Raw genomic sequence first — 72,089 nt, forward strand, 5'->3', positions numbered from 1 at the left:
CTACAAAAGCTTCGCCCTGGAAAGTCTTGAGGCCAGAAGTGTAGAACTCTGTCTGTGTCTCTCACATGCGTAACAAGCACCCCATTATTGGGGGCATCTTCTACTGCATTCCAAACCAGTGCTCCAAAATAAGATTCCTGCGTCATAAGCAAAGGTTTCACCTGCTTATCTAATTGTAAATGAGTCTAATTTATGATCATAAATATACTCAGAATAACTTGTAGATGCCTGATAAATGAATATAATCATAAAATGATCAGAACTTAACATTGTTGGAATATAAGTTGGACTAAATTCGTATAAGATATTGAGTTTATCTGTTTCACTCATGTTTACTTGTTTCATTTATGTTCATTCTAAAAATTTATTTGAGGTGCAGAACAACAGTGAAAGCAACAGAGTCTCCATCCACTGCTTTACTCCCCAGATGTCTAGGAACCCAAGCATTTGAGCCAGCAGGGCTGTCAGCCAGAGGCTGCTTCGGCGGAAGCTGGAGTCAGGAGCCAGGTGTGCATCCGAACCCTTCCCGGTGCAACAGACCTTAACCAGCATTTTACCACTAGGTAAAACACCTGCTCCTGATTTCATTATATTTATTATGAAAAATAAGCTTGTTTTCATGGAGAAGATACAAAAACAATTGAAGTTGTTAAGTCTTAAAATATGTTCTGAGATCAGTTGCTAGAGACATATTCTAAAGAAAAAAAACACACTAAAGTAGATCACACCCGTTATTAAAAGACTATAATTCTCCATAAATCTTTAAAAGGCAACTTACCAGCAATATGCAATAGCTCATGACTACCAGTTGAAAGGATGATCATAAAAGCTAATGAAGTCCAGATACCTCACATTTCCGGAGGAACACTTGAGTAGAGTGATGAAGAGTGCCAGTGAATTCCATTTTGGGAAACATTTTGTGACTTGTTTGTCTCAACAAAGATAAGCACTGTTTTTTCTATCTGGTACATCTCAGATATATACAATTAACTCTTAAGCTATCAATCATAATCCACATAGCAAAATCCAAGAGGTACAAATGAAAATAGTTCCAACTTAATGAGAAAAGATATATCTGAATTATAAATTACTCAGTCCTCACATTCAGTAGCAACTTCTTTAGGTTATCATTAATTTATACTTGATAAAGAGTTACAAGAGAAGGAATCCAGGCAAAAATAGCTTAGATTAAAAAAAAAAAGCCTAGGTTAAATAAGAACCCATATTCTCTCTTTAATTTTTGTCTTTTTAAATATGCTATTTATTCCAGGGTTTAAATTTTATATGTAATTCAATTAACTTATTTATTTTAAATATTTATTTATTTTCACTTGAAAGTCAGAATTACAGAGGGAGAGAGAGGCAGGACAGAGGGGTCTTCTTTGTACTGATCCACTCTTCTAATGGTTGCTACTGCCAGAGCTAGACTGATCTAAAAGTCAAAGTCAGGAGCTTCTTCGAGGTTTCCCTTGTGGGTGCAGGGGCCCAAGGCTTGGGGCCATCCTGCTTCTCCAGGTCACTAACAGGGAGTGAACTGGAAGTGGAGCAGTCAGGACATGAGTCAACAACCATATGGCACACTGCTACTGCAAACAAAGAATTAGCTTTGTACACCACTGTGCTGGTCCCGTAATGGAATTCCTCAGCTCCAGCCATTGCAATCACTTGGGGATAGAATCAGTGGATGAAAGTTCTTCCTCTCTGTCTCTCCTCCTCTGTATATCTGATTTTCCAATAAAATAAAATAAATAGAAATAAACAATCCTTCTTAAAAATTAGGCGTTTTCTTTGTTGTGAGTAAGCAATTTCTGGAGAGACATATTGATGCTATTTAACTATCTTATCATCCAACTCAATTTTTGAAGATTTTTTTACATGAAAGTCAGAGATACAGAGAGAAGAGAGATTGAGAGAGATTGCACAACTGCTGGTTCACTTCCAAAATGGTATCAATGGCCACACCTGGATGAGACTGACGCCATAAGCCTGATCCAGGTTCCACATGTATTTGCCAAGAACCGAAGTGCTTGGGCCAGCTCACACTGCCTTTCCAGGTACAGTAGCAGGAAGATGAGTTGAAAGTGGGATAGCTGGGTCTGATATGGCATGCTGATATTGCAGGATGTGACTTAAAATTCTACACCATAATGCTGTCCCCCTATCAGTTGGTTTTAACATTCACTAAGGATTCTTGGTTGAATCAGTTACTCCTTTTGTGGACACTAAATGTTGCTTTTACAACCTCTGTCAATCCTGCCACATTTATCAGTTGGCAATGCACCATAAACAAGGTTTCCTCTTTCATATACCAGTTTTTCAAAGTTAATCAATAATATTTTTTTGGAATCAGCATTATAAATATTAAATTGCAGTTAAAACCAGGGCAAAATATAGGATGTAACATGTAGCACAATGAAAAGATAATTCAACTGTTATTTACTACTTATTTTGCCTATTTAAAGGAATACCTTAAAGTTTCATCATTTGTCTAAGTGTTAATATTGATGTTTTCTATGTATAACCATTTTATACTACTTATATATAAGTTTCCATGCAGTTTTTGTAGCCTTTAAGTCTATCAAAAGTTCAATATCTGTCTGTGTGGCCTAAAACAGCAAAATAAGAGTGGAAAATTTTCTTTCTCTGTTGAAATAATAACCGATTCATTTGTAACTAGGCAAAACCTGAAAAAAAAAATAAAAAAGAAGGAAAAACTCCTAACTCCCATTGACACATTTTGGTTTTTATCAAACTTTTACATTCATTTTCCTTTTCCCTTGTCTATTTCAAGCTCTTTATAGCAGTGTTTCTTCTTTGGTAAGCATATTTGAAAAATGCACAGATTGAGTACCAGTGTGGGAGGAATTATATAGCTTAAAAACATTGCATAAAATGATCACAGGTATTTTAGCTTGTTTCAGGCTTAATTATAGTTCCATGAAGCTAACACTAAGGCAGTCTAGGTTTAGGAATGGGTTGAGAGAGTTGTCATCCCAATACTGATATTCAAGGAAACCAATTTACTGAAATCAAATTTGTACCAATTTTAACCTACATTATATATGCACTATGATAAATGGCACTAAACACATTCTTTAAAACTTCTCTTTTACAAACTAAGCCAGGATGAATGTTGCACTTAGAGCTTAAAACGCTGCTCAGGATTCTAGTTTTCTTCCTGAGGGCACTTGGGAAGTAAATTAACGAATGAAAGCTCTCCTCTGCCCCACTCGCTCTCTGTATGATTTTCAAGTAAAGTGAAAATTAATACACAAACATTCAACTCAAGTAAAGTGAAAATTAATACACAAACATTCAACTAAATAAGCAAATAAATTCTGACCCTGTTTTTAAAATATGGTTTAAGCTGAGGGTTAACAGAAAGGATAGCCTCAGGAACAATTTTGAATGTTGATTTTCTCATCGTTGTTAATGCTTAATGTTAATTGGAACGTAAAATGAACAATCCTTCTGGGGTTAGTGCAAGGAATCTAAAACATTTCAGCATGTATGAAAGATTTAAGGTGTTGCTCACATAAACCTCCATATATTTGGTTGTTTCTCTTGACATTGTTCAAACAATAAATTGCATATGTATATAAAGCCATTTGTTACTTTCATGCCTGTCATCTTTAAAGTGTAAATTTTGAAATGAAAAGTGTTAAGGGCAGTTTACAACTCCACCGTGGTTTTCCTAGAAATAAAATATTCAAAAAGAAAATGCATGATTAATGACCATGCTCTAACTATCATCTGTGTTTGATATGAATATGCACATATGTGCATAAATACATCTCTATGCCTATATGAGTGTAATAGATCATTTTTATTGAGAGTTTCCCAGGAATGATGTGTTAGACTCCTCTTCAGGTGAGTTACGACATTATATAAATGATACCATGTAGACTTTTTCCTACCTGATATTTACAACTATTGCCCCATTTTGGAGCTTAAGAAATCAAGGCAAAATAACTAAGTTTTCAAGGACAAATCTTAATAAATGATAAGTCCTTTATGAGAAAAGAGCATGTGTGGTTAAATGCCACATTTTTGTACCTCAATTTATTTAATAAAATAACTTACTATGGACACAGTTTTCCAATTTTATTTCAATGCATATTTAAATCATCTAAATAAATATATTTGTATGTAATACATAATTACATGCATAAAGATATAGATATAGAAAGAATGCATTGAAATCATTGGATATTTATTCATTTACTATTTTTTAAAACAATGCACAGATTCCAGACAGAATGGTGGTCCTACTGTGGTAAAATTTGATGAAACTGTGTCTGCGTTTTCTGGTTAAAATGTTGTTCCCTTAGTCACTATAGACTAAAATCCCATAAGGCCCCGGACTGTGGCAAAGGGAAGAAAAGCAATTCATCATAATCTGTTATGAGAGAGGCTAATCTTTTCTCTGTGTCTTTGATAACATGATTCATTAGTAGTACATGTGAAGTTCAAATACAACTCTCCATGGGATCAACCAAAATTCAAAAGATGTGTTCTCACAGCTGTTATTAAAGCTGGGCCATTACCAAGCCATTCTGTCATTTTACCAAGCTAGTTGTTCTAAGATGATGGAATGTCTGGTAATACTTCTTAATTCCCTGGGTATGAGCCCTGCTCATATTCTTTGTTATAAAATAAGATATCCAGGCAATCCAAGGTAGCTGAGTAGGTAAACAATGTATTGATTTGGAACAATGGAAGATAATAGAAGTAGAGTTAAGTAACTGCATTCTCAGGGGAGATTTGGAGAGAAGTTTGAATGAAATTTGGCAGAAGCAAGAGCAGAACAATAGTATGGCACGCTGTGCACAGTGGCAACACGCAGCCTTGAACAGGGACATAATCTGTGATTCCTGCAGCTGAGGGCTGGAGCGATCTTCGTCTTCTTGGAGCAAGGTGAGGGCAGCCTGCAACAGTCCGTGTCATTGTTATTGCCTGAGGGAGAACCTTGCACAGTGACTTTGAGTTTGGACTGGAGAACTAGCAAGAGGCAGGGTGGTTAGCAAACCTTACCAAGGGAGAGCACATTGCTTGCTCCACTTTCTCCGAGAATAGCAGTAGTGACTAGCAGAGAGAAAGCATCATCTTAATAAGGTGAGTAACCTTTGGTAGTAACTAAGAGGATATCCTGTGGTCTATCAATGCTTGTTCTAACTGAAGTATTGCAAAGAGTGAAGGAAAATACATACCAATATTGACCAAAAAAACAAAGCTGGAGACATTGTATTTTTGACTATATATTAAAATTTAGGATAATTTGCATAATACTAAATCAACTTAATTAGGGTATAGTTTTATAATTTTCTCTCAAAGAAGTTTATATCATATTCACTTAATTTGCCTCTATGCATATATGTCATATATGCTTATTATGCAGAGGGTAATTATATAATTCACTCATTAAATGTACTATGCATGTATTGATTTACTGTTTTTTACCGATGGTATTTCGAGTGTAGATTGGCTGAACTCAGCCAACAGAGTATGGTCATAAATCAGACATGTAGTCTCATGGAGCAGAAAACATACTAACAGTAATCGACTACATTTACATCTTTCTGTTCTTTGACAAAGGTACTAAGAACTTACAGTGGAAAAATGGCAGTCTTCAATAAATGGTGCTGAAAATTCTATATGCACGTGAAATAAAATGTAGCTAAGCTGTTTATCTACTCACATACTCAAAATCAAACCCAAAAGAGATTTAACACCAAAAGCTGAAACTGAATCTCTAGACAAATCAGAGAGGGAATACCTCATGACACAGACATGTGAAACAAATGTTGTTTTAGAATTCAAAAGACAAGAAACAGATGCAAGGAGAGAGAAAGAGTATTTTTTCAAACTACATAAACAAAACGATCCATGGACTGAAGAGGAGATCTGCACAAAGGAAGACAATAGTTTCAAATTACATACCTGAAAAGTCATTATTAACCAGAGTATTAAGGAATTTGACAAGTCATTAATGAGTTAAAAAATAACCCAATGTGGCTGATCCTGCATGGAATGCTGCTTTGCAGGTGCTCAGCCTCTTTTAGTGCCTGGGCTCTCATCAGGAGCAGTATTCCAACAGCTTCAGTAAGAAGAACCCATAGCATTGACTCTATGCAAAGATATTAATCTTGCTGCCATGATCTCTTGTTTACGTGCCATTTCATAATTCTGAGTAGCTCTGATGGACAGCTCATGGATACCTATCCATTTTTTTTTTTTTTTAAGATTTTATTGTTATTGGAAAGCCGGATATACAGAGAGGAGGAGAGACAGAGAGGAAGATCTTCCATCCGATGGTTCACTCCCCAAGTGAGCCGCAACGGGCCAGTGCGCGCCGATCCGAAGCCGGGACCAGGAACTTCTTCCGGGTCTCCCACGCGGGTGCAGGGTCCCAAAGCTTTGGGCCGTCCTCGACTGCTTTCCCAGGCCACAAGCAGGGAGCTGGATGGGAAGCGGAGTTGCTGGGATTAGAACCGGCGCTCATATGGGATCCCGGGGCATTCAAGGCGAGGACTTTAGCCTCTAGGCCACGCCGCCGGGCCCACCTATCCATTTTTGATAGTTATTAAAAGGCCCTCTGCAGGAAATTATTCTGTTAAGCATTATAGGAAGCGCAGATATTTTTCAATATGTTCCTGCTTGAAAAGGATTGTCCAATTAACATCCACAAATGTATTTTGTATTATTTTCCAGTTATTCATGAGAGCTTAATGATGAAGCAATTCCACTAACCATGGTCTGTGGATCAGTGTAACAACACTGTGTCAGGACTCCTATCTCCATACACAAAACACAAACTCACATATACACACTGATGTTCTAGTGACTAAGAGGAATTCCCTTAACCATCATGTTAGAGCCAGTACTCATTGGCTCTAGGTCATATTTGTTTCCTACAGAAGCCAGTCTATCAGATAGATTCATCTATTAAAAGTGGTTTTTTTTCTTTTCTTATGAATGGATCTTTAGCAGCCCCTATGATATCAGAGATTGAAATGACCCAGAAAGTGTCATAGAAATTCAAAGATTCTTTTTTTTTCCCTTTTAAACTGTGGGTTGACTGGGTGTAATAGGTCCAGGAAGCCCGCACAAGTATAGGAGAAGGTACAGTTAGCCTGAGAATGTTGCATCAAGCTATGAAGTTGACTTGTATCTTACACAGCTGCTTTTCATTTATCTCACACCCATGATTTCTATTTATACTTGTAATTCCATTATACACCTACAACCTTGTGGACACATACTTCACAATACTAGTACTAGAGATGTAGCCAGTTTAGGCACAATGAGCAGGTAGGTGTTGATTCTTTACAAGGATATACAAAAACAATCCAGAAGAGTATATGATATAGTGTATGCTGTTACACTAAAATCTTAGGGATATAAAATTCCCCACCCCCAAAAAAATACAGGCCATCTAGCTTGGATCTAACAAGAACTATTGCAATTGCAAACTACAATATTAAAGTAAAAAGTGGCTCTTACTGGACCTTAGAAATGTATTCAAAACTTGCAGTATCCCACATGTCTCTTACAATTGGGAGTGTTACTTGTAATCTAGTAAATGAATGGGGACACAGAGCTGAATATTTTTGTTCACTGCAAAATCCAGACCCTCAAGAAGAATTACATATGGTGCCCTCTTTTCACACACATTGTGCAAACTGAAATGAAGGTCTTATTGTTCAGAAAAATCCTGCCAAAAACTGGATCCTGGATATTTTATCAGTGTAGGAGGTTTCTGAATTTTTACGAAGTTGTTCTTTGTGCTTGCATTTGAATATTGTCCTTCCTAAAATATGACTTCTTGTCCATTATGTTCACTGAGTGCTGTTATCATGAACTTAATGGAGTAACATTATATTCTAATAGGTAGGAAGACAACCAATATCCATGAACACTGTAATGTAATGAAGATTGAGAGAACTAAATGCCTCTAATATGAGACAGTAAGAGATTGCTTTGTCTTTGCTATGTAGATATCAACTGCTATTTATATTCTTTAATGGTAAGAAGTAAAGACAAAATTCCTTCAAGATCAGTCATTGACTACAAGAGCATTTTATGTAGTAAAAGTAACATATCCTGATCCTCAGTTATAGTGGTCCCCACCTGCTTATGTTTATTAAAACAAGTTTTCAGAATTCAAGATCAGCACCTCTGAAACAAATGATTTAAATGCAGATGCCAAAACAAACAAACAAAAAAACCCCAGCATGTTTCTTTTATTTGGTGGTAAACTCATGCTGAGATTCTAGTAAGATAAGGTTATATTTGGAGTCTACTGTTTAGCAACAGATTTTATTTATTGGATGGCTTCCCTCTAGATGTTCCTATGATGTTAATCCATACCATTATGAAGATTCTACTGGTTTCAAAATCCTCTTATTCTTACTTGTATCCCTACTGCCCTAGAAACTAGAAATGTTAGGAACAGTTCTTTGAATGTCAGTTGACCTTCATAAGCCCTGAATTAATTAATGACATCTGTGTTTGTCTAGAAATTTGAATATTAAAATCAACCCAGAATGAGTATTTAATATTCCACAATAAAAAATTATGTGGCATTTTCTTGCATGTAGCAGAATCCCACTTTGGGGCATGGAAGTTGATCTCATTAAGAAGTCTTGAGACAGATGTCCACAAGTTATGTGTGGCTCATTGCAGCGATCATGCCCTCACAGGCAAATAAACCTTTTCAATTAGCTGTGACATTTGTGAACTAAAAAGGAATTAAAAATCCCCACAATGATGATTCTGAGTATGACATCTGTTTATTGTTTATTGGCTTTAATCATCCTAAATATTAAAAAAAAAACAAAAAAGGCATTTACAATAGTTTTGAAATGTAAAAATTAAGAATTCAGTCATGAATACAAATATGCCATCATATCAGGGATTAACATTAGAAATAATCAAATGGAAATCAAATGAACTTTTCTAAAATGCATACTAATATTGCACATATTAGAAAAGGAGTTAAATATTGAAAAATCAGTAATAATACAAGTGAAGAAGGCTGAAGTAAATTTAAATTTTTTTCCACAAAATTCTTTAATCTGACAATGCAAAAAAAACCCTACAGGTAATTATATCCAACCATTAGTAATCAAATAATGTATTAAAAATACTAAAAATATACTGTCCAGTTTTATAAACAATACCCAGTACCGAGATAGAAGAAATAATGAGAGTAGGATTCTCTGTTTTTGCAAATTTTATTTTTTGATTATAAATCTCAAAATCCAACTTATTTAATTTAACAAATAAAGCAACAAATGTGTATATATCTTATGGGCCTGTGTCAAAAATAATAGCATGTAATGGGTGAAGATAATTCTTGAGAAAGTTGGATCCCTATGGAATATTTTGAGATCATTATATTGATGGAATAATCTTTCTGGGGGAGGAGTTATGAGAAGTTTACAGAAATATTGCATCATACTACTCCCCCACACACCAAAAAAGGGAGCTTGATGTACTGATAGACTAGAAGCTAAAAAAAACTCAAGATTTTAGAAATAATTAGTAGTTCTTAGATAATTTCATATTGCAAGAGGTTAAACAAAATAATACTATCATAACTGCTCAACATATAAGTTAATTGTAACTGGGCCCAGTGCAGTAGCCTAGCAGCTAAAGTCCTCACCTTGCATGTGCCTGGATCCCATATGGGTGCCGGTTTGTATCCCAGCAGCCCCATTTCCCATCCAACTTCCTGCTTGTGGTCCGGGAAAGCAGTCAAGGACAGCCCAAAGCTTTGGGACCCTGTACCCACATGGGAGACCTGGAAGAAGCTCCTGGCTCCAGGTTCCAGGCCTCTGGATTCTGACCGGTTCAGCACCAACTGTTGCGGTCACCTGGGGAGTGAGTCAACAGATGGAATATCTTGTTCTCTGTCTCTGCTCCTCTTCGCATATCTGACTTGAAATATAAATAAGCAAATCTTTAGAATAAATACATCAATATTTTCAAAAAATTAATTATAACTAATAAAATGCTGTCCTATTTTTGGTAATTCTGCTTGAATGAGTCATGAGTTAATTTGATGCAAAGTCCAGATTTTACTTTAGCAACATGATGGCATCAGGATTGTGGTGATGGAGAATGTCTACAAAGCAGTATAATCTTACTAGAAAGTGACAGGCTTCCTGTTAATTCATCAGCTGGACCACCATAGCACAGTCTCTGAGCAGTCCCTGGCAGAAGAGAAATGGGACAGTATGGAAAATTTAGATAAGTGGTCACCAGCTCACCTAAAGTGAAAGAACAGCTAAAGGATGATCTCTAAATAAAGAAGGGGGAAAAAAAACCCTAAATCTCAACAAGTTATAAATGAAGAAAGAACACAGTCAATAAACCCATAGATAGACTTTTTCTCTATAAATTTCTCAATTAATATTCTATGAATAAAGCAAAAAGCGTAAGGCTATCTATTTCCTCAGTGTGCACATAAGAAATATTTGAGGCAAATATATCTTAAGTGGGGGAAAATAAAATATAAAGTGAAGTAAAATTTCTGCATTTCAGCTAGTAAAATTATAACACTAAAGCCTATTTATGTGTCTATCTGTAGATATGATATGTGATTTTTTCCAGAGAGAACACTAAAAATAACACAAAAGCACACTCACAAACACTACCGAAAAGTGAAAATGGAACTCAAAAAATGTTTAATTAAGTTACAGAAAGGAAGAAAGGAAAAAAGAAATTATAAGAAGAATATTAAAAATATGATACATTTAATCTAGGAAATCAATAATTAGATTAAATACAAATGTAAATATGTCAATTGCAAATTAGATTGGCTAAATAGATCGGAAGACCTGCTTAAGCCAATCCCAAGGAAAGATCAAAAAAAAAAAATGAGGAACATTCAATAAGTTAATTGATCAACACACTTTCAAAACTGTCAAGGTCTTAAAAGAAAAAGAAATAGGAGGGAATTTTCTTAGATTGCAGGAGCCAAAAAGGCATTGCAAGTTGATGGTATGTAGGGAAAGAAAGGTTGTAGGCCAAAGAGTACAAGTTGCCATTTTCATTTGTTAAAAATCTAGAACAGTGTGTCCCAGGGGTTGCAAAATCTTTCTCTCTGTCCCTCCTCCCTCTGTAAATCTACCTTTTCGATAATTAATTAATTAATTAATATATAAATAAATAAGTATCTAGGAGTGAAAGCATTTGGTGCAGTTGTTACGACACTGAGTGTGCTTCCTGCATCTCATTTTGGAGTGCCTGTATCCCAGGTTTGGCTTTGTATTCAGTTTCATCTTCCGGCTAATGTGCACTCTAGGAGGCAGCAGGTGTTGACCCAAGAGTTAGGAGCCTGTGACCTATGTGGAAGATGAACTGAAGTCTTTGCCCCTGCTTTGACCTGACCTAATCCTAGATATTGAAGAAGTGAGCCAGTAGATGGGTTCTTTCTTTATCTGTCTCTATTTCTCTCTCTTCTCCTTTTCTTCTCTCTTTCCTCTATGTCTCTCTTTTCTCCTTTAAAATAAAAAAGTGGAAAAAAGTATAAAGAACAAATGCATGACAATAGAACTAAAATTATGGGTATTAATTATGGGGTATTGTGCAGTGCAGCAGATTACCCCTCCCCCTTACAGTTTGAATCCCTTATTGGAGAACTGGATGTTCTGCTTCTACTCCACCTCTCCTCTCATGTGTCTTGGCAAATAGCGAATGAAAGCTCAGGTATGTGGGCCCCTGGCACCAACATACAAGACGTTCATGGAGTCCCAGGTTCCTGACTTCTGTCTGTTTCAGTCTTAAACATTATGGTCATTTGTTGAGTGAATTTTTGAATGAAAGAGTCTTTCATTCTCTCTCCCTACCATTCTGCCATCACATAAGTACACTGCAAAATAATAGTTATTTCTATAAATATTAGTTATATGTAAAATAAATATATTGACAAAAGAGATAAGTATTATTAGAAAAAGAATAACTATTTTCCATGGAGTTTTTTTTGTTTTGTTTTTTTGTTTTTGTTTTTGTTTTTTAGTTGTGGTAATGCTCATGTGTTAGTGGTGTGAGAATAGTGGAATGATAATGATTCTATCTAGAAAAAAAAGGCAGTAGTTCAGAAAACCATGGCAACAATCAGGAAATTTCAAATTATTAAATGATGAGTTTAAGCCATTAGAAAATTAATTTTTAAGAAAATAGAAGAAATGAACTGAAATGAACTCAGCAACGGAAGTCACAACATTAAAAGTCTATAATCAGATAGCATCAACTTCAAAGTTACAGCAGTTTCTGTAAGTAGAAACTTTGGGAATTGGAAAACAAGGTTACATTGGTCATCTGAAAGATACCAGGTGCACTTCTGAAACAGCAATTCTGGAATGAATGACAGCAATTGATTCCCTTTGCAACAGCCACAGAGGGAAATGTCAAATCATTATAAAACTCGGTGTCTGATAATACCAGAAAGTGAAGGGATATTTTGAGAAGTTTTGCAAATATACAAATTTGACTCTCTACCACTGAGAGAGACATTACAAAAATAAGAATCATCAAAGTATTGCCTATCTTCTTGTTCACTCTCCAAATGACTAACTACAACACCCAGCACATGGATAGGTCAAAGCCAAGAGAATGGAACCCAAGTAATTGAGTCATGTCTTCTTGACTTCCAAGAGTGGCAGTAGTGGGATGCTAGAATCAGATCTGAAGCTTGACCTCAACCCCAAAGACTCCAATATGAGATGTGAGCTTCCCAAGCAATCCCTTAACAACTGTGCCACTCACTTTGTCTGGTACTTCACTGATCTTAGACCAAAGTTTTGCTCCTAAAAATTTTCTAGTTAGAAATCTGCACTACTACCAAAAATATGCCCTAGTATAAAACCCTCCAAACCCTCACTGAGATGACATGGTAAGATAAACATGGAAATATGTCATCACTACTGTATTTCAAGAGATAGAACATCAAAGAATGCATTCTAGGTACATCATCCAGAATGACTTTCAATATATGTCCATAATTATTCTGGGTCTTTTCCAATGCCTGCTTTATTCAAATAAAGAACAATTTAGTACTTTAAAAGATTACCTATTATTCTAACAATGCATTCGTTTAGAGTTAATTATGCATCTACAAAATGGACTATTTTTAGCATTCATAATTTATTGCATATTAATCATATCACATCAATCAATTGCTCAGTGTGATGGGTAGCTCATCAAAGAAGAAATATAACTTGTGATGTTGGACAATTAGACATACACATATGACTCACTATTAATTAGTGATACAAATGGACTAGAAAACAACTCCCCACTGAATCATAACCTCTTAGCAAACTGCCCCAGTCATTATATCTTATTGAAAAATCAGCATGCATATTTATGATTAGAACTTAATGATTCCTCATTGAATTAGTATTCAAAACCAGGAAACTAATTGTTTATAAAACCAAAACAAATTCTCCTGCAATTATAGTAATTCTAAGGAAGAAAGTTAATTCTTATTTGTGTTAACAATCTTTATAATCACTTTACCCTCAAATAAACACCCGATAATCCAAAATACTCAGGTTGAAAAATTATTGAACAGATTTTTCACCAAAGACAATCTGGCATTTAAAACAGAGTTAGTGAACTTATGCACCTTGCTTCTAAAACATCTTTGTTCATTCACTGGACTGATGTTTATTGAGCAGTCACTATGTACCGTGTATAATCCAGACACTTATAATTTACCAATGAAAAATACATTTTTCTCTCAAGAGACTGATTTCCCAGCCAGTTGGGAGACGAAGAAGTAGATGCTAACAGCGAACTCTAAATTCATCTTTGTAGGTAGAATATAAACCAAGTTATGAGGTGAATATTGACACATGAAAAGGAAAATGTAGGGTTTTGCGTTATGGTGTAGTGGGTTCAGTTTCTGCCTGCCAAACTAATCTTTTATGGGTGTTGGTTTGAGTTGTGAAGCTCCACATATAATCCAGTTCCACATTAATGCAGCAAAATATGGTCCCAGTCTTGGGCCCCTGCAACCATGTGGGAGAGAGATGAAACAATTTATTTCTTAACTCCTTGGATTTGTTCTGGATCAACCATGGAAGTTGTGACTGTTTGGGGAGTCAACCAGCACCTGGAAGTTCTCTCTGTCTTTTGGCATAGCTCTCCATGAGAAGTTGGCATTTCAGCAAATTACAGTGTAATACTGTCTGACTTGACTTGTGGGGCTTGAAAGAATGTAAACTTCACCTGTCCCTCCTCTTATTGTCCCCACATTTGAACAAGCTGAGAAGTAAGCTGAAGTGTCAGGGCTGGACATTGTGGAACAATGAATGAAGCCACTATTTAGGAGACATGCAACCTAAATCCAGTGTCTGATTCAAAACCTAGCTCCATTTCCAATCCATTTCTTTCTGCTAATGATCACTCTGGAAAGAAGTAGGTGGGCTTCCTTTTTCTGTGAAAAAGACTCAGAGGCGATTCTTGGCTTTCCTGTCTTTGGTCTGGCACTGGTTAGTGCTCTGTTTTTGTAGAGTAAACTAGATGTACAAGATCTGTAACTCCTCCCCACTTTTAGTAGTAGTAGCAGTAGTAGTAGTAGTGTGTGTGTGTGTGTGTGTGTGTGAGAGAGAGAGAGAGAGAGAGAGAGAGAGAGAGAGAGAGAGAGAGAGAGGAAGAGAGAGAGAGAGAGAGAGAGAGAGAGAGAGAGAATACTCTGCTTTTTCATTGAATAAAATTAATAAGTAAAGGGAGAAGCAAGGAAAACTGAGTGCTCCCCATTTGACACTGGTGGAAAATTCAAACTATACTAGATAACTTTAGCCAATCCTACCCACCTGCCAATCACAATGAAACCCAGAACCAGTGTGCTTTGAAAAAGCCAGATGCTTTTTCAGGCCACTCAGGATCTTCTTGGGAGATTTGCTCTGTTGTCACCGTCAAGCAGATGTAGTAAACTCTGTTATGCTGTCCTGGTGCAGGTGTGTTGTGTTACTGGTCACAACATTCAATCAGCATTTTAAAGAGGGGGGCAAGGAGAGTCATTTTGTCTTTTAAAAAAGATCTTAGAGAAGTCAGGGGAGGTAGCTACTTAACACATTCTGGAAGCAATATGACTGTAATCAGAGTAAGGAGGCAGAAATGACAAGGAGCTTAGAGGTAGATTGTCAAGGATGGGAGTTAAAGTGTTGGATCACAGGGGGTTTGCTGAGCACTTTTAAGAATATTTGTTGCACTCTGAATGCAGTAAATGGTAATTGTAATGTTCTGAGCAATGGGTAGACATGAATTGCTTTTTTGTTTATTTAGTTTTTTGTTGGCTTAATTCATATATATATAAATTAATTAATGCACAAATCATAGAATATTTTTTACAGATAAAATACAGAAGCTCCCAATACATTCAGGAAGAAATAAAAGTGGGATATCCCATGCACGTGTTGATTGTCCTTGCACAGGAAACATGTCAATCTGCTGTGTGTGCTCCAGGTTCAGTGTATGGGCTACCAAAGTGAGCTCCTGATATTTATATTTGCAGACCCCCGTTGTTACTCAGCTGACTAAACAGTCCAAAGAAGACAATTCCCAAGAATAGGGAATGCAATGCTTCATTCAGTGAGAACTATTATTCCAATAGATTGGAGACAGGAAAAATAGAGATTTGAGAGTTTTTGGATACAAGTCAAAGACTGAACCAACATGACTTCCTGATGGCATGTGTTTTTAGATTGTCATTCATGTTTGTACAAAATTACAGTGTCTTAGGCAGGAAACTGATAATTACATCCACTATTACTTAAAAAAGAGTAGATTTCTCATTCTGGATACTTACAAAGCCAAATGTGACACAGATTTTAGGAAACACATGACGATTTGCTGAAATATTGCACAGATATTCTTGGAAACAATGGAGCAGAAGCTGGATTTTACAGGCAGAAACCAGCTTAGTGTTAAATAAAGGTGTAGGTAGAAAACTACACGGAACAGAGGAAAACAATACTCAACCATTTATAATTATTATAAATTATAATAATCAAACACATTATAAGTAGAAACTTATAATGCTTTCATATTCTATATGCTTCTTTCCTTTTGTTTTCTCTGTGTGTCTCCGTCTTACTCCGTCTTTCTCGATTGCATCTTTCTCTGTCTCTTTGCACTCCCTCCGTCATTACAGCACATCCTCGCATACCATCTAAGTTCATCTTGACTGAAATAGCAATGGGAATTTTCACACCAAATTAGGGATCAGTAACAAAAGCAGAGCTCCTGGATTGTCAATCTGGTACCAGTTCTGGAACCACTAATGTGCTATACACTCCAGGAATAGGATCTAAACAAAGCAGAAAAAAACAGATTGATATTACAACATCAGGAAAGAAGACTCAAGCACACCCAAAGTGGACAACACCCTTCCCCCATCCCATTCCTTTAGAGCTTTGGATGCATGTGGGAGGACTTATTTTCATATTTCAGTTATAAAGACCTGACAAACATCTCATCAAATAAGTATGTAGAAATGAGAGCAGTGCAGAGCCAATTGGGTGCAGTTAATTTTTAATTACACTCTCCCTCTCTACTCTGGCTTTATTTATTGCTGAGCAGCTGTAAGGGTAGAATCCACCAGAGGGTAAATCACTGGTTCTGTGTGAACAGGAATATCTTTCTAGTGTGTTGTTCAAAAATAGATTTCAAGTGAGATTGACACAATTCAGAACAGCATGTTTTTTCCTCCTTAAATGTCATGGTAATACAATCCTGTCTGAACAAAGCAAAGCATACACACGCACAAAGCTGTAGCTCTCAAATTCCTCTTGCTCCCACTTGAGGAAATATATTCAATTATGAGAAATAAATGGAAACATTGAAGTTAAGAGAAAGACACCAATTAGAAAAACAATCATTTGTCCACGACATATTCATGTTCACAACCAAAATTTTTTTTCTTTCTGGTTTTAAGAAAAGGAAAGGATTAAACTAATTTTAAAAGATTAAATTAATTTTTAAATCTTTCATGAATCTACAACTCCACTGCTATTCACGAAAGCACAGTCACCCTGCACTGGAACCATACCAACTTCTGAAGCCTGATGACATAAGCCAGGCTGGATACATTCCATCTGAGAAAATGCCTTATATGGTAAAGAGAACTGAGAGTTTGTGAAAGATATTATTATAAAATTAAAAAAAAAAGGTTGCTGACATAAGAAAATGTGGAGTAAGAATGAAAGTACAAACTGGATTTCAAATTTTCTTTAATTTTTTTTTTTCAAATCTGTTGATCATGGGTGAAATTCAGCTTAAAAATAAAATCAAAGAAATGGAAGCTATTTTCACTGCCAATTCTCTCAAGTACAAATGAAAACAATTTTGATCAGTTCCCAATATCCTGAAAATAAATCAAAGAGCCAGCTCCATGAGAAATGTGGTTAGGGATTGATAAAGTGTTGATTGACATTTAAATATAACACTCTTATAGGTTCTTATTGTGCTTGGTTCATGTCCCATGCTATTTATCAAGTGTAAATCAATTTCAGTTTCTCTAAAATAAACATTAAAAATCCAATCAACATTTCTCATATAAAACCTGTCGTAGTATATCTCACCTTTCAGATAAGCCTAAATGGAAATATTAAAAGTAAGATAATAATTAGATTAAAAATATCTTTTCTCAGTGTAAATACAGGATTTTATTTTTTAATGTTTTCCCATTTGGGGTGATACTTGCTTGGGCAAACTGCAACAGAGAATATTTTATCTTAAAATTAATGTAACCTTTGATTTAAAAAAAATCAATGATCTGAGCACTAAAATTAGATTTGATGAACACGAGTAAGTCATACTCCCATAAAAGTGTGAAAGAATGACATTTTAACCTGGTGTAATGTCGATCCAAATCCCCAGATTGGTATATTTATTGTTAAAGCATCTGACTGTTTCCTTCATAACTGTAAGATCCAGAGAAAATTCAGTTCATATGTCTTTAATTTACTCACACTTAGCTCATCAGAATCTGGTTTTGTGGAGGAAATATGATGTCCAAGAAGCTGTTTGGAGGCATTTTTCTTGAAAAAAGGAAGTAATGTTCTTTTATTTCATACTTCACAAGCTAACTTCTAAAGATTTGAATTCATTTCAAGTGTACGAAATCACACAGTTCAAGCACGTTCTAAATTTGGCAGTGTTCTTCCGTTTCTGATTGTGGTGAGGTTACAATGTGAAGGTAAAGGCAGAGAAACAACAAAACCCTTGTTGGAAAGGAGTTGAAATTGAATTTCCAGTGTCTCTCTCTTGAGACTCCCTTAGGTTGAAGCCAAAACGATGTGTACAGACATTGTATGTAGTTTCATGATGTCATTTTCCTAGTAATTTTAGAACAACGCTAGAACTTCTTGAGAACAAGCTTCTTTAATATTGCTAAAATTCATTTTTAAAATATTTTGAAGATTTTCTCTGTTGATTCTTTCCAATCCTCTATAAATTTCGAATTTAAATTTTTAAAAGGTTACTGGAAATGAAACTAAATGTGTTGCTGAGTCCACAGGATTTACAGCAATAGAATTTGATTCTTCCAGGTGGCTCAGCTGTGTGATTTTGTACAAAGTATTTCATCTTTGTATAGGAACTTTAAAAGTATAAACTGAATAATAACACCTACATTTTGGTAGAAAAAAATAAATGAGATCATGCCTGAAAACATCCAGGAATTGTAGCTGCTCTCATAATGATGCAACAACATACAGAATCTCTTTTGTATTTTGTGCCTTTATCTCTCTGGAATTATTGACTACTAATTCAAGCTATGAGTTTTGCAGATTAAAAAAAACTGCTTTTAATCACATCTCAGGTAGGAAATTCCTATGGCAACTAAGATTTATAGTATTTGAGAATTCAAATTATATAAGGAAGAGTGAAACTATATTTAGTCCAGAAATTAGGCATATTGAGTTAAAATTGTAATCATGCAGGATAGACTTTTGACCTCCTAACATGAAAAAAAAAAATTGGAAGTTTCCAGTCATATTCACGCTTTTCTCACCCTCAGAATCACTTATCAGATTCTGTTGGCCTCAGAGGAAAATACATTGAATGAATACTTATTCCATTGCATTATTAGAAAACAAGTAAATATATATACATGTGTATAATGTGTGTATTTATTTCCACATATTTGTATGCATTACATGTATACATATACATGGGAGTGCATGGATGTGTACATGTGTGTCATAGTCCCACATTCCTGGGATAAAACTTTGCAATCAAGACCCACTTATATAAGCACATCATTATAACAGGTCAACATCTCCCAAAAGTTCTTCATTTCTCCCTGATGAATTCTTACTGACGTTCAAAGGTGGTATAAACACCACTCAGGCTTCATTTTTTCCGGTATTCTACACTGGATCTACAATAAAGTCACTTACTCTCGAATTTCCTCTCTCTCTCTCTCTCTCTCTCTCTCTCACTCTCTCTCTCTTTTTCCCCATCCTGCTCACATGGCTGAGCTTAATCCCTCAAGCCCCTCCCACATGGTTCCCTCTGCTGAATTTCCTACCTTGTGTCATGAGAATCTGTGAATATAATAAATGCTTTCATTTCTTAATGCATTGCAAATATAATGTCCTTGTCCATATTGGAGTGCTCTTTGAAGATCCAAAAAGGCGAACTTCCTTCAACAGTTACAGCACAGAACATATTAAAATGATCTTTATATTCCAACCTTAATTCTTAAATTCTGAAAGCACTCTTGGTTACTATCTGATTGAAACATATCAAGAGTCTAAGTTACATTTTGTTATATCAAAGCATATAGGAATTGAACAGTGTGCAAAAAACACAAGATCTAGTTAATGTGTCTGGTGTACAAGCTCCATCAATGGCTTGACAACAACCGTAATTTGTGCTATTCTGATCATGCTTAAGCCAACTAATGCAAGGTACATCTTTTATAGGGGAACCCTAGGGCAGAGTGCACTCTGTATATGTTTCCCCCAAGACTTTAAGACTTTGAGCTCTTCCCTGCCCATTATGACTGTGTATTACTCTTTATAGTCAAGGTGAGCTCAGATTTTCCTCCCCTTTAGCTTTTGATTTAGACACGAGTCCACTCACCCTTTTTGTTGTTGTTGTTCTATCCACCAGAGGAAGAATTCTCCGTCTGCGCTTTTGAATAGCAACTTACTGTGCCCACAATATTATTCTAAATTTAGCATATACATCTGCTAAATTCACGCTTAAAGCAACAAAAATACCTTTATGAGGTTTAAATAAACCGATGCAGTATGTACAAATTGAAACAATTAAATTCTGATGCTTCAAAGACATAACAACCTGTTATAGAATTGGTTTTCTGTTCTTTTTAGATGTGTGTTGTTTTAATTCTTTGAGCTCTGGATTATATTATATGGACTGTCTGTTAAGGCATACTAACCTTTTGTTCTTTCATTAGTAACAATCCTTCTAGTTTATTTTACTCTAATCTCATGTGTGCCTGGTCATACATTTAATTGATTTTGTGTCTCTGTGTTCTGCAGTAGTCATATATAATATTATGCACTTAAAAGTTCAGTTGCCAATTGTTACTTTAGAAAGCAAATACAGTTTGCTTTGAGCTACAAAAATTGCCAGTAAAATGATGTCACTACTCTATACGGATATTCTATTTCACCAGTAAAAGCTGATTTTCTTATACAGTGTATAGTTTTCAAAGAAAAATGTTCAGTGTATGTTAGTAGTATTTAGTATGCCATACTGCTTATTTGGCACATGCAATATGCACAGCCCTCCCAAGAAAAGTTTTTTTTCATTAAAAACAGTTACATTTATCTAACACAGTTCCTCTAAAATATGATGGTGCTATCAGAAAATCTGTGAGTGACTTGTCCAGCTGCAAAACTGGAAACTCATAATTCACTGTCAAATCTCTGATGCACTGGAAGAAGTTGAAATTAAAACTGTGTCTGAAGACAGATTGACATTCAAGTCCAAGTTTCTAACATCTCCTACAATTGATGATAGAATTTAAGTGGACAGGCTCATCTGGACAAGTTGAAAAATTATTTCATATCCTGAACTCAAATGATTAATAAACATTTTATTCTTCTCAATAAATCACAGACTCATTGAAGTTATATGAACAGGTTTTCTTCTGTCCAAAGTGCATCAATAAAGAATTTTATGTATGTTAAGGAAAAAGTGACTTCTAGCTTATAAATGTTAAACACACTTTTGAATTTCTAAAATAAGACACTCCAAATATCTTCTCTCAAGACCCTTGGGCTTCCTTGCACTATATTAATGGTGCATAATAAAGACCTACTTTCAATGTGTTTTGCTTTTCTGGCACTCTAGAAAGAATTAAAACTTCGGGAAAAAATCAACAAAAATGGTTAACTGTGGGTTTCAGAGATCATTAAAATCTGAATAAAATCCAACAGTGTGTTTCTTACATGTCAAGGAAGAAGAAATATTGAAATAAATATACTTTCGTTTTATGCCTGACACACATCAGGCAATTGATTCATTTACTTACCAAAGTGACAGGAAATAATGGACTTCATATTGTAATAGTGTTAAGCAAGAAAGCTAATTGGAAAAAGGAAACAGAACAGAGCTTCACAATTGATTATGGTTAAAATTCTATAATATGTGAGAATTCATTTGCACAAACACATGTTGTAATTTTTGATCAATAATTCCATATTTAATAAAATATTAACATATGGCTATTTAGAATGTAGCACTTATTAGCCTAATAATATAATAGCCTTTGATTTGTCATACATTGTGTTGAATATTAAGATAAGTCATTTGATATTCAAATCCTGGAACTCCAGTATTTACCTTGACATCTGAAACATTAAATACCTTGTTCTTCCCAAATATAAAATAGATAGCACAAAATAAAACCTGACCCTCATTAACTCAGTTGAAAACATACCTGCTTTTACAGAAATTCTGAACAATGACATATCACATATTCAACCAGAAACAATTATTTTTAGTCATATTAAAAACGATATAAATTCTATTTATCGTGTGTATCACTCAGTTGAGAATATCAAAAAAGCCCAACAATTTTCCCCTCCACCCTATTATTAACTTTTCTAGATTGAGAAGCATACATATGTAAAAACAAGTAAATAAGAAAATAATAAATATACAGGTAGAACCAGACTGTGGTATTGTGATAGCACAGGATGGGAATTTACAGACCAAGAAATTATCGCAATGCACAATGAGTGACAAATTCTACATACAGTTGTGAGTCTAAGTGCAGGAAAACTGCCTAAATTATCACAATGCATAATGAAGGACAAATTCTGTATACAGTTGTGAGTCTAAGTGCAGGAAAACTGCTTCCTATTAAATGAAAATTCAATTGAAATTTGACTTATGAGAAGCAAGCATTGAACACGCAGTGAAAGACCATTCCAGACAGAAGAAACAGCAAATGCAAAGCCCTCAAAGAGGAGCATTGTAAAAAAAAAAAAAAAAATTGAGTGACAGTAAACCATTGCAGACAACTGAAATGCCTGAATACAGGGTATTAAAGATCCTCAAAAAATCCATTCTCGATGTCATGGTTCTTATGGTGGAGTATAAAGCAAGGGAGTTTCGTTGTCACATTCTTGTTTTGGAAAACTCACACTATTTGCTGAAGGGAACAATGAAGCAGATTCACAAGCAACAGTATCAGTTAGAAGCTATTTTATGTAGCACAACCAAGAGAGGATAGTGGGTAGAGATCTCATTAGCAGTCATGTGTAGGCAAGTGCATTCAATTGGAATTACATTTTTTTTCCCCCAGAAATCACTGAGGAAACACAATAATTTCTTAGTAATTTTAAGTAATTTTCTTATCTTTCACATTTGCCGAGTTAGTTATGGTTAGTATATGAGTTTCAAGAAGCATGCCAATCGGTTGATCAAGGTTCTAAGAAGAAAATTAAACAATTGCATGTTTTTGTGTTTACGTGTTTATGGCTTGCAGAGAACCAGATGTTGCATTTGTTGATTAGAAACATCAGTGAAAGGTAAACTGCAGGAGGCATCCGCCATCTGTATATCTTCGACTGGAGTGAGTGTTGCTGTCCAATCACCCAATCACTAGATTAATTGAAAAGTCAATTTAGGGTAAAGAGCCAGTAAAAACAGGTTGATTGGTGAACATCGGGCATCCATTTTTCCCCATACTCAGGAAGTTCCTGAGAAACAAACTTAAAAAAAAGATGGTTTTCCTGCCAATTGTGAATTCTGTATCCTCTTAGAAGTTTAAAAACAAAGCAGTGGTTGGCCTAGCACAGAGAAAAGGATGCCTTATCAACCGTTGCCTTGGTTCCTTTGGTGTTCTTCAGGGCTGCAGCTTCTGCGGAGTGCAAGCAAATACACGTGAGCCTGAATTTGGTCTGTCATTCTAAGCATATTGCCAGCTACAGTAAATGACATTCCTAGGAGAAATGAGTGCGTACTTGAAACAACTAAATGCAGACCATAGTAGCAAATTAAAGAAATGTATCTCAAGAACAGGAAGTACATTAGTAACCAGCATTTTCAAGTGTTTAAAATAAATCCTAAAAAGAATAATAAGGCTATGTGTCATCATGTGAAAACAATAATAACTTACCGAATAAAATGAGCACATGGAATATATGGTGACTGAATTAAAAGCAGGAAACAATGAGTGGCGGGTAAGATTTGCTATAGTTAGCTGAGTAGTTGAGAAACCCTCACATAAACAAGCAGAAAGGACAAACCATAGAGGCAGAAGCAAAGCATCTAGATGGCAGGAGAAAAAAGCAAGAGGAAGCATTTCAAGAAAGAAGGATGACAGAAATTTTCTCTTTGATGCCATTGGTTTTTAAAGTTAAAAAAAAAAAATTGGAATCACCCAGTAGGTATTGTGACCTCAATTCATGGGGTTTTATGATTCAATAGTTCTAGCGGAGACTGGGAAGACAAAACTTAGTATTTCTGCCAAAGTTGAAGATTCTGGAGACTGTTCTTTGAAAACCACTGCTATCCAGGAAGGATAAAGTCATTTCATTATGTGCCTTTTGGGAAATAGTCTTACAGACACATTTGCTAGTAACATGAAGAACATGTACCCCCAAACCACTTAAATATTTAATGACTCTAGAGCTACACAGCATACCTTATGCAAAGGTTTTAAAAACCAGATTAACATCACAGAAATGCAAGAAAATGATGAAGTAACATTTTAAAAACTCAGAAGGAAAGTGATAGCAATTTGAATCTATAATTTTAGGGCTATGTGAAGAGGTTTATGTAGAATATGTTCAGAATACATACATTGTCAACTATTGAAAACCACGAAAACTTGCTTTGTACAGAACACTTTGGAAAGAAATCCCCAAATAAAAAGATAAATAAATTGATAAGAATTTTAAAGTAAGAAAATATATTTTTGCCTAAAATAAAGGTAAAGCAAAAAATTATTCACAATTTAATGTTAATTTTATCTCAGCTTTGCAAGGTTTGGGCACCCAGTTGTTTGGTTAAAGGCTCATGTGTTTTAAAACGAATACAATTTAACAGAGGCAGATTACCCTCTGTGATGTGGAGGGTAGGGCCTCACGAAGCCTGTTTAAGATCCAACGGACAATGTTCAGCGACTTGCAAAGAAGAAATTCTGAATTCTGATATTGCAGATGGAGTTTGGCTCCTGTTTTCGTCTAACTCATGGGCATACAGGGAATAAACTAAAGAATGGAAGGATGTTTTTGTTGTTGCCTTGACCTTGACTCTTTTTCTTGACCTTGACTCTTTTTCTTTTAAATAAGTAATTTTTTTTTTTTTTAAGGACATGATTGTACAACAAAAAATTTCTGTCTGAGACCAGCATGCTGAACTTCCCGTATGACTCATAGTGGCAAGTCTGCAAAGATCAACTGCATCAATTCCTTAAAACAGGTAACAGAGCTCCTGTGGGGAGACATGGAAATGGCTATGAACATGAATATGGATGTGCGTATGGCTGTGGGTGTTGATATTAGAGCGCTATGCCTGGCTGTTTCCTTAAAGAATGCTAACATGACTACTCAGAAGGACTAAGAATGAAAAATTTAGGAATGGCAACATGATGTGGTACAAGTTCAACAAAAAGTAGAATATAATTATTTTTTAAAAATCCATGCACAATATGCAATAGGTGCCTACATTCCTGCTGGACTATATATGGTATTTTTGCTTTGTATTTGTCAAAATCTTTATTTAGTAGAACATTCAATCTTAGAACATAATGTAAATTGAAATGTGTTTATAAAAAAGATTCAAGTCACATAGCAAATTGGGACATTTTTTGATATATGGATGGATAAATTAGATGCCAAATATTGCAGAGAAAAAACAAACAAATTACGTAGATTCATACTTTCTGTTTGAAAGGAAGATTTACAAAGTGAAAGAGTGGAGTAGAAAGAAAGAGAGATGAACCATCTACTCTTCCACTCCCCAAATGTTCGTAATGGCTGGAGTCAGGCCAGACTGAAGACAGGAGCCAAGAGCTGTATCTGAATTTCCCACTTGGGTTGCAGTGGCCCTAAAACGTACATCATCTCTGCTGCTGTCTAAGATGCATTATCAAAGGAGCAGAATCGAAAGTAAAAAGTTATTCAAACTGGTGCCCAAACAGGCTTCCAGAGTTGCAGGTTGCCGTCTAATCCACTGTACCATGTCAACCCTTAAAGTATTTTTGTGCAGTTATAAAGAGTAACTATACAATAACCACAAAAGACCTTTTGACAAGTCCAATAACTTAAAATCATCCTGAAAGATAAATGGATAGCTCCAAATGCAGTGTATCAGAACTTAAGAATTCATTTTTTGGGAGCGGAAGAAATACCAACCAAAGAAGCAAAGAAAAAGAGAAATAAATATACAACTTATATAAAACAAAGCAGTAATAGATAAGGAAATATACATATATATAATAGATAAAATGTTTTAATAAAATATTAGAATTCACATTGACTAATTAATAAATCCTAAATATATGTATCATTATAATTATATCACTGTCAAAACATTCATAATCTTCTCCCAAAGACTTAGAAGAACATGGTAGTTTGAACTTTATCTAAAGTTATAGAAAAATTGGAAGTGTAAAAAAAAATGTTTTTTCGGGCCCGGCGGCGTGGCCTAGCGGCTAAAGTCCTTGCCTTGAAAGCCCCGGGATCCCATATGGGCGCCGGTTCTAATCCCGGCAGCTCCACTTCCCATCCAGCTCCCTGCTTGTGGCCTGGGAAGGCAGTCAATGATGGCCCAAAGCCTTGGGGCACTGCACCCGTGTGGGAGACCTGGAAGAGGTTCCTGGTTCCTGGCTTCAGACAGGCACAGAACCAGCTGTTGCGGTCACTTGGGGAGTGAATCATCGGATGGAAGATCTTCCTCTTTGTCTCTCCTCCTCTCTGTATATCTGACTTTGTAATAAAAATAAATAAATCTTTAAAAAAAATGTTTTTTCTACCCTGAACCAATACAGATAAAGTTGTTTGTTACATCACATAATTAATCGTTTTTCCCTCCAGACAAGCATGTTCTTTTATTTAAAATCAATATTATCCACAAAATCAGAAATTCAGCAATGATGTATTATTACTATCTTACTCTTTTTTTAGCCGGGAACCTGGAACCTCTTCCGGGTCTCCCACGCGGGTGCAGGGTCCCAATGCATTGGGCCGTCCTGGACTGCTTTCCCAGGCCACAAGTAGGGAGCTGGATGGGAAGTGGAGCTGCCGGGATTAGAACCGGCGCCCATATGGGATCCCAGCACGTTCAAGGCGAGGACTTTAGATGCTGGGCCACTGCGCTGGGCCCTATCTTACTCTTGAGATCCAGTTTTGCAAATACATGTATGTATTTCTTTTGTTTTTTTTTTTTTATGTTTTAGTGTATCTATTGAGCCAATCAGTATCATTATGAAACTTAATAAATTTAGATGATCTGTTAATCTTTTTTTAATTTTATTTGGGATTTGCCCCCAAAATTCCACCTACCGACAGATTTTCTCCATGTTGCTACAATAGTATAGTCCTTCTCATAAGGAGTCATAATTCTATCAGTCCCTTATTTAAGTGTGCCCTGATATTGCTGGTACAGACAGTGTCAGACAGTCCGGCATCTCATCGTCTACACATTTCCAACAGTTTCAGTGGGAGTCCATCTTCTGTTTGGAAGTAGGAATGTACTGCATTGTGCCCCGATATCTGGATATGGTAGACCCCAGTACTCCATCACTATACATTTCCATAGATCAGAAGCATGTGAAACAAAGTCAACACCTGGTATGAATTAGAACAACAGCCACAACAACAACAACAAATTACAGCTCCATGAAAAAACATACCATTGAGCAACCAACACATGGGTGACAAAAAGGAAACACCAAGGTCTCTTGGGAAAAATGATGCCACCATGTAACCCATGAACCAGTGATGAATTCGACAAGAGAAGAGGAAGTATTTGGAATACATGAAATTGAAACCAAAAACATCAAAACACATGGGAGGTTAAAACTTGTAAAGAAAACAGAGATTCTGGAATAAAATATTGAAAAGAATAGTGGAAATTGGACACAGAGAAACAGAATATTACAGGATATTACAGGATGTAGAACACAATTTACAAAAAAAAGGATTAAAAATGTTGTATTAGACCAAGAAAGATAGGATACAGGATCAAGTTATAATCTATATTGTGATTTTTTTTCTCAAGCTTTTTTTGCAATTATAATACCCATGAAACATGAAGAAATAGAAGACAACATAAAGAAAAGGGTTTGCTTTTGATTTAAGAACAGCTAGCTCTGCTGAAGTATTTTGTGTGTGTGTGTGTGTGTGTGTTGTTTCCTCCTGGAAGCTGAAAGAGGCTAGAATATTTCTACAATATGGAAATGATTGTCCTCTTCTACTGCTTTTAGTCTTTTTCACAAACAAATGGCAAAATTCCCTATGTTCACTGGAAATATTTCATAGCTCCAAAGAACATAGGTTTAATGCAATTTCTATTAAAATTTCAATAAAAGGTATCTTTTACAGAATTAGGAGAAAAAAAAGAAATATGTTTTTTTTTCCCTAACAGTCTTATGTTTCTTACTGTACTCTGTATAACTGTAGCAGGTAGCACTTTGGTTTTTGAAGCAAAGTAAAATCTCAGACCATCACAATTATAGAAATTGAAGAATCCATTCATTTGATGGAACATCAATCAGTTCTATTTTATGAGATTTTTTTACATGATTAGATTCAGGGAATCAGTTTTAATTTAGTTACATGCCAGAAAAAAGAGAAATAGTGTATGTTATGCAAAACCTCAGAAAACTTCTTTCATGCTTAGCAACAACTGAGAAAACGTTCAATGTCACTGCTAACTGTGTTGAATGGGATGGTCAGAATACTCATTATTTGCAAATAACATGTTCATTTATATAGAAAAATACAGTCTGAAAAGTTTTTAGAGGGCGCAACACCATAGTGTAATGACTAAAGTCCTTGCCATGAACATGCTGAGATTCTATATGGGCACTGGTTCTAATCCCAGTCTACTCGCTTCCCATCCAACTCCCTGCTTGTGACCTGGGAAAGCAGTCAAGCACAGCCCAAAGCTTTGGGACCCTTCACCTGCATGGGAGACCTGGAAGAAGTTCCGGGCTCCTGGCTTCAGATTGGCTCAGCTCCGGCCACTGCATCTGCTTGGGGAGTGAAACATCAGACAAAAGATCTTCCTCTCTGTCTCTCCTCCTCTCTGTCTTTCTGATAAAAATAAATAAATTTTTTAAAAAGAAGTTATCAGAATAAATACTTTGGTAATGCTAGGTTATAAAAATGAGCTTACAAAATATTAGGATTTACATTAACTAACAACAATACATGTAACAATTTCATATTTGGTATTCATAGTTGGCATTGACTAATGAAATAAGATGAATGCCCTTATGGGAACAACTTATTTAAAATCTGGTAAAATAACTTAAAATCTTATAATAAATGAAAAGATAATCCACAGCGGTTAATTAGTTACTATGATTAAATGATGATGATTACTGTTTTTCAGTTCTCTTGCTAAGATCATGTGTACATCATGATTTTCCACACACTACATTGTCAATATCATACAGTTGTATCCTAATTCCAAGCACATATTTTGAAGATACATTATTATGCATGATCATATTATCCTCTAATACATCTGCAGGTACTTTGGTCTAGTTTTACGATAGTGGTTCCTAGTCACCACTGTCACCCTCAAGTCTTTCTAGCAAACAACATACATCATACAACACCAGTGCATCTAACTGAGAACAATGTGAAAAGAGTACTTGTCACGTCCATTTTTAAAATTGAGTTCTAGTGTGGGAATTCACTCCATTTCCTTGTCAGATCATTAAAATAATGTGATAGAAAATGTTATCTGTCATCAGCTTGCATTAAATGTCAGCTGTTACATCATATTATCCAACTTCTCATTCAAGGATACTAGAGTGGGCTTCACTAGTACAAACTCATTTTTCTCCCACTCTATCCTCCTCCAAGATAACACCATCCCAGAGTTGTTCGAAACAGTTCGTGTTAGCCAGTTTAGGTGAAATACGATGGGGACACTCTCAAGCAGTTCAGTTTTCTGGAAGTGACATGGTCTCAATCTGATTTTGTTATGATGAAGGAGCTAAAAATGAATGTATTAGTGTCAGATGTGTGTTGCAGTAAATTTAGTTGATGTCCATAACATTCACGTCCCATGTTGCACTGCCTGGTTTGTACCCCATGTTGGAAAACTTGATTTGCATCATAGCTACCTCACTTCCAATCCAGCTACTTACTAATGCACAGTGTGGGATCCAGCAGATGAGATTACAAACACTGAGTCGCTGACACACGACAAAACCCCAGGTTGAGTCCAGGCCCCTGGTTTAAGCCTGGGTTAGCCCCGGCTGTTGCATGTAGTTGGAGAGAAAAGTAATGGATAGAAGATCATTCTGTTTGTTTGTCTAAAGTAAAAGTGAAAAATAAAATGAAAATTAATCTTGAAATAAATTGCATCAATCTGTACTGCTATTTAACTTGTATATTTTTGTCATTAAGTATAAACAAATCATCCAATAAAATATTGTTTTCTTGATCTATTTTATTTGTTTATTAAGGTATTAATTAAAATTATTAATTGCAAAAAATTTATGGGTTGCATTGTGATATTTTAATACATGTAAACAAAGTACTAAATTATGTTTATGAACAATAATTATATATACATATATACATATGTATTTGCATGTATGTATACAATGAGAAATAGCTATGTTGCACTGCTGATTAACAATCATAACTTATTTCTTCAATCTAACTTTGATGTGATACTCATTATCAAATTTTCCTCCATCCCTTGCTGCTTTACCCAGAGCTTAGTAGTAAAATATACACATGCATGTTAATATTTGCTTCCACAAATGACTGAAAACTTGAATTATTAACTTTCGTGCTTGGTTTATTTAACATAATGTCCTTCAGTACCACTCATTTGCAAACAAATCCAAATGTCTTCTAAATGACAAGATATCACTTTTAGGGCCAAATAATAATTCACTTACGTGTATACTCCATTTTATTTATTCGTGGTTGATTTTGTTCTTGCAAATAGTGTAGCTATAAGCACGATGCACAGGTATTTCTTTGATATGATGCTTCATTCTGGTTAAATCCTCAGTAGTAGTGTCGCTGGTTCACGTGACAGATCTACTTCTAGTATTTTGATCATGCTGTTTTCCACATCAGCTGCAGTAATTTACATTCCAATCAACAATATATGGAGAGTTCCTTCTTCTCCACATCCATAGCACCATCTATTACTTTTTGTCGTTTTTATAATATCTGTTGTAACTGGCTTAAGCTAAAATCTCATTGTGATTTCAACTTGTATTTCCCTGGTGGTTAGTGAGACTGAGGGTTTTTTTTTTCTTTTTTCTTTTTTTCCACTTATACGTTGGATATCTGTAACTCTTCATTTGAGCATCATCTATTCAGGTAGTTTTCCCACTGATAATTGGGTTAATTGATTTAATTTTATTAAAGTTTTTGAGTTTTTGATATATGCTAAATGCTAATCATTTATAAAAATAGTTTACGGGGGCCTGGCACAATGGCCTAGTGACTAATCCTCGCCTTGCAACTGCTGGGATCACATGAAGGTACCAATTCATGTCCTTTCTGCCCCCATTTCCTGTCCATCTCCTCTTGCATGGCATGGGAGCGCAGTAAAGGATGGCCCGGAGACGCAGGACCCTGTGCCCATGTGGGTGACCCAAAGGAGACTCCTGGTTGCTGGTTCCAGATTGGATCAGCTCCAGTCATTGCAACCACTTGGGGAGTGAATCAGCAGATGGAAGATCTGTCTCTGTCTCTCTCATTGTAGATCTGACTTTCCAATAAAAAATAAAATAGCTCTTTAACCAAAAAAAGGATCTCATTTGTATGTCCTGATATTCTGTTACATGTCCCTTCACTCTATTCAGTTTGCTGTGCAGAAGCTGCTGAATTTGACATACTCTAACTTGTCTATTTCTACTTATTTTGCCTGTATTTGGTGGGACATAGTCAAAAAAACTAATGCCTACATCAATCTATATAGTGAGAGTAGCACATTGGCCAATGCAGGGATGAAGATGTGGACAAGTGGGAAGGATCTGCTATCCCACAATATGAGCACCAGGCTGCTCTGGGAGATCATGCTAGCAGCTGCAACCTCAAAAGTGCATATACAGAAGGGAATGATTGTCTCTAGATTCCATGTGTATGCTTGGGAGATGCAGGGGCCTTTACCATGACTGTGAAAGTCCTCAGTCATAGATACAGAGAGTCTTTCTCTCAGATCATCCCAGAGTTTATATACTGACAACCAAAAGCACTGAGCTATGAAGTGCAGAGGAGAACTTCCCCAGATTGCCTAGAAGAGTAGGTGTCACTTGGGGTCTTCTAATGATACAAGTCCTGGTCCTGGTCGTCATGGAGAAGTGCAATCCCTTGGACCGCAGTCGGCTTTCCAGTGTGGAGTGAAAATCTGAGGATTTGCAATTTTCCTGTAGTTAGCGGTTCTGATGTGTGTTGATGACAGGTGTCACCAAGCTTTCCCACTTATTTTGTCCTGGTAATGTGGCCTGTCTTCTGAAGAAAGAACTGAAGACAGGAGGTGCAGTGCACATTTGCTCTTTTCCTAAGGCTGATTGTTTAAGTTTCTGTTCTGTTTAGATTCCTGTCATTTCTTTACTAAAATTAGTTCTCAGTCAGCCTGTTTTAAACATAATCCTTTCTTCCGGTTTTGTTCCGGTTCTTCCTGTGACAGAGGTGATTTCGGGGCCACTCAGTTCAGCCGTCTTGCATCTTAACCCAAATTACATTTTAACAGTTTATTTTGAAATTCATTTTGGGGAAATTATTATCAAATTCTATTACTAAAGCTATTGAATTGCTTTAAGTAATGAAGTTAAGAGAATGTTGACCATCATGTGGTTATTTTGTAAAGAATCTTCAGTGATTTCTTTTCTTTTTTTTAAGATTCAATCTTACTTATTTGAAAGTCAAGAGTTACAGAGAGGGTGAGATATGGAGTGAGATCTTCCACTTTCTGATTCACTTCCCAAATGGCCACCTCTGCAAGTGCTAGGCCAGGCTAAGGCTAGGAGCTTCTTGGCAAGTGCAGGGGCCCAAGACAGGAAATGGAACAGCTGAATCATCAACCGGCATTCATAGGGGATGCAAGCATCATAAGCATTGCCACAACACTGGCCCCAGTAATTTGATTCTATTGACTAGTTAATGGTGGGGTTTGTCTTTATGCCAAAACTTGAATCCAGCATCCTATTTGTCTTCATGCATTTACTCTTGAATCTAATAGTTGCCCAATAAGACTTTGTTGATAAAAAATGACATGTTGTCTCTGACCACCATCTTATTACTAGGCATCTTGCCTAGTGAGAACAGCAGTTGGTGCAGTTGATGTGAATCAAGAGGCTCTGAGAATTCACTAACTGGCTACAGCACTGCCAAGCAAGCCCATACATACTACCAAACTGAAAACAACAGTTGCATACCTATTGTGGACTTAACATCATTAGATTGGAACACCTACTCAATAATTATGAACAGATGGAATTAGTTGATACAAAAGAGCATGCATTTTTTTTCTCTTTCTACCCACACATACCATAGCAGAAACAGAATTCTCCATAATTTTTCCTTCTAACAAGGACATCATCAAATGTGTTAGTCAAACTTGGAGTGCTTTCAACACTAATGCCTGCTTCTAAATTTAGAACTAATGAGCTCTCCATATGTATTTAACTGGAAAGCACACATTCTGTCTCTTAGTTGGAGCCCTCTATTCAACCAAACGCTCTTGCTAAAGAGTCTATTAGTCTTTGTTAGTTAGTGTTACTGGCACATAAAACTCAGTCTTCCTAAACTGCATGGGAAAAACATAAAAACATGCATCAATGAAGAACAACAAGGTTGTAAAGAAAACTAATTTCAGAGACCCATGGAAGTCTCCATTTAATAGGCCTTTAATAATGTTCAAGCCCAGTGTCTACAGACTGCTAGGATTCCTTTTAAAGCAATAATGCTGGGTGATCACTCCATGCTCCAAATACCTCTAGGGCCAATCCACTCTGATTCACATTTGAATACTATTCTCTCTGAAATGTCATCAATTGGAGGCAAACAGTTGTTTCTCAACCATGGTCTTTCAGTATTAGAATAGTCTGCGGACTCTCCAGCAACCCAGAGCCTTGGACCGCACTGCAAGTCTTCCAAATCAGAATTTTGCACTTTTGTAAAATGACCAGTTAGTCCACTGAACACTGAGCCATGGACATCACTGAGTCCTTTGTGTGCTGCAGGTGCTCTCACTCATCAGGATGGAAGCATGACAGAGCTCCAACTAAAGACACCAGAGAGCACTTTCCATTGGAGAAGTTCAAAGTTGTTTGTATCAATTTTCAGATGCCATGATTATATTATCTTATATATCCTGAATGTGAAATATCTCTAAAAAGTCATATATATATATATGTATGTGTGTGTGTGTAGGAGGACATTGTGACCCTAGAAGGTCAGCGAGCACAGGATTACAATTGACTGGATGATATTTGTATGAGAACAACCAAATGGATACCTTTTGTATAACTGATTGGATATCATTTGTATGAGAATATTTGAGTGGACAGCATGTTAATGAAAACACTTGGTAGAATATACAAAACAAAAGGAGTTCCAAACAAACGTATAGAAACAGTTGATGGATTTTGTTGATAAGCTCAATACTTCCTCCCTTATTCCATAGGACTCTTAGTGTATAAAGTCTGATGCCACTAATAAACTTTAGCTATTGACCATCAGTCAGTAGTCCACGCGTGTTATTATCAGCTCTGTGCACCAAGTCCATTGCTGCGGGACAGCGACGTGTGTGTGTGTGTGTGTGTGTGTGTGTGTATTTGAGAGAGATGCTGGAAAAACAAGAAGAAAGCTATAAAAATAAAGATAAATTCAATCACTTTTCATGCTCTTAGAAGCTGGTTTCATACAGTCTTGATCTGTTGTCATTTTAGACTGAACGGATATTATTTAAAAGTATTCTCGAGGGCCCTGTGGCATGGCCTAGCGGCTAAAGTCCTCGCCTTGGACGCCCCGGGATCCCATATGGGCGCCGGTTCTAGTCCCGGCGGCTCCACTTCCCGTCCAGCTCCCTGCTTGTGGCCTGGGAAGGCAGTCGAGGACGGCCCAATGCATTGGGACACTGCACTTGCGTGGGAGACCTGGAGGGGGTTCCTGGTTCCCGGCTTCGGATTGGCGCGCACCGGCCCGTTGTGGCTGACTTGGGGAGTGAATCATCGGACGGAAGATCTTCCTCTCTGTCTCTCCTCCTCTGTGTATATCTGACTTTGTAATAAAATAAATAAATCTTTAAAAAGAAAAAAGTATTCTCAAAAAAATCCTTTCTTAAATTTTATGTGCTAAAATGTGTTCCTCCAAAATAGTTTTCAGAAGTAACAGAAAAATTAAATGCTGCAAATAATTAATCTATGCCATTATACAACTGCTATCCTTATGCTGTTCAATCTTTTCAATAAAAATAATTAACACAGCAAAATCCAGTCCAAATTACCCAATAAAATATTAGTGTTTTCAGTTTTAGTTATCTAGACAGTGATAATTATATGCAAAACACTAGTAATAATAACTGACTTGAATTTATGAAACCATAGTGTTTTTAAAACAGATTTCATATAAAGAAAAATCACACAAACTCTCAATGATGTTCCATTTCACTTACTTCTATTGGATTTGTTGCAAGTGATGAGTCAATGTTGCTACAGAAAACCAGCAGTGATCATGTTGTAAGTCTTACATTGTATGAATTTAAGAAATGTGTCAGGGTACATATCCAGCATTATAGAATCATATGGAAAAGAGTGAGATCATTAGCAACCCTGTGTTCTGGCCACTCGTCCGTCCCTCCCTCAAACCTTCAGCAACCACGGATGTTTTCATTGTCTTTATTGATTTGCCTTTTCCAGAAACTGATTTAGATAGAATCAAGCAAAAATAATGATAATTTCAGATTGGCTTCTTCCTTTTAGTAATAAGCATTCAGGGTTCTAATGTCTTCTTCACAGCTTGACAAATCATTTCTTTCAATGATAAATAATGTTCTATTTTCTGGATATACAAAAGTTGACTTTATCTATTGAAGAGAAAGTAGGTTTTTTTTTCCATCCTTTATGACTAAAGCTGCATTAATTGCTTTCTGTGAAAATTTAAGTGTGCACTTGAATTTTCAATTCACTTAGGAAAATATCTGGAACAAAATTGTTGAATCATATGGTAAGCATATGTTTAACCTTAAAAAAAAAGTAACTGACAGTCTTCCACAGTATATTCTCCATACTGCATTCCCAACAGCAACAAATGAGTTCTTATTGCTCCAGGCCTCAACAGCATTTAGTGCCTTTTCTAATACCTGTCTAATGATGTTTCATGACTTACTTTGCAATCTTGTATGAACTTATAAAACACCACATCTTTCACCAGATTCATAAGTAAAGTCATTACCTATTATATTTTCTAACATATCTGTTCAAATATTTTGCTCATTTTAATTACCATGCTTATATTGCTTATTTTTAGTTGACAAGTTTAAGGAATTCTTTTTTAAAAAAAAGAAGAGAAAGGACTTATTTATTTTCATTGGAAAGATTCACAGGGAGAAGGAAAAACAGAAAGATTCTCTCTTTGATGATTTACTACCCAAGCAGCTACAGTGGCCCAAGCCTGGATCCAGGAACTTGTCCCATGTCTCACACACAGGTGCAGAGTCCCCCAGGATGGAAGCTGTCCTCCATTGCCCTCCCAGGCCACAAACAGAGAGCTGGATGAGAAGTGGAACAGCTGGGACACGAACTGGAAACCATATGGGATTCTGGCATGTGCAAGGTGAGGATTTAGCAGGTGAGTCATCATGCCAGGTCCAAGGTTAAGGAATTATTTTATGCATTTTGGATACAAGTGCGTAAGCAGCTATAATTTACAGAACTTGGCTTAGAAATCTGTACCTTGCCCTCTCAGTTACCCAACAGTGCCTTTCCCAATGCTTCTCATGTATCTAAAATATTATGAGCAAATGCAAGATTAGCCAGTTTTTTCACTCTTATCTTTCTTATTATAGTTTTGTATTTTTCCATTTAAATTTGAAATTTATTTCACTTTATATTGTTGCAAAAATATATAAACATCTATGTCTAATTTTATTTTCCATGTGGACATCTAGTTATCCAAGCATTAAAATGCCATTTGAATAACTTTTAGTTCCTTTTTTTTCTTAAACAAAATACATTTATTTATTTTTTTTTTAAAGATTTATTCATTTTATTACAGCCAGATATACAGAGAGGAGGAGAGACAGAGAGGAAGATCCTCCATCCAATGTTTCACTCCCCAGGTGAGCCGCAAAGGGCCGGTGCTGCGCCGATCCAATGCCAGGAACCAGGAACCTCTTCCAGGTCTCCCATGCGGGTGCAGGGTCCCAATGCATTGGGCCGTCCTCAACTGCTTTCCCAGGCCACAAGCAGGGAGCTGGATGGGAAGTGGAGCTGCCGGGATTAGAACCGGCGCCCATATGGGATCCCGGGGCTTTCAAGGCGAGGACTTTAGCCGCTAGGCCACACCGCCGGGCCCCAAAATACATTTATTTGACAGAATGAGAGAGGTCCTCTATCCAATTCACTATCCAAAGTGTATAGTAGCTTGGACTGGGTCAACGCCAAACCCATGACTTGGGAGCACAATCCAAGTCTCCCACGTGGACATCCAGAACACAGCTGGTTGCCCTTTACCTCTGTCTCCTATGGTATGCAGTAGGAGAAACCTGGAGTGGATGAGTGAAAGTAGATATCAAATACAGACCTTCCTTGGTGGATGGTCTCAGCTGCAAGGCTAATTGCCTGCCTCTTGATTTCCTCAATTTTTAAGCTTATTACTAAATGGTTGATGAATTTTAAGGATATCTTCAATATTGAATTATTACATCATTTAATTTTCTAAAGATTTATTTATTTATTTTTATTGGAAAGTCAGTTAGACAGAGAGGACGAGAGACAGAGTGGAAAGATCTTCCATTTGATGATTCACTCCCCCAAGTGACCACAATGGCTGGTACTGCGCCGATCCAAAGCCAGGAGTCAGGAACCTCCCCCAGGTCTCCCACATGGGTGCAGGGTTCCAAGGCCTTATGCCATCCTCGACTACTTACCCAGGCCACAACAGGGAGCTGGATGGGAAATGGGGCCGCCAGGATTAGAACTGGCGTCCATATGGGATCCCGGGCATGCAAGGCGAGGACTTTATCCATTACACTATTGTGCCGGACCCAAATGATTTAATTTTTAGTTGTACAATGTTTTCTTTATTTTCATACTGATCACTCAAAATCGATAATTAGGCAACATATGTAGCAATTGACTCAATCTCTTAGATAATATGGACAGATTTTATTAAAGATTAATTTACTTTGGGCCTGGCATGATAGCTTAGTGGTTAAGGTCCTCGCCTTGCATGCCCAGGATCACATATGGGTGCCAGTTCTAACCCTGGCAGCCCCGCTTCCTATCCAGCTCCCTGCTTGTGGCCTGGGAAAGCAATCAAGGACGGCCCAAAACCTTGGGACCCTGCACCTGTGTGGGAGACCCGGAAAGAAGTTCCTGGCTCCTGGCTTCAGATAGGCGCAGCAGCAGCCATTGCGGCCACTTGGGGAGTGAATCATTGGACGGAAGATCTTTCCCTCTCTGTCTCTGCTCCTCTCTGTACATCTGCCTTTCCAATAAAATAAATACATCTTTTTAAAAAAAGATTAATTTACTTTTTTGGGTAGAGAGTTAGAGACACAATGGGAGAAACAGAGAGATCTTTCATCTGCTGGTTCCTTCCCCAGTGGACCACAAAATCCAAAGCTTGGTCAGATGAAAGCCAGATGCCTGGTTCTCTACCCAAATCTCCCCATTAGTGTCAAGGGCCCAAGTAGTTGTGCCATCTTCTCCTGGTGTCTGAGGAAAATTAGCAGGGAGCTGGATAGAAAGTAGGGCAGCCAGGACCCACACGAGCACACTGGCATGCTTCTGCTGCTGGTGCAGCAAGCAGCAGCTTCACTCACTGAACAGCAATGCCGACTCATCTCCCTGCTCCAGCAATATAAACAAAATATATTTAAAAAATAGCTACCACATTTAACTCTTTAGAATTAGTCTTTGACAAAATCGTGAAGTCTGTCAAATATATATTTTGCCCACTTTTTCTGCTTAGCCTCTTTGTGTCTAACCAAATAACTATTGTTTGCAAAATCCAAAAGTACCAAATTGGTCCATTCTGTCAGTTCTATCTTATTATCTCCTTTTATCAGTTTCATATGCTCAGTGCCTTATTTTTTGCATCATTCCTAGAGTGAAGAGTCATAAAATTTCTTTTGTATAGATTTTGTAATATATGAGTGCATTATAGATAATAATGAAGCAGTGGTAGAAGAAATACATTCTCAATTATTGAGCAATTAATTTGTATACTCTTTGAGTCTGACTTTAACTGTAATAGAGTGTATTGCTATTTCATTCATATGAATAAGTATCCTTATGCTTAAAGGAAAATGTGGTTTGTTCAAGGTCATACAATTAATTAATGCCAAATTTAGATCTGACTCAGTATGGTGTGTTCCAAAATTGTTTGTCATAATTTCTGAAAACTTACTAAAGTGAAGGAAGGTACTTTTAAGAATCACATTTAAACAAAAGCAATATTTTTTGAGAGAAAGACTTATTTATGTATTTGAAACTTACAGTTACAGGAGTTGGGGTGGTTCAAAAGGGAGAGACAGTCCTAATGGCTAGGACAGCGCCCAAGGCCTAGATCCAAAATTCCTGGTTCTTGTGCAGAAGCCAGGAAACAGGAGCATCTTCCAGATCTCCCTCATGGGTAGCAGGTGCACAACCACTTGAACCATATCTTATTGCCTTTTCCAGGCCATTAAGAGGAGCTGGATAGGAGGTGGAGTTGAACCAGTGCTCATAGGAATGCCAGTGTTGCAAAAGGTGGCCTAACCAGTCAAAACCCAAGGCTGACCACAAAAGGATAATGGCAAAATAATGAAAAAAAAGCATTGTGGATAGTCAACTTTTGTTTCTGTGAACCCAAGATCCTGTTCAGAGGATGAAAAGTATATGGTGGTATGGGACTGGAGCTCTGACAATAATTATAAAAATCAGAAATGGATTGTTATCAAAAATGCCCTTCATTTCTGTAGCATATACTCTTAGAAGATGTTTGCTTATTTTAAAAAAAAATGAACCAACAGCAACAACAACAACAACAACAACAAAACAGGGTAGTGCTTAAATTAAGCATTGGCCATTATCATACAATTTGTCATTCTCTTATTTACAAATATAAAAGAACAACTACTTTTGCTTAATTTCTTGAAATCACTACTACTTCATAGTTGTAAACATTCTTACTATATCTTAAATAATCTAGCTTTATGAAGTCGCATTTGCTTAGTCTTTGGAATGGTTTTCAGCACCCTTTTAATAATGACTGTGGGTTTCAATACGTTTTTCTGCACAAAATTATTTCCTTTGGTAGACCGAGAGATGCTCTGATTTAAAGCTAAAATCTAATGATACAGCCATTCAAATTTGATAAGGAGAAAGAATTTTATAGCCACGTTCTTCTGTGTAAATATTACTTCGCTCCATTTGTATGTAGGGTTTTTTAAAAGTCAAAAATCTTCTAACAAGGCTTCAATACAATCAGTAAAGAAAAGACAAGGCTGTATATTGGGACATTGATTTTTAAACTTTACATTTCCTTTGTGTGTCATGCTATTGAATAGTTAGAATAATTAGATTAACACATACTAGTTAATTAACCCTTTTGATTAACCCCTTCACATATCCCTGCCCCAGTCATCGTTACTACAAGTTTTTTTAAAATTGTTCATCATATTGTATGCTTTCTAAAAAAAAAAAAGATCCAGTAGCCACTAAGAAACATGCTACATTATTATTTTTTAAATGATACAGAGCCATCTCCACTTGGATAATATTCAACTTGATCCCATAGATTAATAAAACTAGTGGGAAACAGGTCCTTTGCATGTTTACAGAGGTAAAGGAGCAGTACAAGAATGAGGAGGCTGAGGAGTGCAATTTTATGGCTTGAGAAAAAGGAAATACACACTCTCATACGGATTTATCTTATGAGCAAACATGCGAACAATAGCAAATAGTGAACATGCTTGAGAGGCTGTTAATGTGATAGACAATCAAAGTTAGACAACTTGGATTCTAAGACAGAATAATCTGGAACTATTACAAGCAATTAATACCAATAAATCAGAAGACTTAAAAAGGGGATAGATTTTTGGACACATGGCAGTAACCAAAACTGAATCAAGAGACAACTAATAATCTCAACAGACTAATAATCGGGGTAGATATTGAACCAGTAATCAAATCTGTCTCAACAAAGAAAAACCTGGGACCAGATGGGTTCATTACTAGAGTCTATCAAATATTTCAAGAAGAAATTACATTTCTCCATAAGCTATTCAAAGCAATGGAATAAAACGCTCAGAAATTAAAGCCAAGGCCTCCATGACTTCAGCTTTCAGGATCCTTTTTATCCGCACGAGGTAAGCTATTGCATAGAGAGGATGAGATAAATATTTTCAATAGCCAGCTTCTGTTTTTGGACATTTTTTTATAAAACACAGTCCATTTTTTTATGTTAAATAAGTAAATTACAGAGTTGAAACCTAAACTTTGGAAGTGTTAAGTATGAGAATGTGGATCATACTAGTATGTCAACTACAACAGCAGTTGTATCAGTCAAGGGTGAGGAGACCGACAGGGGGCAGTAGACGGGGAAATGATGAGCTTCTATGAGGGTAAAGAGAGTAATCCTCTGAAAGCCTACATTCCCGTGAGTTTTTGTTGTTGTCGTTGTTGTTGTTGTTGTTTTTTATTTTGTTCTGTTTTAGTGTTGTTAAGCAAAATATCCCTGCAGTTATAGCAAAACTTGTGTGAGAAATATCAGCTCTTTACGACTGAAGTTCCTAGATTGGACAGGAAATTCCACTCACAAAATTGATTTCATGGTTTAAAGAGATGATATAGTATAAATACCATACACTTGCCTGCCTTGTTAGTGTGATTATTCACAATTATATTCTTTCCTCGCTTACTTTCCTTTTGCTTTGCATTTTTATAGAAAACGTGTATGTTTTATTTTCCCATCTGAATTTGCATAGTTTAGTTACGCATGAAATTATATTTCTTATTTAAAGATTTAGGATTCAAAACCTTATTTTTGCAGAAATGACTAGTAAAGATTGAAAACAAATATTTGTTGAAATATTGTGGCTGAAACAAACACTAGTCTTCAAATGGCACTAAGTGAGAAAACATGAAGAAAGAATAGGAGCTACTGGGGAATGAAGGACAACAGATTCAGTATGTACAACTGTGAGAAAAGAAAGATACTACATATGGCCAAAGCCATTTTGTGAAAAAAAAATCTTTTCTCTACGAAATGGTCTCCTTCTTTGTGCAGTGATTTTTCTTACTATACCAGCAAAAGCAGGAAGTGTCTACATCCTTTATACATTCCTCGCTTTTTTCAGTCCCTATATGATGGCCTTTGTGTGAATTAGTAAGCAGATGGTCAACCAGCTGGAAGTACAAAGTGGTCCGGCCATTAGGATACATCAACGAAATCCAAGGCCCCCATTACTACAGCTCTCTTTCACAGGAAAACGTCCTCACTAATTTGGCCTTGGGTGCCTTTAATTACAAGCTAGGCTTTATCCAAACCCCATGAAGAGAACAGGTTGCATGAAAGCCTCAAAGTGTTCTATCATTTGAGATTCACTCTGCTGCCACCCAGTGGGTTCATGTTCTGATCCTAACCCTTTCAAAAATCTCAGACAGAGTTGGAGAGTGTACAAAAACACACTGAAATCCCCAGGGCACATCCTAAGATAAGTCTTTACCTTGTTTTAGCTAAGAACACTCTCATATATCGCCCTTGTGCTGTTCTTCAAGACATTGTTTGTCAAGTTAATCTGATGTGCAACAAGATGAAATGAATTGTCTGGCAGCATGCAAAATCCATACAACATTTGCTACAGAAATAAAAATGCCTTTGTCAGGAATTATTTAATATAGTCTTGCTGTAAAACCGCATCATAGCTGACATAGAACAACTGCTGCTTAGCCACTGTAGATTATTCTTTCCAGAGTAGGTACCTCCTTACCTGAGGGGCAAGCTTTCCACAAGCCTTCCCTCAGTCATTAATGAGTCCGTTATGGTCTAATCTAAATGTAGGAAACATAACTTTATGACCCGTATGCATCTGGACATGAAAAGTGCTTTACTTTGTGATCTCAATTGACAATCTACTAATTTCGTCATTATTTTGTAACAGTGGAATACTAAGCCCATCTATATTCAGTGAGTCTAAAGGTACTATAAGCAGACCCTAGGCCTCCTGTGAAAAGTTGAGAAAAGGCAGTGTGAGTGCTTTCTGAGGTAGCTGCTGAAATGTCTCAGTCTAGGGATGTCACTTGATAACACAATTTTTGAGAAATATATATTTTCACTTAATGGCCATGTCTTAGAGAGCATACAAGAACATATCCTTTTCTTTGCTCCAAAGGGATTGTGAAAAAAATTAAAAGAAAAAAATCTATAAACTATATAAAATGGAAAAAAGACTACTCATTAATGGTAAACTTCGAAAGCAAATGGTCCACACACCAATCTTTGGAAAACTGCAAATGACTTCATATGCATATTTATGAGTAATAAGTGCTTTGGCTTTTGGCAAATGTTATAGGAGAGATGAGAACAGAAAAAGAATGAATCAGAATAATGCAAATGTAGAGATTTGTGGAGAGGACATTTTTGTCCTCATGTCTTCAACTTTAATAGTAACAATGATGTTCTCTTGAATGACCACTGTACTTAAAAAAATAGTTTCTTTATGTAAAGAATATTTTACAATCCAAACCATCGACCTTCTGAAGGATAATTATAAGGTCTTAGCAGTGCTCATGATAAAACTTTCAAGACATCTAGAATTCTTTTCTGATTTTCGTTACAGAAACAATATCCTATTTTCTTACACTAACCTCAGACATCTCACATTATGTATTCAGACAGAAACACACAAGAGACCGTAACACAGTTAGATCATGGAGTTAAGTTTAAGAACTCTGAGCAGGGTTTTGGAATCACTTGAAGGTGGATATGGTATGAGTAAAGAAATTTTTCTTGATAATAAAATTGCTGACAAATATTTTTGCTCATTTCTAAACTGTGTTTTACAGAATTTTGTCATCCATTCTAGTTAGATTGTCAGGGAAATTAAAGGACATTTTCAACATAAGCAAAATGTTATTCCAAGATGTTAAATGAAATTAGAATTCATCTGGCTGGCAATAAAAGTTTCTCCTGAACTAAAAGGTCAAGCTTAGTATCATATAGATATTGGAACAATTTTAACCATTAGTTTAAACATAATGATTATCACCAAATATAAATTCTAAGTTCATGGTGAAATGGCTCCACATTTTGCACTTTTATCTCATGTTATACAGATTGGAGTCTCTTTATCATGACAACTTAAAGGGTTTGGTTCTAAGATGAACTCTGAAAGGATGTTGTTATGCTTCATAATAAATTCTAATACGCCTTTTCCAAAAAATACAAATATCAATCTGTTTTGAAGCATTACTAGTCATTAACAATTTCAAATGAAAATGTTGACAACTATTTCATTATCAAGCAACATTTTGTAAACATAATATCAAGAATAAAATGACAAAAATAAAAATATAAGAATGAATAATCCTTTGTAACACAACCTATTTACCAGAGCACCAATGTTTTAATGATAGCTCATGCAAACCGCATAATAAGCTATGTTTTTAATCTATTTACTTGCTCAAATTTTCCATTAGGTGGACATAATTGATAACAACATGTAAGCCAAATCTTGTGGGCTTTTCTACTTTTTGAAATTTTCTGGATCAATCTATTTAAATGATTGACACATAACCAGTCTTACTTTTTCCACATCAGCTCTAGACATTTAAATAGACACTAATGATTTATTTCACATTATCGCTATTTTACTTTAAAAATGAACTTGATGTGATGCTCTTTGAATATTACCTTTTCTAAGTATGTAGCATTTAATATTTTTCAACGCTGATATGGACACAGGCTGAGATTCTCAATTGAAACCTTCAAAAGAAATGAACAGAATAATTATAATTAGTTAAAAATGAATAATTCTTAGCTGATTACTTCCTACAAGCATAACTAATCTAACGTTTCACTTCCCATGAAATAATGGTTAAAACGCTAATTATTAAGGCTTTATTAAAACTTCTTATTTGTCTCGGCTGAGCTCATTTGTTATTAGTCTTATAATTCTCCATTTTTAATAGAAAATCTTTATTTGGTGCAGTCTAATGAATCAGTTCCCTCCTACCTTCACCCCTTTGAGAGGCTGAGACATGAGGGAGGCAGGAGGAAAGGCGAGGATATGGAGTTAAATATATTTGTATATATTTATATCTGCATATATAAATCTTGCATTGCCATGCTTTGTGCTCATAGATAGAAACAGTGGGTGTTATTGAAACAATTATAGTTCACACCAAAGCTGCTCATTTAGCAGCACTTTCTCTGTGTTTCATCAAAAGAATTCAGAAATAGATACAAAATATGAAGCTAAGAGACAATCAAAAGGAAAATGTTGTTTCGATCTATTTTTAAACTAGAGGTAAGAAATGAAAACAGACACCCTTAAGGCTGAACCGCACTGTGAGCATGGCGACCGTGCCTCAAGTTTCCTGGACTGAAAACCATCTTTTCCACCTGATTCACGTGGGCACACATTGTTAGACACAGCTTCCCGCAGCTTTGACTCTGCCTCATGTAAGTGCTTCTAATCATGGTGTCTAACCTCTTCATTGACGGGCAATTTTCAGGGGCATAAAGTTACTCCAATTTCTTTCACATAAGCTTTCCCAATTCCACCTCATTACTCCTTATCATCTTCTTTTGCACCCTCATCCATCTCCCTTTTCAGTGTTCACACCCAACACATATTTGTAGACATTTATTATGCCTTTCCCTGGTCGTCGCTTAGGAGAGTTATTCATATTGAATTCATTTAACATGTCTTCATAAATCAATGCAAACAGCTCCTTAATCAGTTTCATTGCTTTTCCCTAAACTCCCGTCAAGTTTTACCATGTCTTGCACACACAATTAGGAATCTAAAGGCCAAGTAAATACTGTAATATGCAAACATACAAGATCCACGGAAGACACTGCTGTTGTTTTTGCTTCCTCATGGTGATGATCTTTAGGTTTCTGCTTTAAATGCCATGAATTCCCCCAAAATAGTCTAGCATTTTAGAACACATGAGATTTTTAATTCCCGTAGTCATATGGCTGCAGAAAGATGCAAAAGCTTTTATTTTGAATGTAAAGATAAGGATGCTACAACCTTGGAGAAGGCTCAGCTACCAGCTACTACAGCAGATGTTTCTGTTGGACAACAATTTTATGACACTTGAGGCCGTTTCAGTATATAAGCGTGTATGTATATGTATATCCATATATATAAAATAACCTCTTTTTTCAGAAAAATCAATTATTTGAAAAAATAGATAAGTGTATAATCAAAATGAATACTGATGACAAAATTTAATACTGCATTTTGACAAAGTAATGTTTGTCGTAAAGACAATTAACACCTGCATAAAAATCAGAATAATGAGAATTTTCAGAGATTCATCACAGTTTAGAGAAATTCTTGTTCTTCCTGTTTCTACATAATATGTGCTATTGTTTTAAAGTTATGTTCCTCTTTTAAGTTCTTGAGTTTCTCCTATCTTGATACACTGCAGAGAAAAAGAAGAGACAAGAGAGAGAGAAAGGGAAGCTGTTTTATTTTCCGTCTCTAAATTTTGCAGCTCCATTTCAGGGCTCATTAGAAGAGACAAACCAACATCACAGAAGAGGGAGAAGATGCAGATTAGAATCTGGCTTTGACAATTCCTATGCCATTCATTATTATTCAGTATATTGGAAAGCTTCTCAACAGTGATACTCATCGGTTCCAAGTCTCACACTACAATACAGGCACAGAAATGGCAGCAGCATCCAGGAGGTCAACGGCTTGGTGTATTGAAGCTAAAAAATGTTACTCACATGAATGTGTGTGAACTGAAGCAGGCGATGCTCACTTTTTCTTTAATTTTAAGCAGTTTTCAGCTAGGGATACCTTACTTGTACTTTGGTATTTTGATAGCCCTTAAATTGAACTTTCTTTGACTACATAAAACTAAGCAATAAAAAGAGCTCCTTCGCTGATCACTGTGAACCATACTAGTGGCTATTGTCCTTCTGAAACCAAGAGAATACATATTGCAGTGTACCAAGTATTTTATATAGAGGACTAATAATCAGCCTATTTAACATTTTATTTCAAACACAGAAAAAGCATCTTTTGAGGCTTAAAAATTTTCCCCACAAGGCAAATTTTATTGATGACTCTAGTTTATTTCCTGCCAAAAGATCATTGTCTTCATCACAAAATAGGAGGTGAAGGTTAGCTATAGATCCCTTAGCTCTTTCTCTTCTTATCTCATCCCAGTTTGAAAAATTACAACTCTCAATAGCCAACATTCTCTTGTATCTACGGTTGGGCGCATCCAACTCAAGCCTCACTACAACCTTTTTTTTTTTTTTTCTTTGTAGTTTTAGCCTTTCATTTCTGGAAAATTGGCTTAATCAGCTAACAAAAGAACTCTGCTTACTATGCAATGCTACTTTCCTTGAGAATATAGCGTGCCAACCTTCTTATACTGTGTCACTCTGTACACCTGCTGCTTGCGAAAGTTCTTAAAGAATGTCCAACCAACTTTCAGAAATTTTACTATATTTTTAGAGCACCCAAAGTGTAGAGAGCAGCCAAAATCATCTAATCTCAGATTACAAAATAGATATTCTGATGATAAAATTCATATATTAGTTTTATCCAGTTATAATTACTTTGTAGAAATATCTTTACCTTTTATATCCAGTGTCCTAAGACTACTGGCTTAAAAAAAAACTAGATTTTATGAAATGGCTTAAATTTGAATTTATTAGTGAGTTCAGTGTTACAACTGTGATAAAAATCTCACATTAGTATTTGACAATTCATATAAATTAATTTATTTCTCCCTTTAAGAAAATATAAAAAAATACATAACAAAAACAACTTTATTGAAGTCATGTGTGTGTATATATGTTCATGTACAAGAGGACATAGTAAGAAGAATTTAGAAATACTATGATTTAAAATGATTAAAATGTTTTGGGACTGATGTGATAGCTTACCAGTTAAAAGTCCTCACCTTGAATGGACTGGCATCCCATATGGGTGCCAGTTTTAATCCTGGCAGCCCCACTTCCCATCCAGCTCCCTACTTGTGGCCTGGGAATGCAGTTGAGGACGGTCCAAAGCTTTGGAACCCTGCACCCACATGGGAGACCTGGAAGAGCTCCTGGCTCCTAGTCAGATTGGCTCAGCTCCAGCCTTTGTGACTGCTTGGGGAGAGAACCATCAGACGGAAGATCTTCCTCTCTGTCTCCCCTCCTCTCTGCATATCTGACTTTATAATAAAAAAATAAATAAACTAAAAAAAATGTTATGAATCAACAATGTTGTTGCTGGCATTGTGGTGCAGCATATGACTCACTCTAATGCTGGTAAACCATTGCAGTGTCGCAGTTACTATCAGGTTTTTTTTTTTTAAGATTTATTTATTTTTAGTACACAGTCAGATATATAGAGAGGAGGAGAGATAGAGAGGAAGATCTTCCATCCGATGATTCTCTCCCCAAGTGAGTGCAATGGCCGGTGCTGTGCCAATCCGAAGCCAGGAGCCAGGAACTTCCTCCCGGTTTCCCACACAGGTGCAGGATCCCAAGGCTTTGGGCCGTCCTGGATTGCTTTCCCAGGCCACAAGCAGGGAGCTGGATGGGAAGTGGAGCTGCTGGGATTAGAACCGGCCCATATGCGATCCTGGTGCTTCAAGGCGAGGACTTTAGCCTCTAGGCCATACCGCTGGGCCCCAATAGAGGTTTTGAATGACGGAGAATTGCATGGTCGTCGCAGATTTACATTTGTCCTGGGAAACTTACAAGGAGCTGAGCAACTACTTTCCTTCATGAAGAAAAGCAAATTTTTTCACTAGCCTCTCAGTGAAAGACTCAATTTGCTGACTGGAACTGCACCTGGTCTCAGCTGTTACTTGGAAATGGTAGGCAACTTGCACAGGGGACTAGGCAGCCAAGAGAACGGTGATCCTCTGTATCCTGTGACCCTACGAGTTCTGAACACAAGCTGCAGAGCTGAGGAGGCAGATTGTGGCTGGGTTCTTATACACACAAACATAAGAGGTCTTACTTGAAATTCAGAGTTCCCTGAGTATCAGAGAAAGATCTCACCAAGGGTTCCTAGAACACATTTTGAAGATGGCCAGTTGTTCATACGGTGTGCCCAGCTAGGTGGTAGGATTCACTGGCACTGTGAGCTGACTTATGGCTATGAATCTGTTGTTTCACCTTGGCACAAAGAAGATCTGGGATTTTGAATACATTTGTTAGCTCCAACATCTCCCCACACACCAGCCAGAGGTATTCAACCATGACCAACCTGAATATGATTTTGAACTCTTCCCCTACTCATAAAGATGGCTCCTGGACCCCACCCAGCACACATCCTTGGATCTCTACCGCAAGCCTTGGGCATTTCACAAAAACATTTTTATGAATAAAAGCTTCAATTTTAAAAAAAATGATAAGAAAGAGTCCAGCCCCCAGAGGCAGTAGCAACAATCCTTTGGATGCGTAAAAACCAATGATGAAAAACAAGAAATATGAGGAGAATACCTAAAAGAAACAAAATTGTAGATTGGTGATAGACTGCAGAAAAAGAGGAAGTGATAAAATTCCTGGTAAAGAATAATCAAATGAATGATTATAACCTAACTCAAAAACACAGAGAGGCAATTACATGAAATAAGGAGACATGTATATGACAGCAGAGAGAAATTATACAGAGACATACTAAAGAAAAACCAGACAAATAGATTAGAAATAGAAGATTAAGTAAGTCAAGTAAGCAATACTGTGGAAAGCCTTAAAAACACATACAGTGAGGCAGATGGAAGAACATTGATCTAGAAAAGATTTTTTTGAAGCATTTCAATCAGTATATTAAAAAAAAAAAAAAAACAGAACAAAATAGAAAGACTGAAAGCAGTGTGTACCAGATATGGGACAGCACCAAATGTCAAAATGCTTGAGTCTTAAGAGTTTGCGGAGGCACAAAAAAGAATGGCTTGGCAAAAATGTTAAATAGAACAATTGCAGACATTTTCCCAAACTTTCAGAAGTTATTAGACTTGGCTATCTAAATATAGGAAGCACATGGGATTCCAAAGTTACAAAATCAGGAAATATCTTCATCACAGCATTATATTGTAATGTTCAGAAGTGAAGCATCAATGGCCTAAAATATGCAACAGAGAAATGTCAGACCACTTTAAAAGCTCTTTCATCAAAATGACATCAGATTCCTCAACCGAATCCTATAGGCCAGGAGAGAATGCAGCAATATGCTACAAATCCAAAACAAACAAACAGAGATTTGTTGAACTAGAATGCTTTATCCAGTTAAGCTATCATTCATAAATGAAGTTTAAATAAAAGTCTCCAAGACAAGCAAAGAAAGAGAGAGAGGAAGGGAGGAAAGAAGAAAGGAAAGAGGAAAGGAAAGAAGGAAGGAAAAACCTGCCCTAGCCAAGCTTGCCCCTTTGCATCTGTAAAGGACGCCTCTATGCAGTTTGAGATCCAGGACATGCGTGCCATAGATGGAAACCTTGCCAAAGCTTCTTGGTATTCCAACTTTTTCTTCATTCCAGATTATATCATTCATTCCTTCACATGAGTTGTTCTTGCAAGTTTTCCCTGATAATCATCCAGCACAGAATTTCAAAAATTGTTTCCTATGTAAAGGATTAAAGACAGGCAAATCTGTAATTAGATAATAGTTTGATCTTTTTGTGAATTTGGAAGTACTTTGTTCATTAGATACTGCTCTTCCAGGACAGATTGTCTCTTTCAGGTCAATGTTAAAGGAAGATTACCTTTATCTGTCATCACATTACTCGCCCCCTCAAAATAAGTTAATTGGTACAATTGTTTGATCTTCCATCATGCATGATGGAGACAGAGCAGGATAACAAGCCTTCCTTGGATACGTTTTTGCTTGGGCACTCCTTACAGATATTATCTTTCCTTAGCATCTCATGAATTTTTAGTGTTTTATACATTTGACATTTGTCTTCTCAGCTGGTCTCTTCTGGATATCACTGCCCAATCAAATCACTTGTTCAATCTTCCATTACTGTGTTTCAAAGTGTGAGAGAGAGAACACCTGACACCAGTGTAGGATGTTAGGAATATTTATTGCCCAAGCTTGGAAACAGCAGCTCCTGCTGCACTCCAGGAGCCAAAGTCAGGGGTTTTAAGTTCTCCATCTCCAATACGTTGGAGAGCCACACAGATGAGTTTCCATGTGTTTAACTAACTAAGTACAGGAGGCAAGCAGGGAGCTGTGAGAGCTCAAAGTTTGGCTGCAGTGGATTAGCCTAACCTAGTACAACAGGAAGCAGGAAGGTGAACGCAAGGAGCCTTCAGAGCCTTTTTGCCCTGTCATACAACTGGAATGGCGCAGGAAGAGGGAGCAAGGGCTGGCCGTGGAAATGGAATCTGCACTGTTAACCTGACAAGCAGGTGCTAGTTGTCAACTGGCTGCACCCCATCACAATTAAAATACGGTCCTTTCTCTGTCCACCCTTCACGTACATTCATCATTTTCTTTGTGCTCATTTGCAAGCTGAATGGTCATGGGACATGAGTTAGTGTCTGTAACCCCAGTTTAACATGCTAATTACTCTGCTTCCTTATCTGATTAATTAGTTATTGATTCCCTCTCTAATTTCTATATGCTCAGAGTATTTTCTTCTCAAAGCCTGCCCGAGGGCTCCATTTCTGTCATTCCTGATTGCTGTCAACTGAGCGCAAGAGTGGAGAGGTAGGTTTTTCCCAAGTGTCTTATCAGCAAGAGGTTATTTTGGTGAACCATTGCTTTTGTGCTGCCTCATTTTCCCAATCCAGTAGGGTGCATATCCAGCAATCCCATTATATTTTCTAAGAAGATAGAAAGGAAATGCCTTTTCTCCATAACTGTTCTGTACTTTTGGACACGACCTATTTCCTTAAGAGGGTCAAATTCTCCTGTCATTCCTGATATCGTAATAGGGTAGCTTATCAGTAGATGTGACTTTCTGCATTAGATGAGAAGCACATATACCAGGCTATTTTCTTAATCAGATTCAAAGACCAGGAGTCTAAATATCTGCTAATGAAGAGAAAATCTTTGGTATTGCTATTACTTCTAATTGTTGCAAATAGGTACACATATACCAAAAAATAACTACCAAATTAGTGATTTTGTAAATACTTCCGCAGGATTCAGTACCCTGAATTAAGGTTTTGCTTCAGCCCCTTTGAAATTGCACTCTCGAGGGCCCAGCGACGTGGCCTAGCAGCTAAAGTCCTCGCCTTAAAAGCCCCGGGATCCCATATGGCCGCCGGTTCTAATCCCGGCAGCTCCACTTCCCATCCAGCTCCCTGCTTGTGGTCTGGGAAAGCAGTCAAGGACAACCCAATGCATTGGGACCCTGCACCAGCGTGGGAGACGCAGAAGAAGTTCCAGGTTCCCGGCATCGGATCGGCGCGCACTGTTGCAGTCACTTGGGGAGTGAATCAGCGGATGGAAGATCTTCCTCTCTGTCTCTCCTCCTCTCTGCATATCTGACTTTCCAATAAAAATAAATAAATCCTTAAAAAAAGAAAAAAAAAAAAAAGAAATTGCCCTCTCGAGGAGCAATTAAGCATCACTCCGGATACAGAAATAAGGTAGGTACCTGACATTCAGTGCAGTATAGATGAGCAAAAAATTGTGTAGTCTTAATTGGTCAAGGTCAATGCTATCTGCAAAGTATAAGGTTGTATAATAACAACACCCTTTAGCCACATTCCATAATATGATTTTCAGCCTTTCCTTTCTTCTTGGGCACCGTGTGTAAGTATTACTCGTGCATTTTTTGAATCAATATGTTTTCTTGTCTTCTTTACTGCTATTTAAATTGACCTATTATTAATTCTAATTTGTGCTTTCAGTTTCCCCCACACCTATTTTATCAATCTTTCCAAAATTGTCAACACCCTTTAACCAAAGATTTCTCCAAAATTTGATTTTGTTCACCAAATTCCTCTCCACCACTTATCTTCTTTGATGGCTGCTTATTACTTCCAGAGAAACAGAAAAAAAGTATTCTTAAAATTCATTATTATTATTTAGCCTCATCTGATATTACTTCTTTCACCCCCAATCCTGGTAACCACTCTTTATTCTCCTCTCCCATTTTATTCCTTTCCTTTCTTCCTTCATTTTTCCAGAACATGCCATAGGCCTACTTTTCCCTATAGAGTTACCATCCCAATGGAGTTACCATCTTTTAAGTCTCTATCTATCTATCTATCTATCTATCTATCTATCTATCTATCTGATTGGGTGTAGTTAGTTGATGGTTAGTACCCACTTCTCAGGTTAATTGACAATAGACAACATGGAATATCTGCTGAGTTTTCTCACCGGCCCTTCTCCTCTCGTGACACTCAAGTAAATTGTAGGGGTGAAATCAGCTCCGGAGGTTCCTTGTGTGAGCCTCAACCTTCTTGCCTACTGCACTATTCATGTTAATTGACAGTACGGAAAGACTCCACACTTGGCCCCCCTGCCTGCTATTGTGCTAGTTTAGTTCAGGTTATTTAACTACAAGAAAACTTTGGGATCCAGCAGTTCTCTTCTTGTTTCCAGCACATGGAAACTTTGTTCTGTAAGACTCTCAACCTGACTGGAGGATAAGAGTTGAAAACCCCCTAACTTCTGCTGTACCTTGCAATAGCTCCTGGAGTGCAGTGGGAGCAGCTGTTGCCAAGCTTGGACAATAAAGACTCCTCCTAACACCCTACCCTTGTGTCACGTTCTCACAGTCTGCAACGATCTACAGATATACAACCAGAGAGGGTTATCCTGTGTCAAAAAGTTTCCTTCACTATTATAAAATTGCACATAGCACCCATGCTTTTTTTCAGCACATTTATCTCAGTTTGTATTTTTCTATCCTTCAGAGTAAATATGTTTAAAGTATAAGCAAGCTGTAAATCCATCCTTATAAAATAATTCCACTATTTCATTTATTTGTATTCCAAATTTCTATAAATTTTTCTTAAACTTCTTAATAATGCAATAATGCATTTTTTGGAAAGCAGTGAATGCTGGCCCAACTATTTGGGTCCTGGCCTCCCAAAAGGAATTCTGTATTCATGGCTTTAAATATTATGATAAATCCAAAAACGAATTATAGTATAATATATTGATTAATCAATATCAATTTAATGTATGAGTAACAATTCCTTTTTTAAAACTGTTTACCATATGTATGCGAAATAAAACATTGAAATATATTTTCTTTTTGACTGAAAACTTCCCCTAAAATTCAAACTGTTATGATTTTAATAAATGCACAGTAATGGATCAACATATTTTTATTATAACCTCATTTATGCATGCTCATGTCTTTGATATTGGTGTTCCCAACCAGTTGCTATGCTTTCATTAATCTTTTAACTTACAATTCAAGCTGTGCATGTAAAGCCGTATGCATTTGCTTTTTAAATAGCACTTAACTAAAACAATGAAATCAACAATCAGGTGCCTAGTAAACAAATTGTATTACCTTTTTCTTGTTTTCCTGGAGATTACCTAATCTATTTTATATCAGATAGTTTGAGCTGCCATTACAAAATATTATAAGACTGGGAGACAAACAATCAAAAAGTTCTCCTCACATTTTCGGAGAACAAGCTGTCTAAGTTCAAGATGGAGGTCTGACTCTTATTGCGAGTGTGCTACTCTCATCACCTTGATTAAACTGAGCTACTTTTCAAAGACCTCACTTCATAATTCTCTTGCAAATTAGGAATTAGAGTTTCTACATTTAAATATATAATGAGGGAGAATTGAATCCCTAACACAACTCAATATTGATTCTTTTGATATTGACTTTTCTGTGTTCCTTTATTAACTTGTCATTGTCTAAGCCTTCTATATTTATCTATAGAAATTTTTTTTTAAAGATTTATCTTATTTTTATTACAAAGTCAGATATACTGAGAGGAGAGATAGAGAAGAAGTGGAGCTGCCGGGATTAGAACCAGCGGCCATTTGGGATCAAGGCGAGGACCTTAGCCACTAGGCCACGCTGCCGAGCCCCTATCTATAGAAATTTAGCAGAATATACTCTTGGTGAGTAAGTTGATGTTTGATGAGTGAATGAAAGGAAATAAATGATAACTTGAAATCTGTACTTAGGATTACCTACCCCTACAGTGTAGCATTTGAGTGCAGGAAATTGGACATGAAATTTGGGTGACAAAATTATTAATTGAGTGGTCAATCCTATACTGCAGTTCATTAAACAACATCTCAAATTCTTCCGTGAATATTGTCATTGTCACCTCATATATAGACATAGGCAATTTACTCTCTCATATTCATTTTGATAGGGTTTTCTTTTGTGCGCTTTCATTTGTAAGTTTTCCACTTCACTACCTTTGACCAAAGAAAGAAAAACCTGAACTGGGGAAAGAGGTCTTCCATAGACCATCTTAAATAAGGCTAGCATAATATAACCTAATGGCTGAAACTTTGAAAATCACCATTTTCACCATGTAGGTGGAAATTTATTCTTAATATTAAAGCTAGAGTGGCTGAAGGATTTGATTCTGACCCTGAGAAGGAAAAGAATATGGGTCTTCAGCTTTGCCAATAAATTAGATAGGAAGCTTCAGTATATCTGCCTACTTCCTGTCCTTAACAGCAAGGCTGAGAACATCACAGCTTTAATGGAGCCAGGAAGCCAACCAGGGGGAAACCATGGGCATTCTAAAGCATTTGCATGCCTCTCTCTTGAGTTGCTGTGCAGTGGTAACCACCACATCTCGTGGACTTCTTGTAAGCTGCTCTTTTAGACAAACTCATCCTTCATGAAGACAGTTCTTCACTTAGCAACTAAAACATGAAGGGAAAAAACAAATTCAATTTGAAAATATTATTAGTAAAGTCATCACAACCAGCATCCGAAATATGTGGACCAAAAAAATGAACACTCCAAAACATTCTGCAACGATTCCTGGGGGTTCGGGGGAGAGTGGTTGTCTAATTTTAATGAAGAGTATAGACAATTTAATGGAAATAGTGCCAATTTATTTTTAATGTCCATGTTATAGCTAAACAATTTTCATTTATAATAAAAAAAACTTGAAAATTGATTGTGAAGTTGATGTACATTTTGGTCATTAATTATTAGCAATGATAAATCCCTATATAAAACCACTTCCTATTACAAGATTGTCTTAACTGTTTTCAAGACTTCACATTTTATAAGGGGATAGTATAAAAAACACTTAACCTGAAAAAATTCTGAAAAGTCCCTCTTGTACTCTGAATCAAGCCTAAGGCAATATATGTGTTGAATTATTTGAATGGTTGAGATTGTTTAGAGACATTACAGGTGGGGACTGCATGACTGCAATGTTTGATCCCTTGTCAAAGCAACTTCTCAAACAATGATTGAAAACTAGAATTGAGGTGGGAGTGACAGCTATGACCTTGAGTTTTATGGTACAATTCCAAGCTGAAACAAAGCAATTAAAATGGTGAGTGATGACAGTCATTATGTTCTTTGTGGCATACGGGTAAATTAATATAAGTTTCAAAATGTCTGAACTGTAGATTTGTTACGTGCTAGTTTCCTTAGCACTGCAATATAGTCCAAATAAGGAAAAAAATTGTGTAAGGAATATTCAGGGGGAAATTTTCATTAACTCAGAGCATTTTGATTATGAAATTTATTGTTAGCTAAAGGAGAAAGGGAAGAAAGAGCTTCTGCTCCTCTGAGCATTATTGCCTGTGACAATAATTCAAGCAGAGATCTTCAGATCTAAAAGCTGTACCATAGTGTCCATGGAGGAACGGTAACCCTGATAAAATAAAAAATAAAGAAAAAAGAAAAAAAAAAAAAAACAACCTTGGAAAGCCTGGGAATAAATTGTGACCACTGCTAATGGCTTTATAGTATTTAATGTTTCTGTGCCTTTGTGCTATTCAGGGAGGCAGCAAAGCTACAATTTAGGTTTTAGAATCGGACATCCCTACTCTTCATTTGGAATTCAATATCAGAGGCAATTTTAGTTATTGTGACTAATCTTCCAACTCATCTATTAAATAAGGGTAGTAGCACTTGCCACATGGTGGGGAAAAAAATCCATGAAACGAGCATACAATTATGGTGCGTTACTGTTCGTTGAAAGTTCTGAAACGAGTGTCATCAGCTTGCTGCTAGTCCTTCAATCTAAGTCTACTTCAGTTGTGTGCCTTACTACAACACAGCAGGCAGTAAGTTTTCAATAATACCTTTCAGAATTCAAGAAGTATACCTGCTGTCTGAACAGTGAGAACAAAATGCTATGGATAAATAATTATGATCACATCTGACAGAGAACCAAGTTTACTAAGTTAAGACATGCAGAGTGCAAAGTCTGTATCCCTGAATATCAGAAAGAATTTTAATGGCAGAGTCTGGCGAGATAGCGTAATGGTTAAGGTCCTTGCCTTGAACGCACCAGGATCCCATATGGGCACCGGTTCTAATCCCGGAAGCTCCACTTCCCATCCAACTCCCTGCTAGTGACCTGGGAAAGCAGTCAAGGACGGCCCAAAGCTTTGGGACCCTGCACCCGCGTGGGAGACCTGGAAAGAAGTTCCTGGCTCCTGGCTTCGGACTGGCGCAGCCCCAGCTGTTGTGGTCACTTGGGGAGGGAATCAAAGACGGAAGATCTTCCTCTCTGTCTCTTCGCCTCTACATTGGCCTTTCCAATAAAATAAAATAAATCTTAAAAAAAAGAATTTTAATGGCAGACAATGATATGCACCATAAACCACAGGTAGGAAGCTTTGATCTAGAACAAAAGAAGGTGTTTGTGACACACAATTCTGTAGGAGAATTCTATAAGACAAGATTGACACTCATGGATCTAGTCACCAAAATATTGTATTAAATGCAATTGTCTAAAATTAAAAACATAATTTAAGAGCAAATATTATAGCTCCCTTAGGCAATAAAACAAAAACAAATTCCTGAATTGTACTTATTAATTTGAAATTCTAATTTACCTTTGTGTTTATTGAATACATTTAAACACTACAAAATGCAGTTTCCTCATCTGAAAAAAAAAGAATGTCAGTATCACACAGGATTGTGAAAAATATGCTTTGAATTTGTAATGCAAAACATTTAACATAATTCAAAATTATGCAGTGTCTGCTTAATTAACATTAGCTTCAGTTTGCTTCAAGCAATGAAATTATACCTCATTCTACTGCAAAGTTACACTAGTATTTAGATGAAGCTGTATGAATCACTTTGCAAACTATAAGAGGTTTTTATTCACATATGTATGTTTTTGTGGAAGAGATGTTATAGGAAAAGTACAGTGAGTTAATTATTGACTAAAAGTATGCTGACTGTGTTTCTACCTGATTGAATTAATTAGTTTGTGTAATGATGTTCACAGTAGACTACAATAATTTTAAAATGTCACTTGGTATTTCAATTTTAGTTTTATCATTGATTAAGGAGCGGGGAATAAGGAAATGCTGAACCACTGCATATTAATACTTCACTGAAGAGCAGCCAATGCTGTGGCTTTTAAATATGAGTAAATATGAATTCTAAAGCGGCTTCTATTAAAGAAGTGTCTTAGTTCAGGTTGCTGTGGCAAATCACGTAGACCAGGTGGCTTAAGCAGGAAATTTGTATCTCAAAGTTGAGGCTGGAAATCCTAGGCCATATTTGTAATAGAATCAGAGTCTCACTGGGGATGCCGTGGTGATTGCAAATGACCATCTTCTGGGTGTACTATCTTACATGGTGGTGTTCCTCACATAGCTCTCCTCCAGTTTCATCAGGAGGGCTTCCTTCAGCAGGTGAATAACTCCCCAAAACCCCACCCTCAAATAGCCTCTTTCAGTTGACTCGTGTTTCAGTAAATGGGTTTGGGGAAAATACATGCATGAAATACATATCCAAAAGGCATGCTTTTGTTTAGTAATTTGATAGCAATACTATGTTTTATTGCTTTTAGACAGGCAACGAATGTTATTTTTTTTAAAAATTATTTATTTTTTATTGCAAAGAGAGAAAGGAGGAGAGACAGAGAGGAAAATCTTCTCTCCAATGATTCACTCCCCAAGTGAGCACAGTGGCTGAGCTGCACCGTTCTGAAGCCAGGGGCCTGGAGTTCCCCTGAGTCTCCCACAGGGGCGCAGGGTCCCAAGGCATTGGGCTGCCTTCGACTGCTTTCCCAGGCCACGGGCAGGAAGTTAGATGGGAAGTGGGGGCTGCCAGAATTAAAACTGGTGTCATATGGGATCCTGGCACGTTCAAGGTGAGGACTTTCGCCTCTAGACCACCATGTTGGGCACACTAACGTTAATTCTTAAAGATAAGTAAATGGCATAAGGAAATCAGGATACCATGTGAAATTCCCATAACGAATCAGATAGCCATGTATTCATTAATAAAACATTTATAAAATAAGGAGTCTTTAATGTGATCTGCTGTATTTTCTTAAAGTTACTGAAGAAATGTACAAAAGAAAGCATAAGCAATGAAACACATTTAAAAAAATTGCTATACAATGTTAATGTGGTAACCTATTATACGTGAACTAATGATTACAGCCATATGTACTTGCTATGGGAAGGGACTTTGAAAAGAAAAAAATGTGTGATATCAAATTAAGCTTTTGAAGAATGAAATCAATTTTTAAAAGAGCAACTTGGCCTGGTATATGATGGTTATGGCTAATATCTATCAAAAATAAAAGAAAAACAAAGACAGCAAACACATCACTCATATAGCCAAAGGTCAAGGCAGCACTGTAAAGCATAATTTACTGGCAGTTAAAGCTAGGGGTATGTTTTTGCTTTTCTTCGAAAACATGCTTGACTATTGGTACACAGTAAGATTCATTTACGTAATTGTCTTTTGGAATAGCAGAAGGATGTGCTAAATAAAATTATTCTCAGTGAGTAAAGCTGTATGCATTGTTGCTTCAGTAACTCTGAAGAATATGTGCTGTATTGCAAGTTACATTTATGTGACTAAGACTATCATCTCAACTTTAATAGGGCAAAAAGGGAAATGTTGGTTTTCTATTGCTAGAGAGAGAGAGAGAGATTGAGAGAGAGAGCAGGCAAAGAGCATGAGACTAAAGAAGCATGGGCAGCAGGAGAAACGAAGCACAGAGAGAGAAAGAGCAGGGTGTTAACGAAGGAAGCCTAAGCAGAAACACAATCTTACTGCCTTGCATCTCTGCCTTTACCCTGATAAGAAAATGATTAGACCAGTTTCTTGATTTCAGAAACAGTATCAGAGAGACTCAGGTGAGAATCTAAACAACCCATTAGAGCTATCCTTGATAACTGACGTGTTAAGTCATAAAAGAACCCACACCTAACCCTCCGAGCTACCCTGTCAGAAGCTCGTGGGATTAGAGAATTATAAATGAACATGAATGGCCTTTTAAACATGCTGTTTTAAGAAATTTGGAGATGGCTAGTTAACTAGCATGTTGTGCTCTTAGCTTATCTGGATACATCTCCATATTGTATAATAAAGAATGAATGAATACAATCCTCTAAGCACTCTCCATACTAATTTCTGTAGCGGTTGTACTAGCCTGGTTGTACCACCAGCAGTGAAGGATGGTACCTTTCTCCCCACATCATGCTAACAGACGTTGTTAGTAGAGTTCTAAATGTAGGCCAGTCTCACTGGAGTTAGGTGGTACCTCTATGTGGAATTACAAATAAACCTGCCATATGACTCAGCTATCCTGCTCCTAGCAATATACCCAAAGGAAATGAAAACTGCATATTAGAAGGGGATCTGTAATCTTATATTTGTAGCAGCACAATCTACAATAGCAAAAACATAGAAACAATCCAGATGCCCTTCCAATCCAAAGAGGAGTGGTTAAAAAAACTGTGGTTCATTTACTCAATGCAATATTACTCAGTTATTAGAAAAAATGAAATCATACCATTTGCAACAATATGGTCCCAACTAGAGATCATTTATGCTCAGTGAAATAAGTCAATCACAAAAAGACAAATACCATACGTTCTCTCTAATGTAAGGAAACCATCATGCAAATTGGAATGTGTAGTGTAAAGTAATAATTACCATACCCAGATGTGAAGACACAATGCGACATGCATTCCTATCTCCAAATCAAAGATGGACTTCCAATGAAACTGTTGGACATATCTAGATGATGGGAGGATGGACTGTCTGGCATTGTACCAGCAATGTCAGAGCACACTGAAATAACAGACTAAATGAATTATAACTTCTTATGAAGGCCTATGCTATTGCAACAATATGGGGAAAATCAGTCGGGGGTGGGAATTAGGGTGAGGGGAATCCCAAACTCTACAGAATTGTATAATGAAAATCAAAATTTTAAATAAAAAAATTTTAAAGTAAATCCTATTACTTACTAGGAAGATTTATATATGATTTAATATCATTTGCGAAATGAACATTACATGTTTTAATTTCCTATATAATCTACAAAAAAGCAAGATATGCAGGCATTTAGCCTACTGGTGAAGATGCCTGCATCCTATATTGGGGTGTCCAGATTTAATCCTCATCTCCAGCTCCAGAATCCAGTTTCCTGTTGAAGTAGATCCAGGGAAAAGTGATGGTGGCTCAGGTAATTGGGCTCCTGCCAGGTACAAGGAACACCTGCTCTGAGCTTTGGTGCTAGCGTTTGCTGAATGAATGAATGAAGTCTCTCTCTCTCTCTCTCACTCTCGCCAAAATGAACAAATAATTTCAATGTAACAAGTTAATTTAATTTCATAAATATAATACATATAAATGGCACTTCAAAAGGTTTCTGGAAAAGTGAACTTAATACTTTTCATGCAAGCAAACTTTGAAATTCAGAAATAACTTTCCGTATTATACATTCCACATGAACTTTTGAAGATCGCTTGTATTTGCTTTTTTCCTGTAATCACACCTACTTACAGAGTATCATCAAATATAATTTATTAAAACCTCAGTTCCTGGAGTTATCCAATAATTACTATAAATTTTATGGGATTTTGCATTTATTGTTATGTTGAACAATTCCTATTTAATAGGTCAATTTTCTGTTTAAAATGTGTTGTAGTTTATTCATTTTTTAGCTAAAACTCTTTAGTAATTAATTATCCAGCTAAAAAATCCAGTACAACATACAGGAATAATATTTTCAAAGTGTCTTAAGCTATTTCAAATATTTTTGAAGTTTTCTTTTAGAAAAATATCTGTCTGTGGGAAAACAATTTATTTATTGCATGCCAAGAGTCAGAGTTGAGTATAACAAAAAATTTCTGCACCGGGCACTGTAGCCTAGTGGCTAAGGTATGCATCTCTACTACAGAATAAATGGAGGAATCCCAAAGAAACTGTAAATATACCTTGACAATAAGCTACCAGACTATCAACTAATGTCTGTATCCACAATGCCATGATGCACTAAATAGCATCATTGTAATAATATGAGGAAAACTGAGGACTGGGGGAAAATGGAGGTGATGAGGGAGAGAGAATTCCTGTGCCTATGGTACATTATAAAGATAATAAAACATATAATTAAATAAATGAAATTCCTTACAAAGATAAAGGAAGAAATGGTAACTGAGCATGAATATGAAGGAATTTTTATGATGTAATTGATTAAAATCTAACTTGTTAGGGTCTGGTCTAATGACAGAGTGTTAAGTTCTGCTTGCAACACAGTCAGTTAGAGCAGCCTGTAGTGAGTGCTTGCTACTCCAGTTGCACTTCTGATACTACGAATAAACACAGGAAAGTAGTAGATGATGTCTCAAGCACTTGGGCACTTGCTACCAATGTGCCAAATGGATCGTTTGGCTTTTGGCTACACCATGTATGGCTATTGAAGACTTCCAGCGAGTGAATGAGCACCTGGACAGTAATTTTTTTCTGTATCACATTTATCTTTTAAAAATTACATTTATTTTTAATTATGTGAAATAAATGTATCACAAAATATATCATGTGTAAAAGTAAAATATATGATAATAACAACAAGTTTATGAAGGAAAAAATGGAAATGTAGAGTTGTAAATCGTTGTTCTATATGTAAATTAGTATAATGTTACTTGAAATTAAGCTATTCTAAATTAAAAATATTTTGCATACTGTAACTCTATATCCAACAGCAAAACACATACTTACACACACACACATACCCTAAGTAACAAAAGCCAAAAAGAAAACAGAAAAATACAACTGAAAAATAAAATAATTGGAGTACACAAATGAAAGAACAAAAAAGAAAGAAAGGAAACAAAAGAAAGATGCATCCAATGATAAAAATCAACAAAAATTAGGTTTAAATTTACCAATCATTTTACTACTGTACATCAGATGATCATATGTAAATAACTGTAATTCTATATACATGGTCTAAAAAGATTAATTAATCTAAGAACAGTAAGAACAATTAAAATGAAAAGAAAGGAGTATCAATTAAATACTGAATTCCCACAAGATAAGGATTTTCTGTTAAACATAAAGGCATAAAGATGATAAAATATTTGGAAATTGGATTAAACGTCTGTGGAACAAAAGACAGATGACCTGGGTGTAATTTGAAGCAAGGCAGATTTTTAACAAAGAATATATTCAGGGATTAAAAAAACCATGTTATGTTTGAAAAATGTTTGAGTCAGCATTAGGCAGCATCAACAAAATTTGATGAAAATCCAATGATGATTCTTTGCATGTTATTTACAATAACTCCTAATGCCATGTATGGGGTATGCTCACCCACTATCACCAGATTGCTGTCTTCCACAAGATTATGCATATTATTTCCTTGGACCAAAGGCAGCACTTTGGCTAATTTTATCAATGGAATATTACTGAAACACAAATTCTTTGGTTTACTGCTGTCTGTAGCTACTTTCTCTCTACAGTGGGTTAGCTGAGTAGTTCTGAAAATACATCTCACAATGTCTAAAATTTTTGAATCTTGTTCCCTTTAATGAAAAAAAAAACTTGCTGATTCCTGCTTTATAACATGATTCTGTTTATTTCCTTAGGCATCTTATCACAACCTGTAATTATCTTGTTCCATTTTTAGTTGATGAGTATCTTTGCCTTTCCAACAGCATAGGAGTTAAGAAGAGTCTGTAGCTCATCCTCTTTTAATCAGCTACCCATCCATAATTAGCCAACTCCAATGCTAGGTGAATGAATATTTGTGGGGAATATGAATGAATAAATGTGCATGTCTCATCAATGAGTGCCATAAATAGTATTTTTATTTCTACAGATGGAAAGATGAAATAAGCTTTTCTTATTTCTCCCTGGAGGCAATATGCTTGGACTTACTTACAATGACTTGGTCATGCTTTCAAACATAATTTATATGCCAGGAATAAGTTATCCAAAGCACAAATAGACTTCAGGATACTTTTTGGCTGTTGATGAGTTGGATGCTCACAGCATTAGTGTGAAAATAACTGACGAAGGCTGAAGTAATTATTTCCCTCAGAAACTTCAAAATGAGAATGTGGCTCAGGAGTTAGATCTGTCTCCACTTAAAGATGCCTGAAACTGAAACACAGATATCACAATACTGGGTTTTGTACTAAGCACATTTACAAAAAATTGAGTTACCTGGAATATTCATTTGTCTCACACACTTGAAATAGCAAAGTGAAACATTTCTAAAGCTAAAATCGAGCAAGAATGCACACACTTAAACATATGTATTCTAACAAATTGCTCTCCCACAAAAACATAAAGAACTTTAAGAAGCAACAGAAAAATAAGCCTGATGCATAAATTTGTGCATCCAGGACTAAAATAAAAGCTTTATCAACTGTGTCTATATCTATGAAATGGATTATTTTTGAAGCAATGGAAGCTTATCCATTACTTAATGCACAATATCATGCCATCTGGGTTATTTGAAAAAGGAAAGTCTTAAGACTTTTTTTACATAAAGGTTTTCATTTTGCTTTTATGTTATTTTATATAAATGAAAATAATTATCTAATATTAGTTTCAAATAAGGTGTGAAAAACATTGTTTTATTTCATTTCTAAAAGTTGTATGCACTACTGCTATTGTCAAAGATTAAGTGAGTGCAGTAATAAAAATATTCTCTTAGTAAAAAATATTGATTAAACACATACTTTGGGTTCCATTTTCTTCTCAGTCCTAAACTTACATAAATTAACAAAATTGTCAAAAATATATAGATGGTAAAAGTTAAATTCAGCTACAAATTTATTATACACAGAAAATTATAAACATATTTAGAAAACCGTTGGGAATAAGACTACAAAATATTTGAAAATAACAGGATTTCACATATTTGTCTTTGGACTTAAACACAAAGTACTGTAAATTATTTGTTGTATAAATTCCAAATCTTCAGTCAAACAAACCACAGTAATTTCCTATTTTTCATGCATACTTTAAAAACCCACTTAAATATTTATCATCCTGCAATGAAAAATTGGATTTATACTTTTTGCATTAACAAAGTTTCTACTTTTTATATTTTGCCATCCTATAACTTAATGTTACTCCAAATGCTTTTTATTTCAACAAATACTTCAAGTGTTTGTTTTATTTCTATTTTAGTCTGTTTCACTGTTTTATATTCATGCTGATTGTTGATCCTAAATGTTATTTTATTTACTTTACTATGTTTAAACAAACATACCCCACCGATGGACAAAGTACTAAGAAGAAAAAAAATGAGCTGAAAAATCCAATTCGGATATGTAATCTGGAAACACATATTCAGATATTTTGCGCAGGTATAGCCCTTCACAGAAAAAGAATTTCTTCCTATGTACTAAAGCGCAATGATTTATAACACTATAATGGGCATTTTGAAGCAATCCACTAACAGAAATGTATCCTACAATCTTTAGGTGCAGCCAGGAATTTAAAAATAAAATAGGAATAAAGTTCAAATGACAATAATCATAACACAGTAGAAAATATTATATACTTTAAGTAAATAAACAACTAATTTTAACCTGATGATCACTAGTTACAGGAAATACGATAGAGTTAGAAATGTTTACTTATATGCATGTCTATAACCAAAAGAAACATTCAAGTGAACAGACACAATAAACACAATAAATGTTCTGTTCAGATTAAAGTTAGGAATTTTCTAAAAGATGTGTTTCACGAGATAGATATTGACTTTGGAATTATTTGGATAAAGAGAATTAATACTGACCAAGCAGCAGAGTAGATAGGAAATCAGGAGAGAGGAGCATTGAGTTTTTGGTAGATCCTATCAATTTTCACTGGATCAGTAGAGCTGAAGAATATGATCTCCATCTGGAATTTCAAAAATTCCAGGAATCAGGTAATGACAAAACTAGTGTTTCATACAGAGAGTGGATTATGTTCTAAAAGTGAAAGATGTTCATCCCAATGATTTAGTCAACTACTCAAGTGAAGAGTAATTTTTATTAAGTAAGGAAAAAGACACCAGTTATCCACTTGAAAGTTTGATACAATGGCATTTAATAAGAGGCGGAGGAAGAACAGTGTGTTTCTCAACTGGTAAGAGAAGACCAAGATAAAAGGAGGGAACATATGATTGGGGTGATTTTTTGCAAGAAAGTTTAGATGTGGAAGATTGGAGATACTCAGGTTATAAGTTAAGTACCTGGCATTAGTTTATTGCACTCTTTTTGACACCAATTTTAATATTTTGATATGCTTTTCATCTCACCAAGTATATTGATTCATTCCATCAATCATGATAGCAAGAATAGCTTTTGACCTTTTCTGCTTACCCTAATGTGCATGGCTGCTTCTTCATTTTTATTGCATTTTGTGACCCTAAAGCTTTGTATGTATTCTCATAACAAAATTTGAATATATCAGCAATCTCATTTTAATATAAGCTTTTGGAACTGATACCAAAATAGAGAAAAAAGAGCAGTGGAAACAAATAAACAGTGGTAGGCACGAGGTAAATTCAATGATGATATTTAGATGTCTATCCCAGAATCGTTTGAACTCTCATTTAAACTGTTGCCCTCTTCTCAAGAATATAACGGTGAATAAAATATAAAAAGAAGCAATTAATTGGCAAACTTAGAAGAAAATAAATACTTGAATATCCCTATGCTTATGCTAACACATAGATTGTTAAAAGCCTTTTTATTGTTATTGCTATTACTATTATTATCATCATCATCATCATATCTATAGGGAAATAAAAAGCTACATTTTGAATTTAAAAGTAACACATTGAAAAAATTTCAATGTACACACCCTCACTTATGCATATACATCTCCTACAATACTACATTTATCATTACATTTATTTTCAGAACATCATTTTGTGTTTAATTTGCCCCATTTATTCTATGTATCCAACTTAATTTCTTATTTTCTGCATTGCCTTGGGCACCTCTTAACTCTCAAAATCTGCATCTATCTCATCTCTTGTACTCATACATTAACTAAAATATTTAAAACATAAACATATGTATACAGATGTATACGTAAAAACTAACAGTATTTTCTTTGCTCCTCAAATAATTGATGATGTGAGACATGGTTTTTTGATTTTTTTTCACATCGATTGAATTTTACTTTGGAAAAAGATAATATTGTGATTAATATGAATTTTGTGTTTATTGTTTTATTGCTTATTCTCAATGATTAATGACACTGGGATTGTGCTTCAAAATCAAAGAATGTAAACCTTTTTTACAAACATAAACTTAAATCACAACACAGTATGAATTTGGGCAAAATCATCTCCTGTTACAATTCCAAAAAACATTTCAACTGCAGGTTTTAAGAGGAAATACAGTTTATGATACTTCTGTGTAGAAAAGATTAGAGTTGGCTGGCTGTTTAATGTCTTGATTATTAGTTTTTGGGAAATTTCTCTCCAGAGTGCTATTCTGAGGTTATAAATGTACACATCTTGAATACTGTGGTGTTGAATAAAGTGATTTTATATGAAGTTGTTCTGGAATCAATAAAACATCAATACTTAAAATTCACTTAGGGAACCACATAGATTTTAGGAGTTAGTTGTCATCAGTTTTTATTTAATTTATGCTGCATTGTTTTTGCTAACATACAAAATTATTAAAACTTATGATCTATATTCTTAGTCAGGTTCATTTCAGGTACTCCAGACCCAAATTGTTCATAAATATTTCCATATGTTTCTGTTGCCTATGCAACAAAGTTAAATATCTCCAATTACAAATTTGACATGCATTAGAACTTTCATGTAACATTAAGCTTCCAAATATTAATTTGCAATTAGAGAATATATTTTCCCTTGACAATAAACAATTATTTTTAGCACATAGCATATACCTTTATGACAAATTGAAGTATAGCATGGATAAAATGTAAACTATAGCACTCTCACACATTTACAACTATGTTTTCCAAGCTATACGTTGCACATCTTGAAATATAACAGAATTCAATGCATCATTTTATTTCAGTGTTTCTGTTTTCATGATGAGTGTACAATACCTCTACACAGGACAATTCAGAAATATCAAAACTGAGGTTACTTTCAGATTTATTATTTCTTCACTTCCTGTACATAAACATAAATCATAATCAAAGAATCTACAGATTAACAATCCAAATATTTTCTCCTAAATTTCCATTTTAACTTCAGCTCTCCTCAGTAGCTCTAGCCACCTCCATAATTTATCACCCCTTCATCTTTGACTACAATCAGTGCTCTTTTCAAAATATATATATATATATATATATATTTTTTTTTTTTACTTATTTTAGAGACAGAGGGAGAAATGGAAATCCAGAGAGATGCAAAGAGCTACCCTCTGCTGGTTTATATCTGAAATGCTGGAAGTGAACTGGTCAAAAGAAGGAGTAGATGAATCAACCACCTCAGCTTTATGCTTGCGGCGGAAAACTGGACAAGGGGAAACCCTAAGACGGACTATGTCAATCAGTGGACTCTGCACCAGCCTCATCATACCTGGACTGTTGCTGATGATATGTTGGAGCTTCTAATTGATCGAGGTGACGCTCTGCTGGCTCTGCCTACAAACCTGAGAGGGCCTCCCTAAGAGGCCGTTGAACTTGAACTGGACAAGTGGGATGCTGGACTCTGTATGGTGTAAACTTTTAATTAGGGAATCTCAACGGAACTTGAGCTGTGGTTATGCATCAAGGTGAAGGAATTCATGATGGGGGAAGGGTTTGGGGTGAAGGGGGGGAATCCCAGTACCTATGAAATTGTGTCATGTAATGCAATGTAATTAATGAATAAATGAATATTAAAGAAAAAAAATAAATAAAACAGCAGCAACAACAACAACAAAAAAAACAGTTGTCATAGATATGTGTGATAGGGACCAGTTCTCACAGATGTGTGATAGAGTTGTAATATTTTGAACTATCACCTGGTACCTTCTAAGGTGCACATTGGCTGGTGGTTAAATATGGGATACAAATGTTCCCATAGGTATCTTAACAACTACTGCAAAATGTACATTGCACACTCACTTTTAATATCCAAAGACGTTGTTACATTTCAGAACATCCAACACTTCACAGGTCTTCTGTAGATCCTAAAGAAGGCATAATCAATCCACTCATCATTCTTTTACTTGCAAAGATCAGAGTTGGCTGACTGATATACTACTAATCATTAAGAGTTCACTCCTTGATTACTCATTCTCAGTAAGCATCTCTCCAAGTCTGGTTCTGAAGTTGTTAATGTCTACATCTTGAATACTATAATAGTGAATAAAGTGATTTAGAAGAAGTTGTTCTGGAATCAGTAAAACATCATTATTTTATGATAACCATGTTCCACAACTTTTGAAGAATCCTGTGTACATGGATTACAAAACTATTTGAAGCACATGGATTTATTTAATCTCATTTTACATGAAAATTTCAAAATCACTCTCATTATTCCCAGGCATTTCCTTGCTATGTTCACTTCTGTGCTGAGAAGGTGTTATGATGAGTACACGAACTGTTTTAGTCCATCTGGCTGCCATAAAAAATGTCATAGAATGAGTGGCTTATGAACAACAGAAATGCTTTTTCGAGCTTCTGAAAGCCAGGAAATCCAAATCAAACACCAGGTGTACGCGTATCTGGTGAAGGCCTTGTTCATCTGCTTCATGGCTACTTCCTGTTGTATCTCTCAATGATGGAAGACACAGGTCACCTTCCTGATCACACTTCTTTAACACGACATCCCTTCTACAGGACCACATGATTTAATCATCTACCAAAGTCTCCACGTGCCAATATTAACACCATTTTGATTAGGACATCATCAAAATGTTTCCCACTAAAACAAAAATGTTTAAAGTAACCTAACCTGGGCTGGGCCAAATCAGGAGCCAGGAATTCTGTTCAGGTTCCCCAAATGGAGAGGACCAGTAATTGGACCCAACACATACCCTGTTACCTACAGTGGTCTGCATTAGTAGGAAGTTGGAGTTAACCACCAGAGTTGGAAATGAGCTCAGGCAGTCTGATGTGGCAAGTCAGCATATTAAGAGTTGTTTTGATCACTAGGCCATTTGTTCAACCCACATATAATTTTTTAAAATCCAGCATTCATGAAAATGTGGTGTGTTCTGAAGAATTTGAAAAGGAAATGGACCATCTTTTTACACTGCATCTGAGTTAGAGTTTGGGATGACCAAAATTTTTTTTCTGCAATCTTAAAAGATTATTGATTTAATTCTCATCCACATTGACTGTAGATTTTTGAAAGTGGTAACAGGTACATAGGTAACCAAAGTGTAGAGTTTTTGGCGAATCTTCATTTACATTAGGTTTTCTGGACAATCTCATGTGAATGTGGTATGGGACGTTCCTTATTCCTTTGGCCCAGACAGCTTTGCTGAGCCTGTGTCTTTACACACATCTGGAGTCCCCATGTCTTTCAAGGCAAACTTCCAGATCTCACCGAGTGCCCAAGGAGTCTGTTTTTTGAAATCTTCTCTGTGGCTGAGTGCATCTGTATTTGTGAATGATAAGAATTTAAAACAACTGCTGAAGTGAATGGATCTGAAGGCAGATTTTACCTTCCATAAAACGAAACTATAGTATTACTTGAAGTAATGTGAGACACTGACAAATTTATTGAGAAATCAATGGGGAAACCTCTCATTTGATTTTTAGCAAAATCAAACCTAAAGTTTTTCTTTCGGTTTATGAATGAAAATATCTTTTGAATCCAGCTAAATTCTAATGCAGGAATTCAGCCATTTCTCTGTTCCTCTCCCTGTCCATTTTGAGATTTCAAGTAGTTCATGTAGTTGGAACTAATGTCCACTTTTTAAAAAAATATTTATTTGTTTTAACTGCAAAGTAAGATATGCAGAGAGGAGGAAAGACAGAGAGAAAAATATTCTGTCCGATGATTTATTCCTCAACTGATCACTACAGCCAGAGCTGTGCCGATCGGAGCCAGAATCCAGGAGCATCTTCCTGGTCTCCCATGTGGGTGCAGGGTCCCAAGACATTGGGCCGTCCTAGACTGCTTTCCCAGGTCACAAGCAGGGAGCTGGATGGGAAGTGGGGCTGCCAGGATTAGAACCAGCGCCCATATAAGATCCCAGCAAATTCAAGGCAAGGACATCAGCCACTATGCTACCATGCCAGGCCCTGATGACCACTTTTGGCATGAGTAATGCATTACAGCCAAAATCTCTGTTGTCTTTTTTATCCACGGAAAACTGTAAGAACAAGCTATTTCTGTCTCTCAGTTGATGATAAAAGGGCATGTTCTAAGACTGTCAAAATGAAATGAAAGCAATAGGATTACAACTAATTCAGTGATCAAATATAATGATCAATTAAAATGTGGAAAAAAGTGTGAAATAAGGCAATGGAAAAATAAACCATTCCAATGCTTAAATTTAAACAAGCTGTCATTCTAGGTAACATTATTTCCACTGATCCTCCCTTCCGAGTTACATAATCAGCCAGGCCATTCAGTCCTCATCCCTCTCCCTGGTGAGAGAATTGTGTGTTCCCGTGAATATTTCATAGGAGTCTGACTTTTCTTTAGAGATTCGACCTATTTTCTTCTGACTTATTT

Source organism: Ochotona princeps, chromosome 10, assembly GCF_030435755.1.
Source record: "Ochotona princeps isolate mOchPri1 chromosome 10, mOchPri1.hap1, whole genome shotgun sequence".
In the NCBI taxonomy this organism is placed as follows: Eukaryota; Metazoa; Chordata; class Mammalia; order Lagomorpha; family Ochotonidae; genus Ochotona; species Ochotona princeps.